At 38.1% G+C, this 72,089-nt stretch overlaps 2 protein-coding genes across 2 annotated transcripts; one reads left to right on the forward strand and one right to left on the reverse strand.

Annotated features, from left to right (window-relative positions):
* Nucleotides 1-3,971: 3,971 nt before the first annotated feature.
* On the forward strand, nucleotides 3,972-4,600 carry LOC131252725 (copper transporter 6-like). The gene has a single exon (XM_058253396.1). The coding sequence runs from the start codon at nucleotides 4,022-4,024 to the stop codon at nucleotides 4,493-4,495; it is 474 nt and encodes a 157-aa protein (XP_058109379.1). The 5' UTR covers nucleotides 3,972-4,021; the 3' UTR covers nucleotides 4,496-4,600.
* An 18,993-nt stretch (nucleotides 4,601-23,593) lies between these two features.
* LOC131252726 (peptidyl-prolyl cis-trans isomerase PASTICCINO1) lies at nucleotides 23,594-52,699 on the reverse strand. Its single transcript, XM_058253397.1, has 20 exons — nucleotides 52,432-52,699; nucleotides 50,990-51,074; nucleotides 48,593-48,662; nucleotides 42,975-43,072; nucleotides 41,146-41,268; nucleotides 40,509-40,541; nucleotides 40,340-40,398; nucleotides 38,433-38,517; nucleotides 38,095-38,253; nucleotides 36,080-36,137; nucleotides 32,527-32,675; nucleotides 30,902-30,999; nucleotides 30,738-30,807; nucleotides 30,109-30,168; nucleotides 29,614-29,670; nucleotides 29,026-29,094; nucleotides 28,177-28,254; nucleotides 24,689-24,790; nucleotides 24,528-24,599; nucleotides 23,594-24,012 (listed from the first exon to the last, which is right to left on the reverse strand). The coding sequence occupies exons 1-20, from the start codon at nucleotides 52,503-52,505 to the stop codon at nucleotides 23,755-23,757; spliced, it is 1,857 nt and encodes a 618-aa protein (XP_058109380.1). The 5' UTR covers nucleotides 52,506-52,699; the 3' UTR covers nucleotides 23,594-23,754.
* Between the last annotated feature and the right edge of the window lie 19,390 nt (nucleotides 52,700-72,089).

Raw genomic sequence — 72,089 nt, forward strand, 5'->3', positions numbered from 1 at the left:
TTTCCTAAATGTGTTATTTCTTTGTGCTCGTGCGGTCCACCTGGTCAACAGATGGGTTAGGAAAATTCACCTTAGGAAAAGGGACCATGCACGGTCAGGATGTGCCAACCAATTTTCTGAGGCTTGGGCTTGGCCCTTGGACCATAGTGCGGGGTAGGTGGACCTGTGGGCCCGGACCAAACCTGACTTTTGATATGGATGTTCCATTTTCCAACTGTATGCATAGAATTAAGGTTATAAGAGTTGTACACGAGTCGAACCGAAAACAGCTATGCTCGGCTTGGCCAGTAGCTAACCCTGGCTTGAACTTGGCTAGACTCGATCCTTGAGTCTGACTGGCCAGCTCAGCTCAGTTCGGTCAGCAGCTCAAGCCAATTCGAATTGAGTTTGAGCCTATGCGACATTTTCTCAAACGCATATGATGTATCTTCAATTTTTCGTAAAATGCAAAGCAGTAACAATAGTTTATAGGTATTTCATCAAATATGTGACCAGCAGCATCAAAATCAAAATATGAGAGTAGTTTTATAATGCAAAATAATAATAATAATAATAATAAATCATAATCATTCATTCATAGCTACCAGCCGATCCAGTGAAAAATGTATGCACCCGAAACAACATTTTGTTGAGTCATTTCGTCAAACATTCGGCGAGCAACGTCAATATCAAAATAACCAAGTCATTGAGCTGATTCGAGTTGAGGTTCGATCCGAGTCGAATCAAGCTTGGGCAAGCTCAAACTCGGCTCGAAATTTTTTGAGCTTCAAAAACCAACTCGACTCAGTTTGAATCCAAGTTTAATCCAAGGCGTGTTGAGCTTTTCCAACTCCAGTCGAGCGAGAGCTGACCAAGCTAACTCGACTCGGGTACAGCTCTAAATTAATCAAAGCATTGATTCTTACACCATTTGATCATGCTCTGTAATTAGTATTGAGGACGGACTCGAACGGGCCAACAAGCATCTGCACCGTGGCCACGTACGATCGAGCCGAATCTATAAGCCCAGCTGATGTGGCAAGATGGATTTTAAGCCCAGACAGACCCTAATCTTCAAAATCCCTCCACTAAAGCCCAGACAAAAGCCTGGGATCCGTCCTGTTTATGACTGTCATGAATTAATGGCTGTGAGAAGCCTGATTTCTGGGCCCAATAAATGGACGACCAGCTATAACAATAATAATAATAATAATAAAAGGAGCTCGTTTTGCCTATGGTCCAATGATCACAACCATCCGTGCTCGGGGGCTGTTTTAAATAGCATATGGTCCATTAATCACACTTAAAGGATGGTCCCAACTAATGGAATCAGTTCGGGTCCACGGATAGGGATCTGATTAGAACATCACGGTGCTCCGTACGGTATCTCAAACTTATATAACTATCCCACAGTGGTTTTTCACCACAAATGGGTACTAGAACCCATGACATCATGTTAAATTGGGATTGTAGAACTCGGACAATTTGGTACTTTGCATGGTGGGGTCCCACCAATCAAGGTAGATTTTTACTTATAATCCTTTCGGACTGGACCCCATATTTGGACGGTTCAGATTTGAGGTATATGCCACGTGTACGGTAGGGAGCCTCACCTGTATGGCTGTATTGCAGCTACAGCAGAGTCGAGTGCTCTTTTTCAGAAGGAACATGCTCGAGTCGATGATAGATTTGAAGGGGCGACTGGCCGTACATTTTCCAAGCTGGCACGTGTCTGACATCCGAGACATTCATCAAGTGGGCCTCTTCGTAAACATCCCCCTGCCAAGAAATCAGGCCAACCCACTTATCAAGTTGGCCACGTGTTTGAGAATAAAAAGATGGAAGAAACAACGGTGTATGTTAAACAAGGGTGTTTGATTGGTAGACCAGCCTTATTTTTTCTTTTTCTTTTTTGGTTTCAACAAGATCACGATGGTCCCTACCTAATGAACGGTCCGGATCTTGTGGAGGTCTGGACATGTGACGAAAATTGGCCAATGAGAAATAAATTCCTCAAAAAATGACTGAAATATCTCAAGCACTCTCTTGAGGTGGAATCTACGCGTGGAGGATATTTCCATCATTTTCTCAAACCTATTTTTGGGAAAGCGAATTGCGTCCTGCCCCCGCCTGAAGGATAATCCGTGCACGCAGGGCTATGTGGGGCTCACCGTGACTTATTGATTTCATCCACACCGTCCATCCACTTTATCAGATTACTTTATGCTATTATCCAAAAAAGGAGGCAGATCCAACGCTTAACTGAACCATACATTGGGGATTGAACACTCACCGTTAAAAACTTCTAGGGATCCATGTAAGTTTTGGATCAAGATGATATTTGTGATTTCCCTTCATACAGGACCTTATGAACAGGTTGGATGGAAAATAAACATCACGGTGAGCACTAGGAAGGTTTCAACGGTGTATTATTATCCCGGATGCTTCCAGTAGTGTGGTCCATTTGACCTTTGGATCAGCCTCATTTTTTGGTTCATAACTTAAAATAATCTGGAAAAATATATGGACCGTGTGGATAAAATCCATACATCAAGGTGGGTCCCAAAAAGCCCCTACCGTACGGATTATCTTCCAGGCTGGGCAGGACCCAATTAGCTTGCCATTAAATCTGCCAGTTGTACGTACGAGACATTAGCTAGCATGCATCCTGACAAATTATAATAGAATACGCCCGGACCTGATCCTTCAAGTATAGGGTAATATTTTAATGATCCATACGGTTCATAAGATGGGGCTCACCATGGATGGTTGAAAAAAATATACATTAAAGCTCATAGAGTGGATTATTTCAACCTTCTGATCATCTGACTCTCTCCCTTTTAATTTGGACGGTCTGTTTAATTTTTGAAGAAAAAATTTTAAAATATCTAAATGTTAGGGTGTTTTCTAACATCCTCCATCCACATTAGGGACACCAAATACGGTTTGGATCGTTGAAAAGAACCATGATGATACAATCGGTAAAGTCGCAATGTATACTATTCAACACGACGCGATGTACTTTAGAAAACGTCAGCAGTACAAAACTAAGCGTACTACACGTAACAAACAAACAACGCGGAAACTTCAACGTACGAACTCCAAAATCCACACTACCATCTGCGTATCTCGTTTCTTCTTAAATGGTGGTGTCTCATCAACCGTATACATGGCACATATGCACGAGAATCAGGACCGTCCGCAAGTTTGGATGGATCACGTTCTAGTCTTAAAATGTACAGACCATCCAAGCCATCCTACTGCTGGCCCATCAAATGGACAGTTAAAAGGATTATAATAGCAAGTGCTATAAATTCATTGGCTGATATCCTATAGTCAATATTGCCTGGTCTCGATTGCCACTTTGACCCAATCCAAAATGGGCCACTGGGTCTGGAGTTTCAGCATACGTACATCCCACATGTACGGTAGATTATTCATGCTCCAATGCTATTAGAACTCTTAGTTACGTTGGGACACTTAGGCAGCCCAGTACATTAATCCAGACCTTTAGTTATACCTAATGTACATTTCACGGGAAACCATGAAAATATCACACCAATCCGAGTAATATTAGCATCTGATCGATGGATTTTTTATACAGACGGTCAAGATAGTTTCCAAGAAAATAACTCCAATCATCAATTTTATCCATCTACTTGTTAGAAACCATCATGGATTGCTTATTATTTTAAAGAATCACCATCGTTAGGCAATCATAACCATCCCATGAAAAGGGACGGTTAGAAGAAATAAGGACAAATTAAGGATGGATTGGATATCTGATCAGTTATATTTTAACATGGTAATCTAAAAAATAGGTTTTGGAGTGAATAGACAGTTCAGATCAATCTATTTCACTGTCCAAACTAAAAAATACAACTAGGAGCACTATAAATTACGGTGCTCCGAGAGCACTGAAGCATTTCTCTATAATAAACGGTGGGAAACGAGTGTAGGAAACATACCCATCTGAGCTATCTCTATATATTTCATAACCCTGCTATCCTTCCACAACAGAATTCAGAAAGAAAAGAGAGAGATGGACCATGATCATGGAATGCATGGTGATGGTGGTATGATGGGTGGTGGAGGCATGCCATCCAAAGGGCCAGGCATGCACAGGCATCACATGATGATGCACATGACCTTCTTCTGGGGAAAGAATGCCGAAATTCTATTTTCGGGATGGCCCGGCACGAAACTGGGCATGTATATACTGGCGTTGATCGTCGTCTTCGTGTTTTCTGTCCTCGTTGAGTGGCTATCTCACTGCCGTCTGATCAAACCAGGTAGGGCCCACGTCGTGGCCGGAATCATGCAGACCGTCCTCCACGCGGCACGTGTGGGGCTCGCCTACCTCGTCATGCTCGCCGTCATGTCGTTCAACGGCGGTGTGCTCATTGCCGCCATCGCCGGTCACTCGTTGGGGTTTCTCCTCTTCGGGAGCCGGCTGTTTCACCGATCGACCGTCGCTGAAGCTCCACCGTCCGATCTTCCTCCCATGAAGTGTTGAATGGTTATGATGATCTTTTGCTGGGTATGATTATGATTGTAAAAGAGAGATTATCTATGAGAGATTTAAGGATTGGATTATACTGGTAATATTAGATATTAGAGAGATTCAATCGCATCATTCAATATCCAATTCTCCTGATTTTTCTTTTTCGAATTTCAAAAAATAAACATGGTTGTAGATTTTGGTGACATTTTGTCCATTGATATACATAATTGTAGCTCATCGGCTAGTTGTTAATGTACGGATGGGTTGACATGGATCTGGACCGTTCAATTAGCTGACAGCCTTCTTGATGAGCTATATGCCAAAATTTACAGCGACCCATCAATAATTTTGGACGGTCAAGAAAATTCAGAGCAATGGTCCGGAAAAGAAGTATTTAGATCTAATTGTTGGGGATGGAAAATTGTTTTTTTCTTTTCTACCTTTTTTAGTTAAACCATTGGGATTACCTATCATTTCAGTTGGATGGTCTGGATTGGTCAAAACATTTCCTAATCTAATGATATTGGTTTCATCTTATTTACTACACGGTAGAAAGAAGAATCGTGGGGTTCAGTACACGGACGCAGTGGACCCCATACATGTGGGACCATCTTTGTGTGATTCAAACCATAGATCTGATGGTCAAACCACAGATGGGTTTTTACCTCAAAGTCTTCCGGATTGTACTATTTTCCAGACCTTAGCTATCTTTTATCCTTCATGGTAGTTGATCGACAGCTTCAACCATGGAACAGTGTCCCTTCAAATCTGGTGGCTGCTCGGTATATTTTCAATCATGCGTGTGGTAATTGATACATTGGCTTCATCCGGCTCTAAATGTCAAAATAAGCAAACAAGTCCAATATAAAAATATATGACCAGATTAAGAGTAGATTTATTTGCTCACGCCTTTGTCCAAACAAATTAATTTTGACTCCAAGTGTTAAAATAAGCAAACATGTCTTATATGAATATATATATGACCAAATTATGAGTAGATTTGCTTGCTGAATCACTAATTAAAGAATTTAATAGTGATCAAGCGAAAATCAAAAAGTGGGATTTTTCTTTTGAAGATGAGTTATTTTCTACCTTTCACAAAAAAAAAAAAAAACTGCTTGAAATTGGATAAAACACAAATCCAAAATACAAGCATGGACTTACCATTACTTGATTACTGATGCTCTTATAACAAGCTACCATAAAGTAAATTGATAATAACTTTTTTATTTTATTTTTTTTGTAAAAATTATTAAGATATTTTGCTTTATTAAATTCCTCTATTATTTATAGATTTATATGGTAGCTTATTATTCCATATTCATCTTTTATTATTACAACAATTACATAAGTTCAAAAACCTTTTTAAATTCTTCTCTTCTCTAAATTATTCTTTTAATATGTTTTCCTTTACAACGTCTCTGCTTTTACACACTCATCAGTGGTTTACTTCACTTTTGTTGATAATCCCACAAAAGTACTCCAGATCTTCATACATTTTCTATCCAACGTCTAACGCCACGTGTCACCCTCCAACTGGTTTTCCCATGATAGCCAACAAAATCAACAGGATCACTGAACCATGGGCTTACATTCAATAAAGGAGGACCCTGTTATTTCCAGGAAGAATACAATTCTACGAAATATAAATGATGATGTGATGGCTCTCGTTTGTGTGGTCGTGGATGCACTGGGAAACTTCTCCGGCCTTTCTCCTGGACTGAGCTAGCTTGACTTGCGCTAACTGATGGTTGCGTGATACCAACATGCATCAGATCCAATCGGTCCTTCAGATCGGCTGTCACATTTTCACAATAACTCCTAAGATTCAGTCAAATCCAAGGCTTAGGTGAGCCAGACAATAAGAAATACCATAAAATCATGCCCAAAACCTCTGAAATCATGTGTTGTGGCCAACCTGAGTCTTAGAAAGTCCTGATTTACGGCAAATCCATTCATCCTTAGGTGAATCGTAATATGAGAGGATTAGATGGAAAATAAACACCAATACGACCTCCACATGCAATGTGGATGATTTTAATGGTGATGATTCCCATCTCAACTGTTTCCCACGATGTAGCCCACCTAAGTATTAAATCAGCCTGATTTTTTGGGTCCTATTCCAAACACAGGTTGCTCACCTGATGGACCGGGTGGATCTTATCCAAGTAGCGTTTTCGTTTTGGATTCCTAGCCATTGGAATTCTTCCAAGGGGGTGTGGAAATTCCAACGTTGGAAAGGACTTTGAGCTTTGCATCATTCAAAGATGATTTTTTCTATGGGACCGGTCCCCACGCGGTTTATCTGGACAAGTGGAACCCATGGTTCATTAATCTAGAATTGACCATGCCAAATATATCTCCTTTAGAAGATGATCCAACGGTCCAAATTTAATGGAAAATTGACAAGATTAGTACCCCTTATCTTTTAATCTTGGGGAACCAACAGACCAACGGTGGAGATAAGAGAAAAATGGGCCCCACTAATCGAGATTTAAAACTAAGGATATTGTAGATATTCGTCATTAGAATATCTCAACATTTGATGACTTGGCGTGAGAGGGACACATAACAAAACGTCCCTTCAATTTCAACCGTTAAAAGGACGTGACCGTCACGCGATCAATCATACGATATTCGACCGAGGATAGTCAGAGCATAGTCCTTTTTCCCAAGGAGCTAATGGTTAAGTGATCTAATATTCATGAGCGTTCTCTCAGGATAAGATCTTATTTGTGGACGCGGACTGCATCCTACCCCCGCGGGCTCACCGTTATGTAAGTGTTTCATCCAAGCCGTTCATCACTTTTCTCATATCATTTTAAGTTATTTTAATAAAATAGAATTAGGTACACTGCTCCAGTGGACCACACCAACGGAAGCTGCAGTGATAATGTCATCCACGGTTGAAATCTTTCTAAGGGCCACCGTGATTTTTTTTTACCATACAAACTATTAATAAGTTCATGTAGACGTGGATGAAGTGAAAAAACAAATATCAGCTTGTTCGAAAACTTCTCTAGCTCCTAAGAAGTTTTTAATGGTGAACGTTCAATCCCCACTTTGTGGTTCAATCAAGATATTTACCTACCTAATTTTTTATCTCGTACATTAAAATGATATTATAAAAACGATGAACAGCACGGATAAAACACTTACATCACGATGGACCCCATAGAGCCCTGCCTGTACGGATCAGGGGTAGGACGCAATCCGCGTCCCTTATTTGTTTACTTTTAAAAATTTATCTTTTTGGTTTCTTATTTTAAAAAGATACGCCTACTAATTTAGGCAAAAGAGAATGAAGGGTTTACCTACTATTATTATTATTATTATTATTATTATTAAATTATGCTGCAGCAGGTAAACGTTCTAGGCCTTCTGTCTTTACAGTCTCTCGTGTCACATTCAATATAGGCCTACACGACACTATGTATGGATGGTGGACGTTGAAGGACGGTTGACATCAAAGGTATCCAAACGTGATAAACAACCCCCATGTAAAAGGTGTGCCACACAAGATAGATGATCAGCATCAAAGGTGGGACCCATGTGGATCGATCGTCTACGTTAAAGGTAGACCGACATGATAAATGGTTGATATTGAAGGTATGCCCGTGGGATGAACAACCCATACTGAAGGTGGTACACATCAAAGGTGAGATCTATGTTACGACTGGTAGGTATTGAAGGTGGAGCCTGCATGATGAACTACTCGTAATAAAGGTGGGGCGCCATAAGATAGATGGTCCACATCAAGCCGACCTCATATGATAGACAGTTGACATCAAATATGAGAATTGTTGATGGAGTGTCTTTAATCTAGTGTATAGAAGTCATGTTATGGTTTGATTGGTGTCCTGTTCAGTCTAACTGAATTAGGGGTGGATTATGTGGATGCACGCGGTCCACTTTTGCACATTTTCCGTTTGACCAAATTTGTGTGAGTGGATTCGACTTGGTCTAACTGGATGTCCAATTGGTTTGACCGACGGAATGCGTAATCTTGTACGGTAGTGTATAAAAGGCCTTCTAATTGTGATTTAGGTTAGTAAACGTAGAGCTCGAGAGTCAAAAAAGATTTTTTAGAGAAAGTTAAGGTTTTTACTACAAGTTATGTAAGTGCTTATACTTAAGCATAATTAGGATTGTCAAATTTCATATTCTTGAAGGGAACACAAGCTCTCATGAAGATACTCTTTGACAACTCATGAAAAAATGTTATCAACTCGATCAAGCCTCTTAAGGAAGACTCATCATCTCAAGGTATAAAATGACGTGATTCAAAGATTGGAACAGTTCTTATGAGTCAACCATCAGGTGGTATAACCATAGATTGACCATAGGTTAGATTATTTTACATAGCATTATAATGAACATAATTTCAAATAAAATACGCTCGAGTTAGGCTAGCCCTACATCTGGTTTGGCTAGCCTAAATACCTTCGACTAACTCAACATAATTCGGGCAAGTTTACAAATTGATAAAGATTTTCCGCATCAAGTTCAGCCAGCCTAACCTCGGGTTCAGCCAGCCGAACATGACCATTCGCCTAGCTTGAATATGTTTGATCAAGTTTCCAGCGCATAAAGATTTTAGATCTCAGGGAGATTCAGCCAGCCGAATCTTGGCTTGGGCTAGACGAATTTTTGAAAGATCTTATCTCGGAAAATCTGAGTGTTGTTAGAACGAAATCGTTGGAATCCAGCTAACCAAACCGACACTCAGGCCAACCGAATTTTCAAATCCTTTGGCTATAAATAGAGGCCTTCTCTCATTCATTTCTACAACGAAAATATATGAGAAACCTCCTCAAAGAAAAAGAGAAAGCCAGTCCCTCCTTAAGCTATTTGTGTGGTAATTTTAATTTTCTATTAACTTATTTTATTCTCTTTCTCAAGTTAGATATAATTGTTTTTTAAGAGAGTTATCTAAACTCTACTTGAGATTAAGAGAATAGAATTTGCAGCAATTAAGGTTTTATTTATATATTGAAAACACATTAGATCCTTATATTCTTTTTCGGTTGAACTCATACACGACTTCATTAATACCCCAAGAAAGAAGATCACTGCAACATTAATTATGTTACAGTAACATCTTCTATTTGCCATTCGAGGTTATTCTTTTTTAGATTAACCTCCTAAAGTAAGATCCAAAGCTATTAAAATATCAAATTTCGATAGTCTGTCCATTACTAAGTCACCTCCCTTTGATAGCTCAAATTATGTATATTAGAAAGTCATAATGAGGATTTTTCTAAAATCAATTAATGAGAGTGTGTGGCAAGTCACTTTAACTAAATCGACCCCTCCAACAATGGAAGTATTGGCTGAGGATGGAACCATGTTCATGAAAAAAACCGCTTATATTTTTTAGACTACCGTTCAAAAAAGTGAAAGTAGCGTTAATGCAAAAGCCTTAAATGCGATCACTTGTGATCTATCGCCACATGAATTCAAAAGAATCATCTCTTGTAATACAGCAAAATAAGCATGGGATATTCTTAAAATGACATATGAAGGGACTAACATTGTTAAAAAGTCTAAAATTCAAATCCTCACAACTAAGTTTAAGGAAATTCGTATGAAAGAAAATGAGCTATTCATGGACTTTTATACGAAACTAAATGACATTGTTGATTTAATGTGGGGTCCTAAAGAAAAAGTCCTTGAAAGCAAGGTTTGCAATAAAATATTGCGATCACTTCCTAACAGGTTTAATTCCAAAGTCATTACTATACAGGAATTGAGAGATATTGATGTTATGAAAATTGAGGAATTAGTTGAATCTCTACAAACCTATGAGCTGAATTTTAAAGCTCATAAAAACAAGTCCATAACCCTTAAATCCTCAAAATCTAAATCAAAATATACAAATGTCAATTCTGATAATGAGGAAAATGAGGATAATATGAAAATGTTGGCTAAAAAGTTTTATAGAATTTTTAAAAATAAAAATAGAATATAGATTTTTAAAAACCGATTGACAAAAGAAAAGAAAATCCAAATTTTTGAAAATCAAAATCTAAAGACACCCAATGTTTCAATTGTTTTGAATATGGGCATCTAGCTTCAAAATGTCCTACGAATGATAAATCTAAAAGAAGAGACATGATCGTCACTTGGGATGAATTATCAAAATCTGAATCCAATTTAGAAACTGACGAATCAGATCAAGAAACTGAAAATGATCAAAAGGCATTCATGACCATAGCTAGAATCATTTCTTCAAATGAAGGTAAAACTTCTGACTAAACCCTTGAAAGTGATTGCGAAAATGAAGATGTTCTTCAAATTGCTTATGATGCCCTATACAAAGAAAGTTGTAAGATTACGCCTAAACTGAAAATTCAAAAAGAAAACTTTGCTAATCTAGAATTAGAACTTGAAAAAATTAATTTTGGAAAAATCTCATTTTTCTTAATGTTTTGAAAAAACCAAACTAGATTTAAGTTTTAAATTTTCTGAAATTTAAAATCTCAAAACTAAAAATGAGAATTTAAAAATAGAAGTCGCTTCTCTTAAGACTTCAAAAGAGACTTGGATATACACCCAAGGTGATTAGAGACTTGAAAATTTATTAATGGCATCTCGACGAAGTAGCGACAAATCTGGCTTGGGATATATCAAAAGTCGCACAGAAAAATCTAAAAATTTTGTTCCTATATTTGTAAAAGGTGAATCTTCAAAGTCGAAAGTAGAAACGGTAAAGGAAGTAAAGAAGAATAAAAATTCTTTTCAAAAAATTTTAATCCAACTATCATAAATATGAAAAAAGAAACAATAATCCTCCCCTAACAAATAAGATAGTTGACTTACGTAAGGAGTTCTTGAAATCCAACTCTATAAATAACAGAGTAAGGAAAAACAAGAAAAACTCTTACTCCCAAACATAGCGAATAGTAAGAGATCATCCTAAACCCAAAACTATATTGAAATGGGTTTCAGAAGATAAGTGTTTTATTATCCACACAACTTTGAAAGCAAGTAGTCATTCAAGATAGTACCTGAATAGTGGATGTTCTAAACATATGACAGGTGATAAGGCAATTCTATCAGACATCAATCAAATCAATGGTAACTCATTAATATTTGTAGATGATAGCAACTGCAAGATCATCGGAAGAGGTAATGTAAAACTTCCAAACCTACCATCTTTAAAGATGTCTTATATATTAAAGGTTTAAAACATAATTTGCTAAGCATATCTCAAATATGTGATAATAATCATAGTGTTAAATTTTCAGATCACGGATGTGAGATAATTAACAATCAAGGCCATATAATATTAAATGGTCGAAGAACCTCTAAAAATTGTTATATCATTGATGATTCTTGTTCTACAAAACACTCTTGTTACATGATCCAAACAGACGAAACTGAATTATGGCATCAACATCTTGGACATGTAAACTATAGATACCTATATAAATTAAGTAAGAGAGATTATCTTTAAGTTTACCCAAACTAAAAAAATTAGAAAAGAAAGTATGTAGTGTTTGTCAAATAGGCAAATAAATTAGGAGTAGTCACAAAAAGGTGAACTCCTTAGTCACTATAAGATCTCTTGAACTACTCCATACGGACTTAATTAGACCAACCCGAACGGAGAGTAGAGGTGGTAAGAAATACTTTCTAGTTGTACTTAATGACTACACTAGATATTCATGGGTAGCTTTCTAAAGAGAAAAGTCGGATGCTTTTGACGAAATCAAAAAGTTAAATGCATCCAAACTGAAAAAAGAACTGTCTGTAATTAGAATAAGAAGTGACCATGGCACTGAATTTAAAAATAGCAATTTTGAGAAGTTTTATAATGACCATGGAATATTACATGAATTATCTGCTCCTAAAACCCCTCAGCAAAATGGTATTACTGAGAGGAAAAACAGTGTTTTACAATAAATAGAGAGTGTTATGTTTAAAAGTAAAAAAAATAGCTAAAAATATATGGGCTGAAGCTGTTAATACAGCTTAGTATATTATTAATCGAGTTTATATAAGAGCAGGTAAAAATAAAACAGCTTATGAACTTTGGTTTAATAAAAAAAAAAAAAAACTTTCTGTGAAATATTTTCATACTTTCAGAAGCAAATGTTTCATTTTACGAGATCGGAAACATTTGAAAATTTTTAAAGCAAAAAATGATGAGGGTATATTTTTGGTGTATGCTCTAAATACTATAGCATATCGTGTCTTGAATAAAATGACCGAGGTGATACAAGAATCTATAAATGTTGTTATCGATGATCAAACTATCACACCCAATCATGATCAAGATGATGAAATTACTATTTTCAATCATCTGAACCATCATCAAAATCAGATTTAACTGAGAATAGATTAATCAAGGATTATTCGACAAATCAAATACTTCGTAACCCTCACACTGGTGCTCAAACTAGAAGATAATTAAAAAACATATGTAATCATGTGCGCTTCACTTCCCAGATAGAACCGACTAATGTAAATGAAGCCCTCGCTGATGAAAATTGGATTTTGACTATAAAAGATGAATTAAAGCAATTTGTTAGAAACAATGTTTGGTATCTAGTTCCTAAACCTTCTGACAAACATGTGATTAGAACTAAATGGATCTTCAAAAATAAATCTAATGAATTAGGTAACATTACAAAAAATAAAGCACGATTGGTTGTACAAAGGTATACTCAAATTAAAAGAATTGACTATGATGAGACCTTTGCTACAGTTGCTTGACTTAAATCCATCAGGTTATTTATTTTCATTGCATCTCATAAAAATTTTAAAATATACCAAATGGAGTCAAAAGTGTCTTCTTGAATAGTGACTTAAGTAAGGAAGTTTATGTAAAACAACCTAAAGGTTTTGAAGATCCTAAACTTCCTAACGATAAAAGGCTATGTATGGCTTAAAACAAGCTCCAAGAGCATGTTATGAAAATTTTCAAATATATCAAATGCATGTGCATTGTGACAACAAGAGCGCAATCAATTTGGCGAAGAACTCGGTGTATCACTCTCGTACTAAACACATTGATATTCGTCATCACTTTATCATATAGATGCTAGAGGAAGGCGATGTAACTCTTAGGGCCTGTTTGGGCAAACGGCTTTGGGTGTAATGAGGCGTATGAAATTACCGTGTCAGGTGCATTTATTAACGTCAGTGGATGGTTGGGTGGTTTGGGTGTAGACACCAATCCCATACCCAGCAAGTGGGCCATTTGGGTGTTGTGGTATTGCAACCATCCCACCAACAGTATCCGTTTGGGTAACCTTGGAATTGTTTCCACAAACCGTTAAGTACCACTGTTATGATGTTTGGGAGGGAAAACGGATTGGCTACTCCCCCTGGCACCAGTCATTGGCTCTGTGGGCTCCACTATGATGTATGTGTCATTTTAATGGTGGGTTTACTAGGCCCCACCACGTCTCTTTGTTATTCATTACAGTCTACCAAACTATTTGGTTAAGGACAGTCTATTTCAACACACACGACATAACAGGACATCAATCTAGACCATTCAAATGACTGGCCTAATAAGGAAATATCAAAAACAACGAAATAACAACTTTTATATCTATAATAGCCATGACATTTTTCACAGTTGGAATTCAATTATCAGTTCAACCATTACGACAGCTCGATCAAAATGCATATGCTCCAGCCATCAGTCGGCCACAACCTCAATGGTCTAGATAGCAGCATAACTCACCACATCATTGGTAAACTTTCAGCTTCATCTAACCCGTTAATAAATAAAGGAAAATTTGTACTGTAAATTGCCAATATCATAAGATAGCACCTCACTTCCTTACACCACCACATGTCAATACATATACATGGTTAACATGAAAAATATCAAAACAATCAATTTAAAACTTCCAGCCATTGTAAAAAATTACACTGTTGTCATCATCTAATTCAATAAATATAACTGACAACTCCCGTTAACTGAAGAAAAACCATTTTTAAGAGATATATAATATATTCCAATCAGATCAAGATTCGAGTCAAAAAGGTAAGATAATCAAACAAACCTGCGCACACAATGTACGGTTCACATTAAAATAGAAATGTGGAAGATGAGTGGTCTAAGATCCATGAAAATGGCGAACAAAAAAAAAAGTAAAGCGGGAAACAAAATAAAATAGAAACAAAAAAAATAGAACCAGTAACATGCAAAAGAAACCCGCTTCTCAGCACCAAAACAACAACAAATTCGCATGTTTAATATCAAAGTAGTAAGGTGGGGTAGTTTCTGTGGCAACTGGATTGTCTTCTAAACCATTCCATAGGCATGGATTCGGAATCTCGGCTAAACCCTTTGGTGAACCTGTAAAGAGTTTAATACGAAAAGAAAACTAATATGATTAGGTACTCAACCCAAACTCATGATGCCAATGTGTAGACTCTGTACCTGTCCGTAATGATAATGCAAGGAAGAGAACACCATACTCTCAGTCCAATGTACTGTCACATACTACTCACTGTTAAATTCACCTGTGTCAAAATTGATGTGGTCGTTACCCTCCATGCAAACAACTATCGCCTACACACAAAAACACCTTACGTATGAAATTATAAAGTAATCCAATCCGGGTTTCAAGTAGTCATACCTGGCCCTTGGGAAACTGTGTTCGAAAGGCTGGTCTTCATTTATTAAGAACTTCATACTAATAGAGATTAACAAAGATATGGATAAAAGAAAGGATGAATGCATGCAATTCTAACACCATTTACATTCAAATGTACATTAATGAGATTTGTAGTTAAGATGCAGTTATACATGTCATAAAAAGTGTTCGAGGATAAAATATCTTATGTGTACCAAAATTTGAAAAGCAAGTAGTGCAACACTTACTGAAACTACAGCTTAAATATTATATATAATATGAAGAATAAAACCAAGATGGCAACTACCAATGCAGCCACTGCTTTTCCGACTTTCAAGGTGGCATCATCTGTTTGTGTACTCTTGCACACCATGGATCTCGAAATTTCTCGGATAGAATTTCGAGCATCTGTAGGTGGGCCCCACACATAATTGTTGTAGAACAAGCACCTGTCATTTCTGGTTAATTTTATAAGAATGTATAAAACAGTGATGAAGGCTGAATAACAGTTTCTTCCAAGAAAAAAAAAGGAATAAAGTAGTTTGAAATGCCCTTTGCAGCCTATATATATAAACACATCCAACCTTGCAGATTAGAAGAAAATCTCTAATCTGAATTTTCTTGTGAGAGGAAGAAGAGAAAAAAGATGGAAGTTATAGCCGAGCCCGTTGTGAGTCCTATGGCATGGGAGACTAATAAACAGATGTGAAGACTGAGATTTCCGTAGGAAAAACCAATGGAAGCCAATTAAGAAAAAACAAAATCAGATAAATGTACCAGGATTGTTACTCTAATTGAAAGAGCTCAGCTAACCAGACACCAGTGAGCTTGTGGCAGTGGACTCATGGAGCACATGAGCTAACATGGGATCCAACCTACTCATCAGGTGGTGGTTCAATTTTTATGCCAGACCAACCATACAGCAGGCCCCACCTAACGAGTGGTTCTGGATCTTGGACAAGCATTCACAAAATTCTCAGTCAATAAACAAATTCATCTTTTAAGGAAAAAGGAAAGGAAATTAAAGCAGATCTAGTTAATGAATTAAATATTTTTCTGGACTTTCTTTAACTCTCCCTATATTTAAAAGATTTCTAAGCTCACGTAAGTTATTTCTCACTTATTAATTATTTCTTATCATGTAAGAATTCCAACACATGATACTGGAAAGACCCATGCATGTTATATTGTATTTACATGAATAAACAAGTGAACAGGTTAGGTAAGTTACGACTAACATATGTAACAAATCAAACCTACAAAGAATTCTGATTCTTCAAATTCACAGTCAAGAGGGTTTTTGTGTATATAACAACATCGGACATACTGGAAGACAATGTTTAGTGATAGCATAAAATAGGAAATGAAAAGAAAGTCAACAACTGGAGACCCAAATACAAGCCAAGACATTGCTAATCAGTCAAAAGATTAGATTATAGTGCTAATTTTGAGTGGGAATCTATACATACAATACATTATAACATAGATTAACAAAGAGCCGAGATAAATCCCACAGTATATCCATTCATTGTCTCTCCATACGGAACTCATGCATGACCTCGATTGTTTTTTAGAAAACATTTTATACAAAATGCACACACCACTCGATATCTCTCAGAAAGTAAATCTCAACCAAAAGATACAGGATTACAGAACATTGATTCACTACAATAGTGAAAAATGGGAGAGTTTCCCTCTACTTGCCTGTCCTTAATGAACTGAAACATACAGTAGTCCCTAAAACTGTACCTTTATGTAATTAAAATGCAAACTTCATCCAAATATTTCAGCAAGTGAAACCGAATGCGGAACATACATCATTCACCAGAAATTTGCCCCAAAGTGAAATTAATCATGTACGGCATGTCTTTTATGTAATTATGAAAAAGGATAATACCATCCATTTTATGAAAATAGAAGTTGTAATACCATCCATTTTATGAAAACCTCGGAAAATAGCTAAACATGATATAGAAAATATCAATACACCACCACACTTTCATCAATGAAGATGATTGATATGAGGTACCTGGATTGCGAAGTAGGAGAACACCACAGCGTAGAGATCCCGCCGGCCACAGCTCTGCATGCAAACCAAGAAAAGAAGTGATTAAGATCGTATGCACAAACCACTTTCGTGAGAGGGCCATATAGACGATTTTCATCCTCAATATCGGATCACCCACAACATACGCCTATTGGGGCCTAAGCATTTAAGTCCGGAATAGATGAGAGAAAACCCTCAGACAATTATCTCAGAGGCCCTGTTGGCCGGTGAGTATTTGGGGGAGATCAAGCTCTCGGATGCACTTTCTATTTAACCCTCCCTCTTACAAGAGAAGACGGAATCTAGGAAGAGATTTTAGGAAAACCTACCTCACAATGACTTCTCAGGCAGCGCGCCCCGGCAATGCCTCTCCACGCAGTAAGCTCTGTGACGAACATGCATCAACATATATAACAACGAGTTCGCGCCTAAAAACCCTTGGATTCATCTCTCCCACCATACCCTCTCTCCCGCCAGCGCGAGGCATTGAGAAATTCCATCCGTCGTCCGTATGAGGGACTGTGAAATCGCAGAGGGATGTGCTCGATGCGAGAGAGCCGACGTCGAATCCGAGGAGGGATTTCGCAATCCCTCCATATCTCCCACGTATACAACAAAGGACGGACGACTTCCTACAGACGACGCCGCCCAAACAGGAAGAGGGATATGGTAGGAGGGATTTGACAATCCTATCCCACCTAATCCCCTTTAATACGCCGAAAGCCGTTTGCCCAAATAGGCCCTCAAAAAGGTTCACACCAGCTAGAATCCGATGGACATGCTTACGGATGTTGTTCGTATAGAAAAGTTCAATTTTTGCTAGACTTCTCTAGACTTAGGAATAAAAAATGAAGGCAGAGTATGCACAAGAGACAATTATGGCGTTACTATGAAGATTATTAAAGATGGTGGTAGCAATTTGGAGCTGTGAAGCTAGAGGATTAAAGTCACGGTGGAGATTGTTAATCAAGTGCCTTTAATCTAGTGTAGAGAAGTCATGTCATGGTTCGACCGGTACAACCAAATTAGGGGTGGATTCTCTAGATGCACACTGTCCACTTTTGCACATTTTCGATTCGACCAAATGTATATGAGTCGGTTCAACTCGATCCGACCGAAGGTCCAATCGGTTCAAGCTGACAGAATGCATTAGTATGGGTTTTGTTTTCTAATCTTGTATGAGAGTATATAAAAGGCCTCCTAATTGCAATTAGGGTTAATATAATATAGAGCTCAAGAGCCAAAGAGAGTTTTGGGGGAATGCTAGGATTTTTACTATGAGTTATTCCATCACTTGTAACATTCTTCATATTATAGTAGATTGATCATCACTTTGTATCATGGTTTTTTTTCCACAAGAGTTTTCCATATAAAAATTTTGTGTGTTTTCTATGTTTATTTAGATTTTTCTTTCTCCATCGCTTGTTTAATTTTTATCTAAGATTACTTCCACGCCCAACAAATTGAATTAAAGCTTATTGTGACTCAATAGGGACCTCCTTATGGAAGGCCCACATCAAAGTGTGCCCCCACATGATGGACAATCCATGTTAAGTGGACCCCACCTGATGAACGGTTCACATTCAAGGTCTCACATAATGGACAGCTCATATAAAGGTGATGGATAGTCCATATCAAAAGTGCGCCCCCACGTGGACAATGAACATCAAAAGTGGGCCCTCCTTATGGATAGCCAACATCAAAGGTGAGCTCACGTGATGGATGATCCACGTCAAAGGTGGGTGAAAGGATGCTCGACATCAAAGGTGGGTCCACCGTGATGGACAACCCACATCGAAGGTGGGTCAGACCACTAATTGCCCATTCCTCTAAATTGGATGATTTTAGTCGTTCGATCAACAGCGGGAAAAATGGAGTCTATATTGATAATAATGGAACTGTCACAATTTTTTTAAATGATATAAGCTACCTTTAAAATGGCAAAAATATTTGAATATTTTACCAAATGTACTTATTTTGGTTCTCAAATGATTCTCTAACTTTTATTTAGGGTAGCTCCCATTAAATTAGATAAGAGTTGCCAAATGGACTGTTGGGCCACCATTATTCCTGTAAAAACCAACATGTCCTCTCAATTTCTAAAATGCAAATAGACAGTGAAAAGAGGCCTGCTACAGTGTTCCACATCAATCCAAACAAGGCCCAAGATTTCGCGTCCAGGATCCTCAAATGTGGATGTTTGAGACATCATACATCGAATCGACGGTCCAGATCATTGAACCACTGGCCCCACTAAACCAAACTGAAAACCCAAGTATAACCGTTGAACTTTCCAGTCTATAGTTCCTGCGTATACATGATGGGAGCAGTTTCTGTATACTCAAAAAGGATTGATGGATCTTAGCCACATCATAGGTGAGCCTTCAAAGTGACGGTACTGAATTATAACGGGCTAACGGAGAACATTCATTACAGAAGATCCTAGAAAGGTGATGGACAGAATTTTCTAATAGGCGCGATTTTTGAAACATAAGACATCCATGATAGATCCGACCAGATGGGTGGCCCGTTTGATACATCGCCCGGATGTACTGTCGTGAGATGCCTCTACCATATTCCTGTTCTTCCTGGCCATTCATATCATCTCTACCTTGGGAAGGCGATCTGGACCATTGGATGGAAGCACACCAAAGATTGTACAATACCCAATACCGGAGACATAGGCTGTCCTAATATCTAGCTGTCCAATCAAGAACCTGCAAAGTGGGCCATAAGACAGTTCTGCAGATATTTCATCACGAGGTGGGCCTACTACAATCCCCATGATGTCCATCCAGTTGAAAGGACCTGGGAATACCCCCATCTATATCGGAGCCGATTGCAGGGGGCAGTGGGCCCATCTTGATGTATGGGATTTTATCCAAGCCATCCATCCATTTTTCCATATCATTTTAGGGTATGGCCTCAAAAATAAGGCAGAACCAAGGCTCAAGTGGACCAAACCACAGGAAGTAGTGGTGATAATGACGCCCACCGTTGAAATCTCCCTAGGGCCCACCGTGATGTTTAACACAAATATCAGCTTATCAAAACTTATGCATCTTCCAAATTTTTAATGGTAACCGTTGAATCCCCAATGTGGTCCACTTGAGCTTTGGATCTGCCTCATTTTTTGGGCTAATATCTTAAAATGATCTGACAAAATGGATGGATGGTGTGGATAAAACCCACACATCACGGTGGGCCCCACAGAGCCACTGCCTAGACCGAGTCTGTCCTGGCAGGGCAGGACGCAATCCACGTCAATCTATATCCAATTCAACCACTTGAAAAGGAATCTGAATCTATCATGACAGCTGGACGAAGAACCTCTCTTAAAATGATCTGTCAAAATGGATGGACGGCTGGATAAAACCCATACATAATGGTGGCCCCCGCAAAGACACTGGACCGGGTCTGTCACGGCAGGGGTCCACAAAGGCCCTGGACCGGGTCTGTCCACGGCAGGGGTCCACAAAGACCCTGGACCGGGTCTGTCACGGGAGGGGTGGGTGGGACGCTATCCGCATCCATCTACATCCAATTCAATAACTTGGCAAAGAAAATTCAAAAGGCAATTGAATCTAGCATGACAATGGCACGAAGATCTACTCTTAAAATGATCTAGCAAAATGAATGGACGGCATGGATAAAACTCATACATCACGATGGGCCCACAGAGACTCTGCCTGGACTGAGTATGTCCTGACAGGAACAGGACACAATCCACGTCCATACATATCCAATTCAATAACTTGGCAAAGAACAAAAGGCATTTGAATGTAGCATGACAGCTGTGCGAAGATCCACTCTTAAAAGGATTGGGCAAAATGAATGGATGGCGTACATAAAACCCATACATTACGGTGGCCCCACAGAGCCCCTGCCTGGACCGCAGGGCAGGACGGCGATCTGCCTCCATCAAGTTCAAAAAAAATTTGAATCTAGCATGGCAGTTGCACGAGGAACCACTCTTAAAATGATCTGGCAAAATGGATGGATGGTGTAGATAAAACCCATACATCAAGATGGTCCCACAGAGTCTATCCTGGCAGGGTATCCAATTCAACAATTTGGCAACGAAAGTTCAAAAGGCATTGAATCTAGCATGACATCCGGTCGAAGATCCACTCTTAAAATGATATGACAAAATGGATGGATGGGGTAGATAAAACTCATACATCACGGTGGGCCCCACAGAGCCCCTGCTTGGACTGAGTCAGTCTTGGTATGGGCAGGACACAATTCGCCTCCATCTACATCCAATTCAACAACTTGGCAATGAAAGTTCAAAAGGCATTTAAATCTAGCATGACATCTGCTCGAAGATCCACTCTTAAAATGATCTAGCAAAATGGACGGACGGAGAAGATAAAACTCATACATCATGGTGGGCCCCACAGAGCCCCCTACCTGGACCGAATCTGTCCTAACAGGGGCAGGACGCAATCCACCTCCATCTATATCCAATTCAATAACCTACAACTAAAGTTCAAAAGGCATTTGAATCTAGCATGACATCTGCTCAAAGATCCACTCTTAAAATGATCTGACAAAATGATGAATGGGGTAGATAAAACTCATACATCACGGGGGATGCCACAGAGCCCCCTGCCTGGCCTGAGTCTATCCTGGCAGGGGCAGGACACAAGCCACCTCCATCTATATCCAATTCAACAACCTGGCAACTAAATTTCAAAAGGCATTTGAATCTACCATGACACTTGCCCGGAGATCCACTCTTAAAATGATATGGCAAGGTAGATGGACGGGGTAGATAAAACTCATACATCATGGTGAGCCCCACAGAGCCCCCTGCCTGGACTGAGTCTGTCCTAGCATCAGAGACCGAGTCTGTCTTGGCAGGGGCAGGATGTGATCTGCCTCCATCTATATCCAATTCAACAACTGCAACTAAAGTTCAGAAGGCATTTGAATCTAGCATGACATCTACTTGAAGATCCACTCTTAAAATGATATGGCAAAATGGATGGATGGGGTAGATAAAACTCATACATCGCGGTGGGCCCCAAAAGATCCCCCGCCTAGAGCGGGTCTCTCCTGGCAGGAGCAGGACGCAATCTACCTCCATCTATATCCAATTCAACAACCTGGCAATGAATGTTCAAAAGGCATTTGAATCTAGCATGACATCTGCTCGAAGATCCACTCTTAAAGTGATATGGCAAAATGGATGGATGGTATGGATAAAACCCATACATCACCGTGGTCCCATGAAGCCCCTGCTTGGACGAGTCTGTCCTGGCAGGGGCAGAATTCAATCCGCGTTCATCTATATCCAATTCAACAACCTGGCCATGAGAATTCAAAAGGCATTTGAACCTAGCATGACAGCTACAAGAAGATCAACTTGTACACCTTCGATATTTTCATGTGGGAAGTTCAAGTTGTAACATGATGGGCTACAGATGGTTATTATTATTACATTTACCCCAACTGCCCAATCCAACTCAGGTCCAGGCAAAGTGGGCCAGGGAGCATTTCAAAGCTACAATTACAATATCTCTGCCTCACAGAACAGAACATCTTTTTAATCCTAGAGCTGTGGGGCAGGACGCAATCCACCTCCATCTATATCCAATTCAAGAACCTGGCAACTAAAGTTCAAATGGCATTTGAATCTAGCATGACATCTACTCGAAGATCCAATTTAAAATGATCTGACAAAATGGATAAATGGGGTAGATAAAACTCAGACATCACAGTGGACGCCACAAACCCCCCTGCTTGGACCAATTCTATGCTGGCAGGGGTAGGAAGCAATCCACCTCCATCTATATCCAATTCAACAACCTGGCAACTAAAGTACAAAAGGCATTTGAATCTACCATGACACTTGCTCGGAGATCCACTCTTAAAATGATATGGCAAAATGGATGGATGGAGTATATAAAACTCATACTTCATGGTGAGCCCCACGGAGCCCCCTGCCTGGACTGAGTCTGTCCTCGCAGGGGCAGGATGCGATCTACCTCCATCTATATCCAATTCAACAACCGCAACTAAAGTTCAGAAGCCATTTGAATCTAGCATGACATCTGCTTCAAGATCCACTCTTAAAATGATATGGCAAAATGGATGGACAGGGTCGATAAAACTCATACATCATGGTGGGCCCCACAAAGCCACCTGCCTGGAGCGGGTCTCTCCTCGCAGGAGCAGGACGCAATCTGGCTCCATCTATATCCAATTCAACAACCTGGCAATGAATGTTCAAACGGCATTTGAATCTAGCATGACATCTGCTCAAAGATCCACTCTTAAAATGATATGGCCAAATGGATGGACGGCATGGATAAAACCCATACATCACCGTGGTCCCAAGAAGCCCCTGCTTGGACGAGTCAGGATGCAATCCGCGTTCATCTATATCCAATTCAACAACCTGGCAATGAGAATTCAAAAGCCATTTGAACCTAGCATGATCGCTACAAGAAGATCCAACTTGTACCCCTTCGATATTTTCATGTGGGAAGTTCAAGTAGTAACACAGGCTACAGATGATTATTATTACTACATTTACCCCAACTGCCCGATCCAACTCAGGTCCAGGCAAAGTGGGCCAGGGAGCATTTCAAAGCTACAATTACAATATCTCTACCTCACAGAATAGAACATCTTTCTAATCCTAGAGCTGTGAAAAACCTCCTACCTGTAGGCCACAACCGTGCAAAAAGACCCATGGGAGCAGCTTCACGAACTCTCTCCGGTTCATTCTCATTTTGGTCCACTTCCTCAGCTTCATGGTTTTCCGTTTCTGGGTTCGGTTCTACCATCGAGTCATGTCCAACATCCGCAATCTCTCCCGGTTTCTTGTCAAACAATCCTTTGAATTGTTTCTTAGCCTTTTTCTCAACTTCCTGTTTTACAAATATCAGTTGCAAAGGATCTACAGCCTAATAGAACTACAATTCTCATAATAATAATAATAATAATAATAACCATTGAATGGAACTAAAATTAGATACTATAGAGAGGTATTATACAATGCTCTTCATGAACTGCTAATGTTTTCACTCATTCTAGTGAGTCCCACTACGGATGAACAATACCAAGAAAATCACCGCCGTCAAACTATCCCAGTCATCCAATCAAATGGACCTTTTTACTGTTGCATATGGGCAGTTAGCAATATTTTATAGCTGTCCATTTATCAGATGGCTAGTAGTGTCATGTGGGGGAGTTTCGTCCTGTGGGAATCGCAAATCGACAATAAGGCTCCCAATATATCGTATGGGTCACAAAAAGGTGGGTCCCGACTTTAAAGAGTGCTTGCCTAAGTGAAAACCCCGACCGATCAGGGAAGCATTTGTGTATTTCCTCCCACACCATATGAAAAGGAAACAAAAATAAATACCTGGGCTCTTAAACCCACCTGTTCCTTTTGTCTTAGTTTCATAAGGGCGGCAGTAGCATCAGGTTCTGAGGATTTGTCGACTTCTATCATCTAACAGCATTTGGAAGCAACATGTCATTATTTCCTCAGGTACCTACAAGTATCAACCAGTAACTGCAAGATAAAGCCAGCAAATATACCATTTTAAAGTCGCTCCTTGCTTCATCGAAATCCCCAGCTGACATGTACGCAACCCCACGGCGATAGAGAGCTTTAACATGCGCAGGGCTCCCATCTAGCACCTGAATTGCTCCATTGGAAACATACAAATCAGATTAACCAACATAAATATATAAATACGTATGGATATACATGCATGCATGCACTTACATGATGTGTGTACACAAACATGGAGTGGATAAGGTGGGTCCAAGAGCAAAATGTTTTCATGGTTCCATGCCATTTCTGCCCAAATGGCATATGGATGAGATCAAACCCGCTGTGTGTGTGTGCGTGTGTGTGCGCGCGTGTGAGAGAGAGAGAGAGAGACCTAAGTCCTGATTCTCGATCATATTGCAAAACAAGGGCACTCATATGGATGCAAGCAGTACATGCCTAATTACTAGCATGCATACATGCCCCATACGCTGGCATGCAGAGACCACTGTGACAAATATCGCCGAGATTTTGAAAATCACATAATATTCTCTTGCCAAAATTTCATAAAATGAATTACCGCGAGATTTTCAACATCTCATAAGTTTTAAATTTTTCGAAACATTTTCGTGGTTTTGATATAATAAATATTTTTAATTTTAAACTAATTAATTTCTACCAATATTTTAAAATTTTCTAATTATTTATTAATTCAAAATAAATATTTTTAAATACTTCATTTCAGCGAGATTTCTCAATAATATCATGAGAAAAATGTAAAAATCTGAAAATCACCCAAGAAAAACCCATGCCAAGAAATTGCCGAGAACAAGATTTTGTCACTGTGGTGGAGACAACTACCTACATACAAGCATTTCGGAGACCAATAATGCTTCAATACGGCATGAGTATGGCATGCACTAGCCACTGAAGAATTCAACACATACGACATAGATGCATCAACCATTTTGAAGGATTTGTGCATCCAAGACGCATGTACAACATACACACATGCCAAAATCACATATGGACAGACACCTGTTGTTCTCCTTAGCTGACCAACAATCTCGTTTCGAGATGCCTACTGGTCAAGGTTGTAAAAGTCAGCCATGGAGTGCGATTTTCCTTGGGCCCACACTTTATGATTTGTTCAGTCTTTAGGTGAAAGCATCCAGTCATATTGTAGCTCACCTGGAACATGTACATGTTTGGGGATTCAACTAGATTTGTTCTCAAGAGAAACCAAAGTCATCTTGGTTACAAGAATGTTTAATTCCTTACTTGTCATCTAGCCATAACCATTGTGACCAATATCATTAAGATTTTTAAAATCCTGTGATATTCTCGCAAAATTCTGAGAAAATTATAAAGTGCTGAGATTTTGAAAATCTTGCGATATTAATATATTATCGTGATAAAAAACACAGGCTGAAGCAGAGGATCATGAAATGAAATGCAACAAGTGGCAAACCAAGCACTTGTGCGAAGGAAGAAGTGAATCAATTAGAATGGAGACATGGAGAGGCGAAAGGAAGAGAACAAGAAGCAAACGCCCAACTTATTACCTGCCTTTCCCAACACCCACTAGATTAACTCTCTAGGGACCCTATCCTAAGCTTTCCCTAAGTCAATAAAGACCATATAGAGGACCTCCTCTACCAATATTTCTCCACATCAATTGTCTACATTGGAAAATAGCTTCAATGGTAGACCTCCCTGGCATGAAACCAAAGTGATTTTCTGATGCATTCGTCTCATGCCTTGCCGTTTGCTCAATCACTCTTTCCCAAAGTCTCATTGCATGGCTCATAAGTCTAACACATGATAGTTAGTTCAACTCTGTCTCTTTTATTCTTATAATTAGGTACCATAGTACTTTTCCTCCATTCATCTGGCATTTTCTTCGATCGAACAATTTTGTTGAACAACTTTCTCAACCAAAATAACCTGGTATCTCTCATACACTTCCAAGGGCCTTTCCTATTTTCATCTTTCCCAAGGCTTCTTTCACTTCATAAGTATACATGAACTCGAACATCATTTGAGTTTATGGTTCCTTCTACCTCTATGGTCTCAAGAGTGATTGTCACTTAACAAGGTCTGAAAATAGCTTCACCACCTTCCACTAATCTCATTGTTCTTGACTAGTCCCCTCTGGTCATTGCCCTTAATGCTTTAATATGATCTAGGCCCCTTCCTTCCGCACTCTTATTTTTGCAAGTTTTGAAGACATCTTTTTCACATATTCTTGTCCACGATCTATTGTAAAGATCCATCACAAACCTAAAATTTAACTTCACTTACTGCTTTCCTAGCAATCTTTTTGGCATTTTTATATTGTTTAAGATTTTCAATATTTCTAGTCCTTGCCACGCTTTTGAGAATTTCCCAAGAAATTCCCTGGCAAAGAAAATGCCGAGAACAAGATTCTTTCCTCCCGACTATGGCCATAACATAACCAACTTATGTGTACAGAGACAATTGTTGCCCTCCACTGACCAAAAATTTAATTGGTTTTGACAAAAGAAAGGTGGGCAGCATCACTAGAACTTTATTGAGAAAAGTGGACCAAAAATCTCATTGTTGGAGATGCATACTGGTCAAGGTTTTAAACATCAATTTCGGTGTCTGATGGATCTGAGGCCCACACTGTTGTGCCTCATTTGGGTTTTGTCTGAATCGAAAAAGTGATATGGTAGCTCATCTAGAATATGTATATGTTTTGGGTATTCAACTAGGTTTGTTCGCAAAAGAAACCAAGCCAACTTGATCACAATGATATTTAATTCTTCAGCTAATTCTAGGCCGATCCTGCTCAGTCCAGCTATGAGCACATTTAACTATTTTAAGCATTTCAAAAGTTCTATATGATCTCATTCCCATCCATCAGTGCATTTCAATGTAGCTCTTGAATGGGGGAACCTGTCAGGTACTGTAGGTTCTGTGAAACCAAGGCTAATTAAATAACCAAATCTGACTACGCAAGCACTAGTGATGTTTAACGAAACTACACCCAAAACCCAAAAAGAACATTGCAATAGCCACAACGACTAGGACTTAACCAAATAACCCTTTGGTGAATCCCAACTGACCTTAGTTTTCATAAGAAACACTTCATTTAAATTTCATATGTTAAACAGTCAAAACCTTCCAAAGCATTCTGTGTGATTAAACTTCCCAAAAACTAATCTCTAAGATCTTCATTTGATTTCCAAATCTAAATCCAGAGCATAGCATAAAAAGAAAACATACTTCCAAAAGAAAAAGAAAAAAATAAAATAAAATAAATGGTGCCCTTTTGGTTGCGACAAATGAGTTCATCTCATTTTATTTAATCATAATTATGTATTAGAGATTTTTTTATTTTTTAACGGATTAAAAATATAACCAACAATTTATGCAAAATAATCTCTAATACCTAGTCGATATTAACAAATATGAGATGAACTCATTTCCAAGTGGCTACCAAACAGGCCTTTTGAGGTTTACAAACCCCCACAATTTTCCAGGTCAGGGGACTCGGGGAACAAACCTTGTTACATGCTTCAATGGATTTTCTACATTCACCCATTTTCTGGTAGCATGCTGCCACATTTAGATGTAGCGAGTTCTGCAAGAATCAATAGAAAAGAAATTGATACTAAGTAAGAAGTTGCTGGACAAATTAACAACCTACACACTCTTCTAGAGTAACATTTTTTTTTTATTCAATGCCATGAAGGAAAATCTCATTTTGTTCATAAGCTTGAAAGAGAACTGCAATATACGATCATGAATCATAACAGTGAGGAAACTTTTTTCTTTTTTCTTTTTCTTTTTCTTTTTCTTTTTTTTTTTTTTTTTTGGTGAAAGAATAGGAAACTTGAATAACATAAGCTTATTTGGAAAACCCCTTGGAATCCTCAAATCAGGGAAATGTAAAGGAAAAGTAAGTTATGTTATATTTCCAATGTTTGTTTAGAAGCACAAGTTTCCATGAAAATGCATCTCCTTTTCAATTCCAATTGTTTGTTTTGCCATTTTGAAATGGGTAAATCTACCTAAACCAAGGAAAAGTGCAATTTTGACAACCTTAAACATCAAACCAGAAGGTCAAAGCATTTTCCCACCAGCCGAGGAATTGATTTACTAGGCTTTGTTGGGAAAATGGTTTTAGTCACTTTCTTCAGAATATTTTGGAAAATGAAATTAACTTCATCCTCTCAACAGAGAAAACTGTCACATCAGGAATTCACTTTCTTTTCCATGGTTGACCACAGTTTTCTCTCTAAACAAACAGGTCCTAAAAAGTAAATGATATTTCACTCAATTACTCATACTAAATCAGGTTGCTTGAAGCACATGCAAATAAAGTTCTCTTGATTTGCAAAAACCCACTTACTCTTGAATTTAAAAAGATTTTCCCTTCCTCGTCATCTTGTGGATTAACATGATTATACTCTCGAAGAACCTGTTGGGAAAAACAATTTATGTCATTAAATAAACTAAAGGGGAGCAATATCATGCAAAGAATTGATTTCTCTGCAGTACTTTACAGGGGTCTCAGGATTAAAAGAAGTTCCTCCTCCATACATTCTGCAGGATGAATGATCAAACAAGGATACATGGTGTTCAATAGCAACAATTTGTTGAAGAAACAACATATATAGACGGCAGAATTCCACAGTTTTTTGAAATGGGATGACAAACAAGCACTTGGAGTTCTCAACAGATTAACTGTGGCTGTCAGACAAAACACTAGATGGTGAACTTCATAATTTCAAACGATTTCCAAAAGCAGCTCGTAAGTATCACTAGGTAGCTAAACTGGGTTCACAAGGCTTTGAAAAGATAGTGGGGAAACAGTTCCAACACTGTGGGACCACGATATGAGGTTAGGATCGATGCCTCTACTATTAAAAATAACCTAGATACCATATTTGCAGCATGCGTAACACGATAATTGCTATATCCATGAAAGAATGCATGCCTTCTCATACTTCGCCTTAGCAAGTTCAAATTTTCCTTCTTTAAATAGCCTGTTTCCCTGAAAATGAAGAACAGTGTACCAAATTAGAATTTCTTCAATCAGAAGCATAGCATTACAAACCCTGCACATGATTAGTAGAAATTTAAAATCTACACTCAAGGAGTTAATGATAAATAAGCCAAAAAGCAAAAGCAATTTCAGAATGTGCCTTGTTGACATACAACCAATGGAAAAAAATACAAATAAATAATTTATTTATTTTTAAAAAAGGAATATGATATGTGACCTTAAGAATGGATCCGTTATGCATGTAAAAAAGTTTTGTAAAAGACTAACTTCATTAGTACGAAACTGACCAAAGTTTCCAAGTCACATGCCAGAACTAATATGTCAACAAGACTTGCGCCAAAGAATAGAGAACATGAAAAATAACCTAATATTTGCAGACTAACCATAAAACAGTAGAAACCAAATTATACAAATTCAGTCTCATACCGTGTTCTTAATTTTGTCTGCTTCCTCCATTATACTTTTGAAGCTTAAACCAGTCCAGTCCTGTAAGGAATTCAAAACACACATAAGCAAAGTGAAATTTGCCACTTTAACAAGGCCAATTTATGTATTAGAAAAACACATCAAACTAAACAAGCACAAAAGCATTTTCTTGAACTGCATTCACTTGATTCGCATCTTGGCTGAACTGCTGACCCCTACATTCAAGTTTTAATTTGGACTTTTGGAGGTTAAGAACTGCATATTTGAACCAAAAAAATGTGGTCCATTGGTAAAGCATACAACAAAATCAAATAGTACATATCAATTGGGTAAAACTTTAGAAGGGTTCCAGAAGAAGACAGTTATATTAGGTCTTTGCTTAGCCATATGACAGTTGTCAACTCCATTGGGCTTTTAGTTAGATAGTGCCACATATGATGACTTCCCCGTTACAAGACAGTGCTGAAAAATGAAACAAACTACAGGGACATTACATAACTCATGAAGAAACAACATCTGATGGGAGTAAATTCCATACAGCAGAATCAACCGCATACATATGTTACTGTACTGCAATTTTCAAGCCTATTCGTATGCAAAAATCAATGATTGAGGCAGTAATCAATTACCTTGGGCATTTCAAAACCAAGCAATTCAATTTCCCACTGAACATGAGCACCCTCCGGAACATTCGCAGGCCTGATCACAAAAATAAGTTTGTATTAAATGAATTTAAGCATGAAGCCACAATCTAATCACATACCGGAAAGTTGATTCTATTTGGAGAAACCACCTTGCAAATTTGTCATATGCATAATCAGGAGGGCATGTGACGAGAGCTACCTCTCCAGGCAGCATAAGGCGAACACACATCTCAAGCCCCTCAGGCACCTATCATACAATGAAAGAAAAATGCATCTCAACAACTGTAACTTGATATACATACCGGTTATAAATAAGCAGCCATGAATAAAATCTGAAAATGGATGTTCTGCAAACAGATCTAACATTCGAAACCACAAAATAACGTAAGCAACCTCCAATCTCTATAACTGAAGGCCCAATAGACTCGCAATTCAATTTTCACAGAATCACAAATCAATCTCAACAGATCCACATAGCGTTGGATATTTTTTTAATCCTGAAAGATTTCTTGTAAAAATGAATCACCATTTTGAGCATTGTAATGACGCTTGCTTTTTTGCTAGATTTCCTCAACAAGCAAAAGTGACCGTGAAATTCCAATGAAGTCCTGAATACCCTCTGAGTTGAGGAAGCTATTGAGCTTCTCACCACATAGCTCGTAATATCCAATGAGACGGGAGACTGAACTCAAGAAATCAATAATGCCTTCATGAAGAGGCCAACCTGCTCATATTAAATTTAGTTTAACTGGCAGAAATAACTCTGGCTCCATAGAAATAACTGAATGGGTACTGTTGTCACCACACCTCTTCCAAGTTCCAACCAATCTTCCCCAATGAATGTCACTAGCAGTCGTGCATCAGCAGTCACCAAACCTAGCCACCCACACATGATAACATAGCAAACTTGCACAAGATTCACTCCAGTCATCAGGCAGGCTCCATCACTAAATGGCCTGGCCAAAATGCAATCATTCATTCATCAGGGGGGCCACACATTAGAAACAGAATGGACAGTTAAGACTGGATGGACATGCTCGGCATTCAACATACATGTGTGGCCCACCTGGTGAACACACTAGGCAGGGGCACATTAAGGGTGGTGAGCCTGTTGAACGGTGGGGATCTCTGACACACATCAACATCATTTGGGAACCTGGGAAGTCTCCATTTTGACAACTGTAAATGCAAGACTGCAAGTAGCATTCCACATCTTCCCCAGTCTCACAATGGGAACAAAGAAGGCAATAACCATCATGATCAATTTGCCAAAAACAAAAGTTACGTTTGACTCTATATGATTGGAGACCTCAACTGATGTCAGAAGATTTTTAAGTCGGGTAATCTTTCCCATCACAGACCACTTTATAAAAAAATAAAAAATTAAATTAAAAAAATAAATAAATAAATAAAATTTAAAATTTAAAAGCAAACTGAAGAGAGAAAAGATGAAGCATAAGTTATGCAAGGAGTAAAAGCTCTAGGTAGCTAGCGATTGCTGGGATAGGGTTGTGAAGGTGAAGAAAAGCACGTCCTATAGAAGTGCTTGGTAGATTTTTACTCATGGGTACATTTGTTCCATTTTGATTCTAGAAATTTGCACAGGAATTAGCAACAACATTAGAACACTAATATATGGATAAACAAAAAATCTTTCAATGTTATAAATATCAGGTGAACTAGCCTGCTGATATTGACTAAAATTGGACCATCAGGGATTCAGGATATTTCGAGAAAACAGCAGAATTGAAGAGGTAAAAGATGTGAAACTCACCAGTCCTTCTCCGGAACCAAACTCCAAAGGCTGACCATCATTATCAACTCTCGTATCATAGAACACCGTCCTTTCCTTGTTAAGAAGCATGCCCTTATAGTGCACACATAGTAGACTATCATGAAGAGGGCAATCCATAGGAAACTCACCTGACATTCACCAATATAATATCAGCATCAAACGATATATTCCTAAATGTTGAACCACTAATATACAAAGGATATATATCTCTTGGGAAATGCAGGCTACGCCATGTACCAATTGAAATTGATTAGATAGCAATTTTCAGCTGATTTATATTTGCCACAATCAAAGATCATCTGTTAGCTTAAGATAGCATAGATCTTCTTTGTTAATGTTGGATAGATCCAGAGACAAATGATAGTGCAACCGTCAGATAACAATTCCTGTAATAGTAATGCTTTACACAGATTAATGACCATCAACAAGGAACCCAACAACTAGCAATCATCGAGTTAAGCATCAGGCCACATTATCAAAGAGAAGTAGTTAGGATGGGCACCGATGCCAGATAGCAGACATAAGTAGTGATATAGGACTGGATGTCCATAGAAAAGCAGGCTTTCATTAAGTTTCCACTGATATTTTTGTGTTGTATCAACAATATGAAGCTTTGCTAACATAGAGCGGATTCAGTGGGATTGATGAACAGCTTCAAGGTGGAAAATGCAAGCTTCCAGGTTTCTCAGCTTCAGTTCGCCTACAATACACTCCTCTATGATGCCAAGGCCTCTCCAGTTGACAACCTGAGGAAGACTGTTCACTACTTTGAATTTTGTATCTAGTCTCAGGATCCACATTCACAAAAGTGACACAGTTGTTGTTAGATTGGAATCTACGGCAGTTAGCAGCTTCGCAGGGGTGTTTGGTTGCAGGTCTGGAAGCTTTCCTTCATCTTATTTGAGCCTCCTATTATGTATCAGTAAACCGGCCAAGCATCTGTGGGGTATGTGACTGAAAGGATCAAAAGGAAACTTTCATATTGGAAGCACATGTTTCAATCGCAATGAGGGAGAATTACCCTTATTAAGGTGGCAATGTCTGATATGCTTTTGCACTTTATGTCCTTATTCCACTATCCCTACCAGTACCCTCAGTAGACTGGAAAAGATTCGTAGAGACCTTTACAGACAGGGTCGGCCAATGGCCACAAGTTTCACCTTATGGAGTGAAGTGTGCAAACCAGTTAGTGAAGGCAGAGCTAGTAGTAAGAGTTGAAGAGCATGAACACTGCTCTTCTAGGGAAGTTTTGTGGAGATTTATGATGAAGGCGGAGCTAATACTAAGAGATGAAGAGCATGAATACTGCTCTTCCAGGGAAGTTCTGTGGAGATTTAGGGTGGAGGATAGCCTTCGGAATAGGATTATATTTTGCCAATTTGGGGTGGAAACAGGATGGTGGCTCAATAAGGCCTCTTCAAAGCTTCGGGTACTTGGAAGGCAATTTTCAAAATCATTGAGCTTTCAAGAAGGAAATTGTGTTTAGTGTGGAGAATAGTACGTGCATTCTGTTTTAGAAAGATGTTTGGTGTTCAAACAGGCCCTTTGTGAGATTGACCCTTGTTTGGCTTATGTAGCAGTCAACAGAAAGGTTATTAACACTTGATGCATTTCCATCTTGGGGACCAAGTGGTTTGGGGCCTCATTGAGAACTGAAGGAATTTATTTAGTCACATAAAGGTCCACCCATGATCATTGCCTTTGATTGGTTAGTGGGTAAGAACAGAGTGCTGATAGCTGACAACCTTCAGAAAAGACATTAACATCACAAATGTAAGCATATTGTGCCTTTGGGATGCTGTGTCAATGAGTCACTAAATTATGCATTGCATCTTCACCAGGGCAGCTGGGGGCATTTCCTCAACCTCTTCCAATGTAGTTGGGTAATTTGTCCCTTGATTGAGCTGTTCTTTTACGGTTGGCATGGGGAGAAGAGCATGGCAAAAGAGGAGAATCTTGTGGAGACTATAATGCAGGGGCATTTTCACATTGGGCTCAAGTGGGGTGGCCTGTGGGATGCGGGGGCACACTCGGGGTGGGCGGCCCGTGGAACCCATGTGATTTGGGGCATGTGTGAGGCGGGTAGCTTGTGTGAAGCGGAACCCATGAATTTGGGGCCCACGAGGAGGGTTCAGCCGAGGACTAACCCATGAATGTGGGGCTTGGGTTATGAGATAAAGGGACTAATTCGCCATGCTCTATCAGTTCGAGCTTTTAGAGCAAGTGGTTAATTGTCCTGCATTAGACTATCTTCTCGCCGGCCCATGGTCTATTTGGTCCAAATTGAGTAATGTATGCTTTTGCAATTGTCAATTTTGCCCATACGAGGTCTTCAATAAGGCCAAGTTGAATGTGGTTGCCCGGGCATTGATGCTCAAGCCTTTTGCATGCAATTTTTCATTCTTGTTTGCCTACTCTCTCGCAATTTTGCAGGGTGTAAATTCCCCATCAATGCCATCTTCTTTTTTAATAAAATTGAGCGAAACATGTGTAGCTTCGACACATGAAAATCATTAACTCTGCCAACAGGACCATGCCAACATAAAAGCAAGAAATTAAAGTCGATCGTACAATAATAATATGAATACATCAAGTAGTCCAAGAACTTACTGTAAAATATTAAAGAAATTTGTATACACTTTTTATACATTATAAATATTAAAGATAGGGGGCCCATTTCCACAGGCCCAAGGGCATCGTCTAAAAAGGGCCCTATCATTAAGGGTATAACATAATCCAGCAAATCAGCTAACACCATGGCTAGAGTCCAGTTCAATGCACCGATTATGTGCACCTTTTGAACTTCTGCAGTAGAGGTACAAAGTGTACATTCTTTCTTCTAGCAAACATGATATCTTTTTACCTATCAAGTGCTCTTGTCTTAATTTTCCATAGTTAATAGTAAATACGATGCTCAATTGAGATTTATCTGTAAAGGTTATACATAATGTATGAAGTGGACACAAGTATATTGACATCAGATGCAAGGTCGGAGTAGTTTCATGAGCAAGTACTCTGATTCTTAAAAGAAACAAAAAATTAATGATGACGGAGGATATAGCAAGTCTTCCTCCCCTGTTTCTGGTAATCATCATTCCCCTTCACTCCCTCTCCCCTCGATCAGGGGAAAAGAGTTGACTTGAAGGGGGAGTTATCCCTCAATGCAGAATCAACTATTCCTTGCAAATGAAGAAAATGAGTGGCATTCTTTTAGAAAGATCTATTTTACTTGATTGCGCTCAGGGTAGAGGTATCATGCTATGCCAATGCTAGTACGAGGTATCATCCATATTATCAATGCCAAATGAAGGTCATTTTAGAATTCAAACATATGTAGTAGAAAGATATAGAACAAATAGAATCCTATAGTTGCATAGCACTACGTCACTTTAAAATATTAAAGTAGATATAGAATGTTTAGGAGCATGCTAAAACCTTATAGTTACATACTACAGTCACAAAGTTCATGCAACGTTATCCATCTTATATTTATTTAAATTTTGAACCAACTAAAAACATAAGAAGAGATGACCTCTTCCATCAACAATGCGGCGTTTTATGAGACGCCCATCACCAAGCATATCCCGCACCTGTCAACATGTATCCTGAGAATTAGAAGAAAATACATCTCTACCAAGAGGAAAATATACAGTAACTATGCATATCTATCTATTTGATTGATTATGTGCACATTTATATCTATTTTCCCCGGAATCTGGTTTACAGTCTTGAGGTAATAAAGGTATTATTTTGAGAAAAAGGTAAGCATAGGGGGACACCAAGAAGAATTGTGCTGATATGGTAAGGAGGTGTCAGATGCAGTATATCGATGCAATCTATTTCTCCTAATTCTCAAGTGCACAGAAGCGGGCTAAAATATGAAAATAACAGGTGGGTTCACATCAAATTTGCAGAACCTTGGAAATTGTCCTTATCTTCTCAATGACTTAGTTGACAGGCCAAACATTTCATTTCATTGTGCATGGAGCAGTGAATGAGATTGCAGACAACTTCGCTACGGAGAGTGTCAGTTGATCTCTTCTCTGTATTGGGAACGTTTTCCCTCCTATTTCAGGTATTTCAATTTTCTTTATTTTGAAAACAAAAAAGGGAAATGGGTTTTCGGAAATTAAACCAACATTTATCCCTAAATGACATTTTATAACTCACTGGGATCATCTTTTTTTTTCTTTGTTCTTTTTCTTCTTCTCCTTTTTTTTCCGGGGGGGGGGGGGGACACAAAACTCAGCAGCCACAGACACAAAACTCAGCAGCCACGGCATATTTCAGGTCTTCCACAATCAATTCCATCTGTAATCACCCCTGGTTTTGCCAGCTTGTCCATCAGAGAGTTCCTTGGGATCTTCATAAACTGATCCATTACAACACTCATGTTGATCCATTAAAAATGCTCGAGGCTAATTGGCATTCAACTTGGAAGGCAGTTTTTTTTTTTTTTTTTTTTTTTTTGAAAGGTGGAAAAGGTGAAATTTTGTTCAATTTTTCTTGTGGAATATTTTCCCTGATCTTCGAATGGGTGGTCTCATAATGGGCTGGGATGAATATTCATAATCATTGCATCATGTGAAGAAGAGAAAGCAAGCACAGGTATTTTCTGGCTAGTGGTTACCAATGTTTTAAATATCGATATCAGCCGATATATGCCACGATATGTCTTGTATCCCACCTGTGCGATACGAAACGCACAAGTAGTGCCGATATATCCCACATGTTCGATCCGATGAGCATTTTCAATTTTCGATCCCTTTTTTGTTGAAATTATGTTAAATCGGTGTCAAATGGTAACAAATCCATTGGTTCTTCATGTTTTGCATGAAAAATCAAGCATGTAAGAGGGTCATTAGACTGACTTGTTAAGTCCTTGTCAATTTTCTGAAAATAAAATTTATTTTTAAATTAAAAAATGAAATTTCCCTTCATCCAGCTGTCAATTGAGACTAATTTCGAAGTATTAAGAAGTGTTTGATGAAATGATCATCACATATACTTATGCATTCAATTTGAATATAGTTGCATTAGTTCAGTCAATGTATAGCTTAGGACCCTATACAAAGGAAACCTATTATGTTGACTTCTTTTTTGAGATGTTATGATTTAAAGTGTGTATTAAGGTCATTTTTAACAATCCCTAAAATTTCATTGAAAAATTCAACCATTTTCCCAATGGTTTCCAATATTTTCCAAAAAGTGCAGTAAATTAGGGTCGATACAAACGATATATCTCTTGCGATAACCGATACGTATCTGCATCCCAAGGATGCGACACATAACGCAATACCGATATTTCGAACACTGGTGGTTACAAGACATGAAATTAAACTCCCTTCATGGGCACCATCCTGCAATGATGCTGACTCATTGACCTTTAATAGTCAAGTGTCATAAGTTGTAGGAATGTTCATACAGTATTCATCAGTGCAAATATTCTCATAGCTTGAAACCCAGTACCGACAATAGAACAATTCCAATCGCAAAGATGTACTTTAAGGAACTAAAGTTCTAATACACAATGAGGACAATGCATACCTGAATAAAGTGGACTAACTCCACTTCAAACTGAATCTCTTCAAAACCATCAACCACTGGCATGAAAGGGGACTGAGTTAAGTAAAGACTGCTAACGTATATTATTGCCTTCTCCCCTCGTGCCATTGTTCCTATTCCCATCTCAAGCCCTTTAGGTACCTAAACTAAAAATAAACAATAACAAACATCAAAATGGAAATAAAAGAAACCACACATATGGGTTACAAGTAGAACTTCATAAAGTTGCAATACACGAACATACAATCTAATCCGAATAATATTTCAATGCCTATGGCTTTCCAGGAACAAAGAAATTGGGATACTTCACTATTACCAACCTCAGCTTTCCCAAAGGTAAAGAAAAACGGTTCTCCTTCTGTGTGGGAAAGAATCACTTTTCCATCGCCTGTCTTTGCTGTAACCCTGAAAAGAACAATACATCTGTTAAAAGAACCATTTAAAAGTAAAGTTTCAGGACTGTAGATCATTCAAGATTTTCTTCTTCTTTTTTCCTTCTTCTTCTTCTTCTTTTTTTTTTTTTTTTTTTTGAGAATTAAATATGTTTTCTGAGAGGAAGAAAACAGAACATATCAAGGATGGAGTCGGAGAACATAATTGCTGCCGGATCCCTTTTTTTAAATGACATGATATACATAAAGTCTCCGAGGACACAAATACAAGTTATTCAAGATTAGGATCTACTAACTCATCAAAATAGATAATTTCACATGCATGTGTAATTGTAATAAACCAATTGGCCAAAGACGATAGAAATATGTAAGCGTCCCACAATGCTCCAGTTTTCACACTTGTAACTTCATTCCCTGCTGAGTCGTGCTGTACTTACACTCATAATGTCATCTCTTGCTAAGTCATGCCATTCTTTTCTTTTCCTGTTTGTTTATCAGTAACTGGTTATTTTCTTTTTAATCAGTAAAAAGAGAATTTATTAAGAAGGTGAAGCCAGAAAACGACAACATCCCTCAAAGGACCACCACCACTCCCAACATTAAGGGATGACTGCCCACTAAAATCTTCCCTCCTAAAACAAACCCCTTTAGGGAAAATACCGAAGAAACAACTCTAGACCTTACCTTCTCAATACGGAGATAACATTAGATGATCTATTTTGAAATGTTCAATTGCACCGCTGCTTCCAAATTACGGAACAGATCACTGCCAAGAAGGTTTGCCTCCAAAGAAACCATCTTATAAAGAGATGTTCCACAGCTTCCATATTTCTTAGACAGACACATGATGCACCCATTCATGATTATGTCTAATCAACTATCTATCATCAGGATCTTGGCGTGACAGCTGCCCAACCATACACTATTATCCTTGGGGGATGTGTGGAAGGACCAATTACAAGATGACAGCTTGTTCAATTCTCTCAAGTCTCACCCCTCATGTGCACATAACAAGATTTGACTGAAGAGCCACTTGATGGTTCCCACTTCCACACTCTGATATCCCTTCATCCCAGCAACCACCACGTTTTCCCACCTCCATAAGTGAAACAAAGTCATTCCTCATGTTTCTTCTAAAGATTGGCATCCATACCCACTGACACCCTTCCCAACAGACATGCTTATTAATTCTCACATATTTAGATAAAACCATGTAGAGAATCTAACTCCATGCTTAGTGGCCTTTCACAACACAGAATCTTCCCAGAATCTGATCCCTGGGCTATCTCCAACTTTTCTAATTTGATGTATCAAATGACTAAATTCTTGATGTTAAGGATCGCTTTGCACACCCCAAGCCACAATACCTCATGATCGCTCAACTGGACCATGATACCTTCTGGTTACTAATTTATTACTGAAACATGAATTCGTGATAACGGTTAACTATCATCATCATCATCTAATTCTTATCCCAATTAGTTGGGGTCAGCTACACGAATCCTGTTCCGCCATTGAAATGTCATATCGAAGGAAAATATATCAGTAATGGTGAAAATGTATCGTGTCGAAATGAACACGTGTAGAAGCTATAATTGTAAACCAAGATCAAGTCTGTGGAAGCATTGGGACCCACAGTACTTTGTCATTGTGAATGTTATCTTGGAAGTTTTTTTTTCTAAATAGTTAGAGAGGATCTAAACATGATTGGTTGGCTCTCATCAATGCCCATAAAAGTTATAGAATCCATACCTATTCTGAAGCATGATGCAACAAATTGCATTTTACAGAAGGAATTAAATGTAACAGCAGGTTGAGAAGAATAAGTACTTAACCATAGTTTTACTTCATACGGTTCCCTTGGTGATTCCCACCCTTGCCCTTCATTTATTATCTGTCCAAGAAAAAAGATAAATATGATAATGCTTGAAGTACATTTAGAAACAGAGCAGTTATTGTCGCTGCTCATGTAGCAACAGGAGTCATTTAACCATATTGCAGTACCTTCTTCAAAACTCCTAAATCTTCGCTGATGACCTGAAAGCCAGAGAAGCAAAGCCAGTTTATAATTACAAGAGGTTGAACACACCTGAATGACAAATTCTAATATGGGGAGAAAATATTTTTGTCATGGATGATATCATCAATGTAAGCCTGGCGGAACTCACAGATGAAACCAAGATCACCGTACGTCTATCATTATATGGGAACAGTTGTTAAGAACTTAAGAAGGTATGTGAGCCATAAACAACAAACTGATTCGTTATCAAGTAGCCGAGAAAAAACAAAATAATTCTAAAGATGAAGGAAAGGTGATGTTATGTTTGGTTGCACCAAATTTCATGAACTATGATGAAATTTTGAACCGAAATAGACTAACTAAGCATGAAATTTCATAACATTTGGCACAACCAAACGCACCCTATACTGAAAGATTGAAAAGCAAAACACAAAACACAGTGCAAAACCAATGAGCTTGATAGCTGGAGGCCTTCAATAATGTTGATAATTCATGGCCTTCAGCCATAAAAAGAGCCTTATGATTTACTTGACAGAAATTATTGAACCTGAATACATCTACAATATATTTATGCAATAGGAAAGATCAATGGCCACATGTCAGATATATAATATTCCTTGCCTTGACTTTAAAGAAATCTATCAGCTCAATCTCAAAATGAAGTTCATCACGTTCGGGGAAACCTTCCGGAACTGCAACTGGACAATCAACCTCACCGTAGTGTAGCTCAGGCTTCATCTTGAACTGAAACAAGGAAAGACAAACAAAACAACAAAAATATCAAATAGAGAAGCAGACAGTTTCCTTTTGTTAAAACTAATCACACTAGTAAAGACTTTTAAGGGGAAAAAAACACTAGTGAAGTCCCAAACCTTCCCAATAGCAATTCATGCTCAATTTTGCAACAGCTTCAACGCTCATAGCGGAGAATTAGTTAGCCATGAATCATGGGCCTCAGCGAAGATACTGATGCATAGGACCTCAAACATGTATGCCTCATGCTTTTATGATCTATATGGTTGATCTGATGGGCTCCACTGTGAACAGCAATGCCAAAATCTTCCAGAGTGGAAGATCCTAAACCTTTTATCTTAGTTTGACCTGCTCATCAGTTCTCATTAAATGTCGGCTGTTTGATGCAGGACCATCAGATCATCAAAAGGTTGGATAGTGAACCCAGTTGATGGCTGATTGAATATAATACCCATCAGTCCCCGTAGAAGATCAGAGCAAGCCAATGGTCCTGATTGAAGATCAGGCCAGTCTAAGGGTCAAGGTTGAAGATCTGGAACAAACCAGGGGTCCACATAAAGAGCTGGACCACACCAACAGTCCAGATGGAAGATTTGGACCAAATCAAGAGTCTGGTGGGACTGTGGGACCCACAAATCCAATTGGTAGCCAGATTTATGTACTGATTGGACTGTGGAATACACATGTCAGACCATGTACTTTTTTAAACATATCAGGTAAAAGAGGGGTTTTGTACAGCTGTACAGCCCCATATAGTTGTCAGTAGAAAATAGAAATTGAAAGGGATTTGGATTCCTTGACAGTTTCCTTAGCTTATTTCCAGCTGTTATTGTTAATATATTTTGATGTGTGTAAGCAGGTTGTCAAATGTTTGCCAAGCAATCATAAGAATTCCTGTTTGGATTTTCAAGAAAACAAGATGTGTAAATCCAACCCCAAATAGTTGGGGCAAGGCTGCGATGATGACAGTGATGATAAACACTAAGAATGAAAGTAAGCATATCTCCATTGGATCAAATAAATGGAATAGAACCATCTTGTTGATATGGATGAACATCGTTAAGCTATCAAGGATGGATTTTTGTAGATGCAACAGCAATCCAATAACTCAGGATTGATTTATGCCATGAGAAAAACAAGTTCTGCACAAGAAGATGCAGATAGATATCTTAGAAAAAGAATTCAAGAAAAATAAATATAGAATGCAGGAAAGTTCTCCAGAATGTAGAAGTACTCATATCAAAGAGCTCGTAGTTGTAGTAATGCTGTTAACTAGAATTGGTCAATGTCTTTTATATCATCATGGTAATGCCAGTATCATCAGCATGTCATCATCAACAACACCACCATCACCATCATCATCTCAGCTTCAACCAGCCATTCAAGGTCTGCTTCTAAAAGTTATACACACCGGCCACAGCTCACGTGGTAGACTGAGTGAAGATAACCTTGTTTCAACACTGAGTTCTTGATATCGACTCCCAAGTGGGGTGTGGCTAACAGTAGGGTGTGTGCTAACATGCTAACCAATTTTATTTTTTATTTTTTATTTTTTTTAAGGTCTGCTTCTAAAGGTTATATTGCAAAAAATTTACAATCAACTGCCTATCAGACGAGATAGTAATTCAATAACATCTGGTAAAACCACTCTTTACCAAAACGCAATTTATCAGCCTATGGAGTTTTGGAGGATATACCATTGCCACTTCACCCTTCAACATGGTAGGAATTCCTTCACACAGTCCCAATATCATCTTGCTTTTCCCCAGGACATATTTTATGGGATTACCTTTGCCTGGGACACAAAATAAATGTGCAAACAATCAAATTAGCTCCATCGCCAACTTAAATGAATTGAAGTTTTCCTTATAGATGGGTCTTACTGACTAAATCTTTATGATATATGGGTCTTAAATCATGAGTTTCTCTAACAGAGAGGCCGGAAAGGTGATCACAATTCCCTCCTTGTCAGAGCATCACTGACAAGACTTTCATATAATAAATCCAAGAAGGTGAGGTCCAGCCACTCATATGAGGCAATCCTCCAAATCATATTAGAAGATAGGAACACCAAGCACAGAACATAAGTAAAAAAATATATTCTACATCCAAGTAAAATTACAGTCAAAAAGATAATTTTTCATGTGCCTAGAGCAGATGGACTATAAGATACAGGACATTCATCAAAATAAAATAAAAGATACAGGACATTTGAAAAAAGAAGAAGAACAAGAAGAAGAAGAGGATGAAGAAGAAAATAGAGGAGCATGAGCTATTAAAACTTCGTCACTAAAATAATAACGAAAATGTAGGATGGAGAAACATATATCATTAGGTCTACAATTTCATTACACAATATGCAAATGTAGCTCGAAAATTCTTACAGAGAACAGACCAAAGACCATTTATTCTCAGTGGCCACTGAATATACTTTGCAAGAAGCTATAGAACCAATGGAGCACAACCACTCATAGAATCAACTGTTGGTAGTGAATTTGCAAACAGCACAAGAGGCTACCATGCCCAGCAACAGATTGATATACTTTGAGTCAATGCACACCTGTTGAATCAGATATGCTGGGTTCTGTTAATGAATTCTTTGATAGTGGGTGCCTGTCAACAGAAATGGGGTGTTCTTTTATCACTCTGATTCCAAAAAGTTAAGTGGCTGAGAGTCCGAAAGACTTTGGGCCCATTAGCTTGATCCGTTGTGTATACAAGATCATGTCTAAAATTCTCAGTCAAAGATTTAGGGTAGTTCTCCCTAAAGTTATCTCTGTACCAAAGCGCCTTCATTGTGGGTAGGCAAATCCTCGACACAGTGCATTGATAGTGCACGAATATCTGGACTCTTATCATTGGGGTGGTAAGGTAATCAATGTATCCTTTGTATATTAGATTTGGAGAAGACCTACGGCTTTGTAGACTGGTCCTCCCTTGACTATATGTTGGGTAGTATTGGTTGAGGGGCTAAATGGTGATTGTGGATCAAAGTACGTGTCTCTTCGGCCAGGTTTTCAGTTTTAGTCAACGGCTCCCCTTTTGGGTTCTTCCATGCTTCTAGGGGTCTTTGGCAAGGAGATCCTCTCCTCTCACCTTTTTTGTTTTTTGGTAGTTTCTGAAGCCCTCAATAGGATGTTGGGTAGGGGCCAATTAGTGGGTTTGTTCCGGGACTTTCAGATCATATGTGTTCATTACCGGGTCAATCACCTGCAATTTGCTGATGATACCCTTATTTTCTATGAGGCCGAAGATTCCATGGTAGATAATCTCTGAAAAATCATTAGGTGCATTGAGGCGCTTCTGGTTGGTAATTTGGCCAAAAGAAAACTTTTGGGAGGTCATCTATCCGAGGAAATAGCTCGTTTTGCTGGGATTTTTGGGTGTCAAGCTGGATCTTTTCCTTCCTCCTATTGGGCTTTGCCTCTATGTAGTAATGGCAAGCCTACTAAATATCTTTAGGAATCGGTGTTTGAGCGTATGGAAGGAAGCTTTCGCCGTGGAAGAGCAAGTTCCTTTACCTGGGGGGCAGAATCACCTTGGTCAAGGTGTCCCTTTTGAACCTTCCCCTCAACCTGTGCCCTCAGTCCTTCAGAGGATTGGTAAATTTCGTAAAGATTTTCCATAGAGGGGGGGTGTATTCGCAGTTTGGAAGAGGCGAATTTTGTGCTTCGGGGGAAATGGGTCTACAGGCTTTGCAGGGAGGAAGGTAGCTGGTGGAGATATGTCATGGTAGGAAAATATGGTCCCAACAACAAAGGATGGTGAATTAAGGAATCCTCCCTCTATCGAGCTTCCTCTATTTGGAAAGCTGTAGCTCAGATGGCCTGTCTTGTGTTTTCAGGTCTGGGCTTTGCAGTTGGGGATGGTTCGAGGATCAGGTTTTGGGAGGACACTTGACTTGGTGTGGTGATTCTCCACTCCAAGTCTGTTTTCCCGCTTTGGCTCACCTTTATCATGTTCCTAATATCTCAATGGCCAGTTGTTTTTTGGATGATGGTAATAGGGGTACCTGGATTCCTCCTTGTCATCATAATTTATCAAATTCTGAGTTTGATGATTTGGCGATGCTCCTTTCCCGGCTGCAGGGCCTTTCCCCATCATTGGGTATTGTTGATTCTTGGGTGGCTGATTGATAAGTCTGGGTTGTTGCTGGTGAAGTCCTCCTACAGCATGTTGAGCAGCTCGGGAATCCTGCTGCTAGTTTCCATACAGACCATGTTTGGTTGTATGGTGCTCCCTTGAAGGTGGCAGCTTTCACCAGACTCGCGGGTAGGAACCGCATCCTTATTGTCGACAATCTCCACAAGAGGGCCTTGGTTCTTCCGAATGTTTGCTTGCTTTGTCTTGGAGATGAGGAATTGGTGGACCATCTGTTTTATCCACTGCCCTTTCATCTCTAAAGTTTGGCATGAGGCCCTCTCCTGGTTCGATATATCCTAGGTGAGCCTTTTTCGGTCTTGGCACGCTGCTAGGATTGGGAGGAGAAATGTGTCTCGGTGGAACCTTGCTCTTCTAGCTGTTCTTATTGGGTGATTTAGGGAGAAAGAAGTAACCGCTGTTTTCACAACTTAAGTGGTTCGATCAGGGGGGTTGTTTATCGGGTCCATTTGTATATCAGGGATTGGGATCCCAAGGGGTTGCCTTTGCAATTTTCTTTTTCTCTTTCTCTTTTGTTTTTTTTCCTGCTGCTTCTGTTTTTCTTTGCTGCGTTTGTGGCTTTTAATAAATTGCATTATCTTTCAAAGAATAAAAATAAAAAATCTGTCAAAATATGAAACCCATGTATAGCGCCTACTCATGAACGTGTGCATGAACACAGAGATCAATATGATATATAAACACGGAGGAATGGAAGGAGAAAGACATCAATTGCTCTAGCACTATTTATGTAACTGATGTATCCAGGCAACACATCGAGCCAATCCATTTTAAAGGGGCCAAAGGGTGGACCACACATGTCATTAAATTGGAGGACCAGATTGACATCCGAATTATCTGAATGACCCATATTGCTAACCAGATGCGCTGTGGGGGCCACAGATCCAATTGCATGTTATTTCCCTCAACATATCCTATATTTACACCAACCTTTTTTTTAATGACGTCAGGGTGTCCCCGCCCCATTTTGAGGCAAGACTATTCCCTGCGGATGCACGCAATCACCCACAAACCATGTGCATCAAGTAATCCCGAGGAGGCAAATCAAACTCACGTCTGTGGGGAGAACACCCAGGATGCTGCCATTCACCCAAACCCCATGCAGGTTATATTTACAGCAACTATGGTCCATTCCCAGCAGCACATTTAAACCAAAAGTTACTTTGGAAGTATTCATGGCCAAATGTAGCGTGAATCCTCCATACAACCATATTAGTTACCCTTTGAAAGAAGATAGAATCAACCATAGTTGTTTGCCCTTTTTACATGCAGTAGAAGCTATTTGCAGAAAGGATCAGTAGCCAGTTGACATATTTAGGAAGTTTACAGCAACCATATGGCCATAAAGAACCATTTGGCTGTGTATATACTATACAGCCCATTATCGAGGTGGATATGCAATCTTTTGGCAATAGTTGTTCTCTACACTTATCTCTTCATTTTGAAGATTCTTTATACAAGTTTTTAGAGATTTCTGCTTGTAATAGAAACATAAAATCTGGAATATTCTAGAAGGCTGTAGACAGCCTAAAAAAGGACTTGCATCCCCAAACGCATGATAATGATGAATTCTTTACCTGAAATAAAGCTCTATTTTGTTGTCCGGTTCCTGTGATGGGAATTTCTGGGTAAGATGTCCTGCCTCTAATGGCATTAGTGTTTTAAATAGCTACGCTATGCAGCGTAGCATAGCCTTAACGCTATGTAGCTCATGAAAATAGCTTAAGTCACATTTAGCCTACGCTACATGATAATTTGCATACACTACATGCTACATGCCGCTCGCATGATGTTGTCAATGATTTGTTACCTTTTTCCATTTCCATAAATTTTAAAAAAAAAAAAAAAAAAGTTAACCATTTTAATGCTTTTAGTAAAATAATATAAATAACAATATTAAATCAATTTCATTGCTCTTTATTTACCTTTAATACTTAATCAATGCCCTTTCCTAATACTTTAGGTTGCACTTTGTTGCACCAAATATCATGAAATTTTGTTAAATTTCATTGTTAATCAGTCTAATTTCGTATAAAATATCATGACATTGGTGCAACCAAGCACCTTCATTAAAAATCTAGAAGTTGCATGTAGCTTACGCTACACACTATGTAGCTTATGCCTCACGCTTCAAAGGGGTGAACGCTATGCTACCCACCATTTGCTATTTAAAATACTGAATGGCATGCCTCACTAGATAACTCTTATGTGGTGAGACTGTATTTGAACTGTCAATCTTACTCTTTATGTTTCATTTGTGTGAACTGCTTCAAAGTTCATTGGGATTCTCCATGGCATGTGCAGTTACAGGTTTATGCTTATTTGGATCTTCCTACAGCAATAATCTATATATCCTAACGGGTGACAGGAGAGCATCAGGACCTTATAAAGTTGGAAGAAAATTATGCTACTTAATTACTATAGACTATCTTGCATGATGGTGAGTTGTGGAAAAGAGGGCCCTGTTTTTAAGGAGACGATGTTTTGCTCGAAAGAATTAAACTTAGTTCCATGGATAAGACCTGAGGTCAAGTTTTTTATTTTCCTTTCCTTCTTTTTTTTGACGCACCAGAAAATTTTCATTCAGATGATAGTGTTACAGTGGCAACACAGATCTGCATGTGAATAATGAAAAAACTAGCTAATTTTGTGGCACTTCTTAAGTACTAATGAATGAATGGCCGTGGGAGTTGTCCACCAAAAAAACAGAAATTCGAGGCCATTATCACTAAGGAAACAACTCAATTTCTTAAGTTCTCCACAGGCAGAATAAGTTGCAGAAAATGAGAGTTGGACTATACAGAATAGAAGTTTGGATCCAGTTTCTTTAAATTTCAAACATGAAAACTGAGAGATCCTAAGTGATGTATTTAAGGCTCAAGTGGCAATTTGACATGAAACTGAGTAATTCCATGATATAGGAACAGTAAAAAGAGAGATTTAAAAAAACAAAACACACAACCCCTGTCCCATTTTCTTACCCTTCAGGAGAAAATGAAAGCATACATCATTTTTGACCAACAAGACATAATAATCAAATCAGAATAGGATACATACTGAACAATGGACTATATAGAATAGGATACATACTGAACAATGGACTATATTCTGAACATAATCACAAGTACTTGAATGGATGGAATCAAGTACCTACCTCCATGTTCCGGTCTTGTAGATTCAACAATAACTCCATCCAGTGTTCGAGTTGTGCAATGAAATATAACCTGAAAACCATGACGCTTGATTCAAAGTGTTTACCTGGAATTCCCTTCATTTCATGCATCCCAGAGAACCAAGCAACAGAACAAAAACAGTATGTTCTAACATTATAGGACAACATTTCCATTCAAATCATTTCCAATCACTATAGTTCAAGTTGGAAATGAATGGAAATCAATCAAAATATGCTCTAGCAAACACCACAATCACAAATAAAGTAAATTTAACAATAGATGGAACTGTGTCCGAACTGTGAACTGTCTAAGTTAGAGGATAAAAATAATCACAAAGAAAAGATGGCCATCCACCATTTAAGCCCAATGGCCATCCAGATCCTTCATCCAGAGCTAAGAAGAAAATTAGAACAAAATAAGAAAAAAGAAAAAGAAATATACAACATTGCTCTCTCTTGATAAACACTACCAGATGTATAACATTGCTCTCTCTTGATAAACACTACCAGATGTAGCCTCCAGGACTGGCAGTTCCTAAAAGCATGTCCTGTTCAATGAATAGAGGGAAGTAGGACTTACGTACTCCATCTTAGAACCATATTAACCATGTTAAGTCAAAATGAGCCATTTCTATATGACAATCAACAGATAGCATCAGACCACTCTGCATATCAACCCGTGATTTATTTCCATCATCTCCTAAGCACCCTGAGCATGCTTGTTATGAATTTTTACATTGAATATGCTCTTGGGTTTTAAACATATCACATGTCCATAACCAGGCAAAATCAGCTTGGGATACTCCTGCTAATCGTGGAACCAGTTAATGGTTTACAACCCAAAGTAGCCTTATTTTTTCATGGCCATTGTCTCATTTTTGTCTTATCTCATTAATTGATCATCCAATGCCCATCAAGAAAATGTGTAGACACCAGTAATGTTCAGTCTAGGATATCCATGCCGTAGTAGCATAATCACTAATCAACAGAAGCATCTCATAATCGCTAATCAAAACGGTCAATGCCAATAAATGAGTAGATAAGCCTGCCAATCAGCTCTATTGTTGTCAGCTGCCATGTAACTTCAAATATTTGCTAGAGAAAAATTGCATAAACAAGCAGATGCAGCAGCTGCAAATCAAATGCAAACAACAGTCATCAAACTTCAAGAACCAACCACAAATGTCACAATGGCTGTTAATTCAGACGAAAAGTACATGTTGATAATGACTGAATTTTTATTATCCACTGCTAGTTATTGAGGAAATGAAGACTACATAATGAAAGCTACATCAGAACTTGAACATCTAGCATGGAGAAACAACCATACAACAAGGAAAGATGCAATTTCTTCATTTCATTCTTGGTCAAGCGCCTATAATGCAGAGTATAGAAGAAACTCGAAAATTCTGCTGTTGGTCACTCAGAAACTCAAAAAGATTCTGAGGAACTTTATGTGAGAAGGTAAGAGCGAAAAGAGGCAAACCCACTTAATTGATCCAAAAAAACAGAGAGGAAGGGGGGCCATTGTTTTGGGCTGAATTTAGCTTTGGGTTTTGGTTTTTCAGTTTGTTTTTTGCTGCTTTTTCTAGTCCGTTGGTGTCGCTGCTTCTTTTTTTTTTAACTCCAACACTTGTTGCTGCCCAAGTTAGGCTGAGGGGCAAGGGGGTGACAAGGGGCTGGGTGAATTTTGGTTCAGAGTTTGAAAAGGAATTAATATGGGCAATGACTTAAGAATATGGGAAAGAACTCAAAAAAAGAAGTAATAGCTGGAGGTCGATAAAGGCGGCAGTGTAGAATGTATGGCTACGAGGGCCATTGGCCTAAAGTTTCAAGTTTGTATGGGGTGGTTCCATTGACAATCCTAGTCCCTCAAGTTTAGAGGTGATGTAAGAGAAGATGAAGTTTGCATCATTTTAGCTTATCCAGGCCTTGTTCATGGCATTGCACATGTGATGGAAGCCTTCTCACTTAGAGAAGCTCTATGTGCATTTTGGAGCAAGTTTAATAGATCAATTATAGAGGAAGGCGACTCGTTCAATGTCATTAAGTGGGTGAAAGAAGCAGAGTTCAAACCATGGAAATTGAGATTAATTTTAACAAAAGTGGCAAATTAAGCAGGGTCTGAACCATGCCATTCAAGTTCTGTTTTGACAAAAAGAAATCTCTCACCGCTCGGCCAAACACATCATTTACTCATGCCAAGTAAGTCTAATTTCATTTTTTAAGAGTTGGCAAAGGAGGATGTCAGCCATTTGTCTCTTTCTGATAGTAATTCTATTGTTTAATCCTTCTTTGTTAATAAGATGATCAGTATCTTCTCAAAAAATAAAAATAAAAATACAAGAAACAATAAAAACAAAAAATTCAGAAACAGACCTGGTCACCATCTTTAGGTTTCTCAGTACCCCCTCCTGACCTAATGAGAGCTTTCATCAGACTTCCAGGAGTAATATTCTTTCGCCTAATCATAAAAAAGAATGCAATCATTTTACAATGTAAATCAATTAACAACAGAAATTAAAGTTCCAACATAGGTAAGTTATTGCTAGATGTTCTTTAGTAATGAAATTGATCTATCACAACTTGCGAGTAATATCTTAAAAAATCACCAAATATATATGCTCTATTTTTAACAGAAAGGAGCATCAAAGTAATTGAATATAGCACGTGCATCTCTAATTTTGGCTGTTTTTGGTTGGTTGCAGGTTTGCAGCTATTATGATATTTCATGATTAATCAATCTAGTTTGGTGCAAAATTTCATGATATTTCGTGATTTGGTGCAACCAAACACAACCATAATTACAAAACGTACACTCATACAAGTGCAGCATGGCCCAACTTAGAGCAGTGTAGCAAATATTTAGTGATTCCATGTTAACAGACATTGAACAATGGCTGGTTTCTTGGGGAATAAGGATCATGACACTGAACCATTATTGAAGGAGTAGGATTGTCCCACCAATGCAATTCTGTGGCTATGGCCCATGCATAGTGGGGCCTAAATTCGAGAGCGGCAATTGTATAGCTTTCAAAGATGGACAGTTAACAATAAAAATCAGCAACAGTCCACATTCAAAGGGTAAAAGATAGTCAATTGGGCAGTTAGGCTTGTCCTATCAACGCAATTTCCATGCTACAGCTCATCCAAAGTGGGGCCCACAATTCAGCAACTTCTATCATTAATCATAGAGTTTGCAAATGGTTGATTAACAATAAAAGTTGGTCGGCAACACTGCGAAAAAAGGGAAGAAGTTGATAAATTGGAGCATTTACGATCGTCCATCAACCCAATTGCTGGCCTAAAACCCACCCAGCAGCTGCCATCATTCACCACCCAAGCCTTTGCAAGTGGATGATTAAAAAGTAAAATACAGCAATGGTCCAAATTCAAAGGGGAAAAAAGCTCCATCAAATTGACAGTTAGGATCATCCCGTCAACAAGACCTCCATGCTACAATCCACCCAAAATGAATCCTACAATCCAAAAGCTTCTATCATCATTTGGTATATTCTTTAAATCATCTCATTTCCTCTACTCTTAAATCACTCCAATTCTTCTATAAAACAGTTCATCAAGATAAATCACAACCATCCAATTCTGACCTAAAATAGACTGCCGAGATCAAATCCTCTGGTCACAAATCCTATAACAAAACGCATCGATAATTCATCGTTTATACGCTGTATTTTTTTTATTTTTTTTTAAGACACTTGAATTTCTCAATCACTCTTTTATATTTCCACATAAACCGATTGATAGCAACAAAAAAAGAATCGAAAATCAAATATTAAAAATCGAACAGAGAAAAAAAAAACCTCTTTTCGTCTTCGCTGGAAGATTTCTTCTGCTTGGGGACGAATTCCTGTTCTGCATTCTCATCAGCTCCCATTTTTCTCTCAATCAGATGGAAATTTTCCAAGAATTCCTCTCAAAAAAGCTCTAATTCCGTAAAAATAATCCCAAAACCTTTCTTTTTTTCTCAAAGAGTTTTGTGTTAGGTTCGTCTACTTATTTTGACTCGCCCACAGAGTATCCGCCAACTTCTTTTTTACCTTTTTTTTTCTTTTTTTTTCTTTTTTTTTTTTTTTTTAGTGTTTGAGGGGAGATTTGACATTCCAGTACCTTTTTTCAAAACTAATGCACCTTCCCTTGACCGTGGCTGGTTCGGCAGCTTGGATGGGCCCCACCCTGATGTTTATTTGATATCCACCCCCAACCACCGGGTGCATCACCGTCCTATAGGACTTAAGGGACCAAAATTCAGCTCCATCTACACTTAAGTGGACCACATGATTGGAAACAGTATAAAAGAAAATTCTTCCCCTCCAAACTATTTTCCTTTTTATGGCCGGTCTAAATGACAGACATCATTTTTATTTTGGTGTGGCATTTAGAGAAGGTTTAGAAAATACTCACCCTCCAATCTATAAGTAGTATGTTTACTAAACATACTTATCTACTTAATAAGTAGAAACTAAGATAAGATACTTAAGACATGTAGCTTATTTTAAGTAACGGATTTCATATAATCACCATGGTAGGCTTTATAAAAATAAAGGTGGACAGCTCCCTCTTAACCCTTTCCGTTGGTGTCACCAACCTAAGTCCTTTTAGATGCCACCAAATAAGTTGCTTTTTAACTTAAGTAATTAAGTTAGTTTTTTTAATTAAGTTAATTTAGTAAGCATCAATGTAAAAGTAACTTACGTGCCCATATCTACTAATCTTAATTAGTAATATTTTTTAGTTTTTTAGCTTATGACTTTTGTACTTCTCTCACGGTACAAGTCAATGGAGGCTTTGTCCCACAGTTCATATCAAAGGAGGCCCCGCATGGTGGACTATCTACATTAAAGGCGGGCCCCACATGAAGAATAACTCCATATTAATGTGTGCCCACATATGGATGGTTTATATCAAAGGTCTGTCCATAATGATAAAAAGTACAAATCCAACGCACTTCAAAATGATGGACAACCCACGTTAAAGGTGGGGCCTACATGATGGACAATCTAAATTAAAGGTGGGCTCCATATGATGGGCATTGGACATTAAAGCTAGGCCCCACATGTAACAATCCTAATTTTTTGTGACTCACTTAAGATCCTGAAAAATAAATTAATAATTTAATTTATCCTTTATTAATAAAATATAGCACTTAGCCTAGTTAGTAGGAGCACTCTCAGTAAAGGGATAGGTCAATGGATTAATTCTGCAAAAAAAAAAAAAAAAAATCTGCAGAAAACCTTAAATTTAAAAGATCAACTCTAAAAGGGAGAGAAGCCATACGAACGAGAAGCATCTATCAGTAAGTTTCAATCAAATTCCTTGTTTTACTTTTAGAATTTTGTCTAACAGACTTGGATCCGAACAATGAATGAAACGAAACAATCTTACAATCATTATTCTGATGTATAAGGAAGTTTTGATGATAAAGATTAATTTTTTAATGAGTTTTTGCAACAAGGATAAGCAACTACAAGAAATGCAATTGCCTTAGCTTAAGAAAATCCAAATCTACGGATTTTAAGTCGAAATTGTATTAGAGCCTTAAATCTTAAGTTGATCTAACAATAGATTTACCACAATGATCTTCAAATTTTATGACTAACAATAGTTTTGTTGAAAATAATTTTAAATTATTAATTTTAGATTCCAAATATTTCGGATTTGTTGGTCCTTTAGTTTTTTCAAATTCGACTATGAGAAAAACCATTAGATGAATTGAACCCAACTCTATGATCAATGGGAATCATTAGAACTAAGGAAGAAGAAGAAGAACCCTAAAATTTTTGGAAAAATAAAAAAACAAAAATCAGATTGTGTAATAGCCTGGACCTATCCGACTTTGATTGATTTTTGTCCAGAGACCAAAAATTATAATTTGTGATCTATTTCAATTGATCAACATCGAGCTTCGATCAATCGAACACATTGACTGAAGTTGACTATTTTTGCAAATTGATCTAATCCAACCAAGTTCAATGGATCGACGAGCAGGGTTCAATCAATCGAGAATGGCAAAAGGTGTGCAAATACTTTATGAGCTAAATCAGAATATCATCGATCCATGGTCGATTAAGAGCTTTCGAGCTTGCTCGATTGATTGACAGTTCCTCGCTTTGGCCCGTAACTAAATATGATAAACACTAAAGCCATATGATTAACGGCGGGCATCTTGAGTTGATAAAAGGTGAGCCCTACATAATAATATAGTTTAATTGAATTGGTTTTATGTTGGATATATAGATAGAATTTTAGAGTGAAAACTCTCAAGCGTTCAACTATTTAACAGATTCAACCTTACCACAAAAAAGCGAGTGAATCCCAACGTGTCTCATACCTATACAGTTAAGATATGAGATATGTTTGTGATGATTGCCATTATTGTCATAATTAAATTCCTATTATATTATTGTAATAACATTTCAAGATGATTCTTCTGTATTAATCCATACTATATGATTGTAAATGTGAACTGAATACATGAACATGTAAACCATTGCGATCATTAAACAATTGTTTTCTCTTGAACCAAGGGATGTATATATCGATTGATCACGTCGATGCATAGATATTGAGCATGCATTACATGCATCCATAGTGACTGTATGCACATCTTGTGCCTAGGTTCCTGGGATATTTTCCTAAATGGTTACGCTTTGTAAATTCGTTACCAAATGCCCACGATAGTGGAAGCCTACTCACAGAGTAGATATATGATTACACATGCCTATTTAAGTGGATGTTTAACAGGTACGGATTTCTCATGCTTACCTAGTGTGGATGTTTGAATGGTACAATTTTCAGGTTGATGGATATCCAACTTAAGCAAGTGGACGATCATCCAACTTGACCCGTATCTCATCACATTTCTGCATTTATGCTCATACTAAATAAACATTATTTCAATTATGTTGTGTTATCTTATATTGTGTTACGTATGAACCATGCTGGTTCACTCACTAGCATTGCCAGTTAATATTGTGAATTAATAATTGAACAAAGGTGGACGATGCAAGACGATCTAATCAGGTGCTGGAAAATGAGGTCGGGTTGGTAGATGAAACTAAAAGCCAATGGTCGTATTTGGCAAAAGACAAGCTCGCTGCATTCGACAGTTGAATTGATTATGTGATTGATTCTAAGAGTTTTAGTTTCCATTCATTTTAATTACTATTGATTTAATTAAATTTGAAATATGTTTATAGACATAACCTTATTAAACGAAGATTGATTATTTTAGTTAAATAAAGTCTCAAATGGGTGAACAACCGACTTTAATAATTTATTTTATAAATGTGAATGTTAGGGTTGAATTGTTAATAAATGAAGTGGAAACAGTTGAATATATTAATGTTATTGTGGTGACGATCTAGAATACATGTAAATTATGCCTTTTAATAATTGTATAATGAGCGGATTCATGTATATTTAGTGTACGAGTCATGGACCATAACTCAGGTATGAGGGTGCACACTTTGTATCCGAAGTGTAGGGCATGACATCACATGATGGATGACCCATATTGAGGTGGCCCTACATGATGGACAGTTCATACCAAAGGTCGACCCTTAACGATGGAGGACCCACATCCATGGTGAGCCCTACATGATAGGCAACCCACACTGAAGGTGGGGCTCACATGATGGATAGTCCACGTCAAAGGTGGGCTCCGAATGATGGGGAAATTAATAATGGTGGCCCCACATGATGGATGGTCCGTGGGACCTACATGATAGACAAACCACATCAAAGGTCGGCCCTAATGATGAGTGGCCTATATCCAAGGCAAGCTATGCATGATGAACGACCCACATCAAATGCGGAGCGGATGATCTACATTAAAGGCAATCTCCACATGATGGGCAATGGTTATTAAATGTGAGCCCCAAACCACGGACAATAACATTGATGGTGGCCCTCACTTGATGGATGACCAACATCAAAGGTGGCCCTTCATAATGAATGGCGTACATTAAAGGTCAGGACAAATTAATTAATAGCCCACATTCAAGGTGGGCCTTGTATGATGGACGACCTACATCAAAGGAGGGGCTCATACAAAGAATGGTCTACATTAAAGGTTGGCCTCATGTGATGGATAGTAGATTTGAGGGGGAACAAATAAGCTTGAGAGATAATTGCTTATAATGTTGGAAATCATGTTTTTTTCTTTTTTTTTGATTGATAAGTTATGTTTGCTTATGATTGCTTATGGCGTAGGTAGCTTATCCAAAGTAACTTACGATCCAAACGCCCTCTCAATCACAAGTTAGCCTTGTTTTTTTTTGTTTTTTTCCTTTGTCCTGAGCCTAATATAAGATTACATATTTAATGGTCGAAATGAATCTCACACAAACATCATAATAGGCTTTGTATGCTTATGATTGCTTATGGCATAGGTAGCTTATCCAACGTAACTCACTATCCAAACATCCTCTGAATCACAAGTTAGCCTCTCTTTTTTCTTTTTCTTTTTCTTTTCCTTTATCCCAAGCCTAATATAAAATTACATATTTAATGGTCGAAATGAATCTCACACAAACATGAAAATAGGCCCATGAATAATTAATGGTAGGTGTCCATAAAATTCCTTTTTTCTTTAATATAGGAGGAAACTTCTATTTTTTAGCAAATAGGAGAGGGAACACCTTGAATTTTGACAAGGGCCACCATGATGTGTATGTAAAACCCGCCATGTTCATTAGATATGCAATCCCACATTAGATCCAAACCTAAAAAATTAAGCTAACTTATGATTTAAGTGGGTCATACCAAAGGAAATAATTAGGAGATACATCCACCCCCAATCTTTTACATGTCCCACTGTGATGATTATATGAAATCCACTCTAAATATTAGATACCGCACTAGAATTTAGAGAAGTGGTCCAATAATCAGACTTATACATAATTCATGTGGTCACACCAATGAAAATAGTTTATAGGGTGAATGACACTCTTTCCTTTTTTTCAATTGTGTGATCCATGTAAATTACAAATGGAATTTAACTTTAGGCCTAGGCATAATTGACGCAGGGTTGAATGTGATAGTGTTGATCACCATCTTCCTCAAGGATAACTACTCCGAATCCAAAGAGTTTCTCTGGATTCCTCACAGAGACTCCTCAAATCCAAAAGGAAAAAAGCAAGGAAAATATAAAATAAATTTTATAAAATTCGTAATTTGATTGATTATTGAAATAAACGAGTTCACAACCCTTTAAATAAGGATATTAAGCCATGGGAGAAGTTTCAGAATCAACTTACAACTAAAACTCTTAGAAATCATGACTTACTATAAATAATAAATTTACTAATTATTGACAGCCAGGATGTCTACTAGCATGCATGGTTTTCGGCTAAAAATAAGTTATATCCTATTTGGTTGAACCATGATGTTCTCCTAATTATTCTAAGCACTTTTCATGTTGGGCACAACTCCTAGAGCCCAATACATGAAGAGTTATACTTAAACTAAAACTTACTATAAACAGTAAAAATGAAAATAAAACGAGAATTCCACCATTGATCTAAAGTACCTCGTCATACCCCAAAATCACATATATGGTATATCCAAAAGCTCATTTCGGTTTACGAGATACGTTCGTTTTAAGTTCTAATGGTCCAGATCACTTCCGCTTCCAATTGGGCCTTTTCTGATCCCTCTTGGCCATGAAACTGTCCTCAACCTGCTCTACATCAATAACAAAGATAACTTAGCAGATGATGTGGATTTCATATGAACATCACGATGGGTCCCACCTAAGCTGAGGTACTCTAATAAACTGTTGAAAATCTTTTTAAAGTGTTTGAAATATAAATAGAGACTTTTATGGGAAGATGTCCAATTTAATGAAGAATTACTCCATGAATAAATATTGCAGGTAGTGTTTATTATTAAGAAGGGAAGTTACTAAAGTATCCTTATGAATTGTTTTTCAATAAAAAGTACCAAGTAAAAAAAAAAAGAAGAAAAAGTACTAAGTAAAAAAATAAAATCAGAGCCTTCATGTATGTGCATGACATTCAACTCTAAAACACATGCACTTATCCACGAGCTAACCAAAAATATTTTTGATCAAATCACCGAATGAGCTACACATGAATTTGGATATATATTTTCCAAGGTGTACATTATTTTTAATGGTGTGACTCACCTTATAATTAGGTTGCTCTTCTTCTTCTTCTTCTTTTTTTTTTTTGGAATATCACAATGGATTCATCTATTGAAAGGGTTCCTTGTCAAACAAATATCATGTGGGCCCCATAATTTCCAAAACATACTTTGAATATTGGAAAAGTACTTTCCAAGTGTTTGGATTTGTAGAAGCACTATTCGGTAAAATGATATTTTTTGAGGATTTTTGCCATAAAAATCCCATCTGAATTCATTGTGCAACTGTGCAAAGATTACTTTTTTGGTATTGTTTGCTTAATTAGATATCAACACTTAGATTTTGGGGGTTCATTTATTTTACCAATTTCTATCAACTCCACTTAGCTCATTTTTATAAACACAAAAATACTCCTAAGCAATAGTTGTGGATGATGATCTAAACCGTTCAAAAGTATATAAGTGGCAATCCCAATCATTTCGGGATGGTAGACAGATATTTAAACCATTCATTGTTTGGTGGTTAACGTTTTAGACCATTCAAAAGTACTTAGACAACTATATGGACCATTCCATGAAAGAAGACAGCGATCTAAACCGGTCAACAATAGGTGGACATGGATTAGACAATTTCAAGATGAAAGAAAGTGATTTAGACTAATCTTTTCATCAATATATGCAGAGAAATGACTACGTAAGGATATTTTTAAAAACAAGATAAAATCTATTATTTAGATTTAACAAAAATAAATAGCCCCTCCCAATGTGGGTGGTGACATCTACTAGCAATGTTTTTTAATGGTTCTACCTAATTAAGCTAAAAATGAGTGGCATTTCATGAAAAGTCCCTTTTCCTTGAGATGCATACATATGGTGCATATGTTTCTAAGTTTAAACTCATGACAATTATCCCATGTTTGTGCAGCCACCCATGATGTGTGTTTAGAGTCTAAATTGTCCATTGGCAGGAAGCGGAGATAATAATCTGTCGGGGCAGGGCTCTGTGGGGCCCACCATGATGTATGGGTTTTAGCAACACCATCTATCCATTTTTCTAGATCATTTTAGTCTATAAAACAATAAAAAAATAAAAAATTAGATGGAAGGCTCAAGTGGACCAGACAGGCGGAGTAAACTCCCACCATTAAAAACTTCATTATGATATTTGTGTTTTCCTTTCATCCAGGTCTATATAACCTCATGAAAATGTTGGATAGCAAATAAATATTATGGTGGCCCTTAAGAAGGTTTCAATGGTGGGTTTGATAATCACCACTGCTTCTTATGGTGTAGTCCACTTGAGCATTGGACCTACCTAATTTTCAGACTCATACCCTAAAATAATCTGAAAAAAGTAGATGGATGGCGTGGATAAAACTCATACATCACGGTGGCCCCACGGAGCCCCTGCCAGACCGGCAGGATGCAATCAGCTTCCCAATGGGTGACCATTATCCTTCTAAACTGATAAAAAAAAGTCTGAAATTAATTTTAGTGCTGTATCCATGTGCTGGAATGTCTGTTTGGTAAACTGTCCAGCAAACAAAATCTGTTTAGTAAAAATGTCTGAATGACAAATTCACCCAATGGGCCCACCATCTTTAAGGTGGGGCCCACCTGTGACACAGCTTAGAGATACCATGCACCTGACATGATGGCAGGAAAGGTAAGGCTCCATGTGAAGTTTGAATGCAGATTCACCTAATTGATGAATTAGTATAAAACAGTATCTAATTGCCTAATTAAATTAGGAAACTTTTAAATTTCCATCCCCACAGTTTGATGGTTATGAAACCCAATCAAGGAGATCTTGGGGCCATAATCCATCGACGGTGGCAAACAGATGAATGGTTTGGGTTGCTGAATCACAAGCTCCACTTGCACAGGCCCATTACAACTGAAAGGCCCAAGCCCAATTAAACCAAATGGGCCTGCTTATGATTAAACTTAATAGACCCAAGCGCAATTCTCCTGTTAGGAAAGAGATTATCGGTCTCGTTTGGCAGTCACTTAAAAATGATTTAATCTCATTAATATAAACTATGGGTTATTAAGATTAATTTAATTCTTACCAAATTCATAATATCTACTCTATGCTACGAGAGTTGGTCATATAGACATTTTTGTGCCTTTTTTGACAAAATGAAGAACTTTGAATATTTTAAGAACATAATAAATTTTTTCTTTTTTTAAGTAAAGTCGATATTCAATATGATTATATCAGCCAACATCAGCTGAAATAGCTGGTTATAAGGCGGTAAATGGCTGATACGGGCGTGTGGGTGAATGATATGATACCCAATTCACTGATTTTAAACTTATTAAGGGATTGGTGGGCCTCAAACGCAGGCCTAAATTCAGGAAAATCACTAATCAGGTTTGAAACTTTGGGCAATGGCCTAAACCGGCCTCATTTGTAGTTGAGCTTGGCCCAAAAGCCCAATAAGATAGATGGACAGTTTACCACTCTTGTATGATGGGAATATCGATGGCCTGAGACCATACTTAGGCTCCCTAATCTTGAACGCGTCGAATTAATTTGTAAGCCCAAGCCCATTCAATAAAACTTTCATGAGGCCCAAGACATAATACATAGTATGCACAAGTTCTACAGTTCAAGAAAGAAGAATGCTCAAGATTTCTCATGTAATAGATAGGCTGCAAATTGGGTTAGGGTCAACCCAAACATGAAGTACCCTACCCAAGCTGAGGTTGGGTTGTCAAGGTTCTTAGGTTGGATTTAGGTTAAACAACTTCGGGAGCGATTACAAGTCCTAAGAGAAATTAGAATGCGATTACAAGTCACTGAAATGATTATAATCTGATTATAGGTTTCAGTAACAAATATGGTCCAATTACAAGCCTCATGAGCAATTACAAGTCCCGGAAGTGATTAGAGTGCAATTATAGGTTGGGTTGGGTTAAGTCAGCTTGTAAACAATCACATGTATTTGGGTCGGGTTAGGTCAAGTAAAGAGAATTTTTGATCGGGCACCTTGGGTTGGAATTCAACTTGGGTAGTGTTGCGAGTTGGGTCCTCTTGGGGCTAGGTTGGGCTCATTTGTTACCAACATGATGTTGTAATAGAATTTTAACTAAATATAATTATTATATGTTCATCTTAAAATAACTTATGGAAATTTCAAATAGAAAACTGAATGGTATAAAAAATATAACAAAAAATGTTCAAAATAGAGAAAGAGTTGAAAGTAAAAAAGTAATTACTCAACACATCTTATCTTTTAAAAAAATTATTCAATTTATAACTCATAGTTAGGAGATTTATAGTACTCTTTACAAGCAAGAGCAAGACTAAAGAAATTGTTTTAGCCTACTTGAAAGGGTTTGAAGAGAGTCTTAGGATGTGTGTCCATATATAAAAGGATTAGATTCATTTTAATAAATGCAAGTATGAAAAGTAGCAGGTGAGAGAGAGGATGTAAAGTAGCAGATGAGAGAGAGGTAGAGATAAGTGATAAAAATATAGATGTAGATAGTGGAGATTGACAAAATATTAAGGCATATAATTATTTTACCCATAGTTTAAATTATTTTTATTAAAGAACCAAATGTAGGGCCTATTTGGGGTTACTTCCAGCAATTTATGTGGAATTGTTTATTAAGAATTACTTATGTGAAAAAGTATATATTTAATAAACATGTATAAGAAAAAAAAATGTCATGAAAGTTTCAATGGTGAGCGTTGAATCTCCACTCTTTCTTACATCGTGACCCACTTAGGTCTTGGATCTACCTCATTTTTGATATTGTGAAATGGATGGATGGAGTCGACATCACACTGTTATAAGAAAGTCACCTCTGGCTTTTCCAAAAATGTGATTTACCAAGCCCATGTGTGTGCGCAATACGACTCATGTACACGTGTGCCCTAGCTTGAGAGTTAGGTGGGCCACAATTTGTTAAAAAAATGTACGGCTTTAAGACACTTGGCTGAACTTTTCTCAATCATCCGCCTACTTTCAATATTAGGGCCCACCTTCTCAGGGGACCAAATCAATTTGAGGGAAAACATACCTAGACTAACTAGTGGATAGATTTGATCTCAAACCTACGTGCAATGATGGCACATGTTGACACATGTATGGAGGTGTATGACTCTACACCGTAAAATTAACAAACCTTCCAACAAGAGAGATATTTATTTTATGAATATTTTTCGCAAGTTTTGTAAAAGCAAACTCCACCATAGAAAATGGGAGATTAAGCACTATGAAAACAAGCACAAAAATAAAAAATAAAAATTATTTTTCTAAAATTGTTTATATAAGTGGCTTGCTAAACACACTTAAAGCCTAAAAAGGTGATTTTATTTATAATCGAAATCTTAAAAAATATGCTTTTTACCACAATCAAACATGCGCTAAGACAAAAGGAATCAAATGCCAATATAAATTATTATATTTATTATTTTTGCACGTAGATATCAACTATCTCTTAACAATCGATAAAAAAGAATATTTTTCTTCACACAAATGACAGTTTTGTAGTAACAAGTTAGCAAGATCCATTGGTTGGGGGAGGTCATGGGTTTAATTTTAGTTATATGTGGAAACCATAAGTCTATCTATTGGATAAAATAAAAATTCATTAAAAACTGATCAATGATTCCAATTTAATGGCAACTTTAGGTGGTTAACATGGTTAGATAAATGAGATCTCTAAGCTCAGTCATGACGGACCCGTATTTCTATTTCACACAGCTTATGTTGCACTTCTCATTACCACTGGATGCAGCTTCATGGTCTTGAAACAAGCTCTTAATCATTATCAATATGATCCAAAAATTTCGCTTTCAACAAGATGCTTTTTCTTGAAAAGAAATGTACCTAAAGTGGATTTTGCGTACCAAAAATTAAATACTTAGGCATTTATAGCCACTTCTTGGAGTATATTTCATACTTATAAGTGGGCAGTTAAATAAAAGTCCAATGCATAGTCAACATTTTAAAATCAAATTCAAAATGATATTGACTTGTTTGGTAGTACATCATATTCTCACTTAATTTCCTTGTATGGTGGGAAGTTTGCATACAATGACTCTTGAATCTTGATAAACACTTGTTACTTCTCAAGGGTACTCATTTGATTGGACGGTTGATTGTTGATATATATCATCCATCGTGTGGGTTCATATTTAATTGTCATAAGTTCTATAAAAACAATTGGATAAGTTGTTTCTATTTATTGGATTAATGTCTAAAAGAGTAAACATTCTAAACCATCCATTATGTGGGCCCACTATTATTTGTAACCATCCGATCAATGGTTAGTAAAATCCACAATCTAAAATATTATATTGAAAGGGTCCGAATCATTGATATAGATCATCCACCTTGTGCCCCACCCTATGAATGCACATGCTTCAAGTATCACTTTAAATGCTAAACACCTTACTAATGGTCAGGAACATGGATGGTTGAAAGAGATTGTAATTTATAGGCTAAATCATCGATTTGGAACAGTGAGCCCCACCGTCGGCTGCTCATGTAGGTGGCTTCCATTTAATGGATGGCTATGAAAATGGATGGTCCTAATTACTTGTATTAGAAAAGGTCCAACTTTCAATCAAGAGCACCCATCACGTGAGACCCACACAACGGATGGTCAAGATTGATGACCGATGTTGTTCAATTTTAGTAAGGACAAAAGACCTATAGGGTGGCAATGGGCCCAGTGGCCCGGACCTGTATGGCTAGGAATGGGCCCATAGACTTGACCCCAAGGCCGAATCAAGCTTGAAATCTGGTCAATGATGAATGGTCCAGTTCAATCATCAGGTGGGCCATCATTATACAGAAATAATGGACAGTTTAAAGCCATTTGTGAGTAGTTCCCATTCAAAGTAGATGTGAAGTTCAAATGCATTCGTTTAATGGAGAATACACGAGCGATCCAAGCCGTTTATATTAGGGCTGAAAGTCAGGCGGGTTGGGTTGGTGCTCAACCCTATCCCAACCCAAGGTGCCTATATCTCAACCTTAACCCAACCCAACCCAACTCAACCCAACCTTAGGTTGGGAATTCTCAACCCAAACCCAACCCAAGTGGGTTCAGTTGGATTGGTCGAGTTGGTAAGGTGGATACATGCTAGTATTTTTATTGTTACAGTAGTCTATTATTGGACAACTACTCCTTTAAAAGTCCTGCTACACTGCATGTAATTTATTTGGGAGAGAGAAATCTGGCATATTTTGTTATCTCGAGTCATCAGAAATGACATGGACTAATGAGACTTGACAGCATTGGAATTTTCCGTGCCTTCAACACATATAATCCACACTCAATTATAATTTATAAGTAACTTATATATCGATTGGGTTCAGGTTCGGGTTGGTTCACCCAAGACCTCAACCCGAGCCCGACCCAAGTTTTATCGGGTTGGTGTTTGTATAGCCCAAGCCCGAGACCAAACCCAATACATCTTACCCAAGCCCAATTCAATGTCGGGTCGGTCACGTTGAACCCGCAACTTTCAGCCCTAGTTTATATGTTGAGACCTGTCATGGACGGAGGAAACACCAAGGGAACTTAATTATCAGAGTTAACTATTTCAAACCTTTGATCATTTAAATCTTTATTTGTAAGGCCCGCCCTATAAGGGTTGAACTACAACTAGAGCCTTTTGAGTGTAATTAAGGACGACTTAGGGAACTCAGGTGGGACACACTGCAGGGAGCAATGTACAATCATGCCTAAAACCTATATATTTATATGGGTTGGCCCACCTGAGTTTTGGTATCCTTCGATCCTCAGGGACGCACCAGATTAAGGTGTTCAATGGCTTAAAAAACAACACAATAGACCCCACATTCCATCTTGAAGTTTCTAGTGTTAGCATCACCCCTCCGCAATGTCTGCGATAGATCCCTCTCGTTTGGCCCACTTGAATTTAGTATCTAGCACATGGCAAGGCACATATAATGGACGTGTTAGATGTCACTCACACATCAAGGTGGGCCCCACACAACTCCAACGCAATTGGTTCCCCTCTGCATGTAATACGCAAAGATGAGTTATTTGATAGCCGTGAATGCTGGTCGATGATATCTCTAAACCACCAGCTTTAATGTGGAATGTTTACTTTGACTTAATTTCTTATATGCTACATAAGCCATTCCTATCATCCATCACAATTCAAGAAGATGAAAGTTTTTCCCCTCGCCAGAAATGAGACAGTATAGCATGTTGAGCTAACTGGTTAGGTGGGCCAGTCTACTACTCATCATTGGCTCTGCCCGTCCCCAACACTGGGCCTAGATTTTAAGCCCTGGCCTGGCCCTTGGGTCAAGTTGAGGGGCTCAGGCCATGGCTGCTTGAATTTGGCATTCTTGGCAAGGTGGGTTGCTTTCTTTATGCCAAATTATCGGTTCAGTTACTTGAGATGAAGAAAATATCAGTGTTAAGGTCCTTTGTTATGCTATCCTCTAACGGCTCGAGCTTTTACAAAAAGTGGTTGCTGTTATTGATATCTTAAACTTGTAAACAATATGGTCTATCAATGCCATCGACAGACCACTCTATACTATTGAGCATATGTCGTTGCCATCGACGCAAATGTTCAACATCATCAGAAAAATCCAAAAATTCATGTTTTGTTATTAAAATGTTTTGGTGTTTTACTCGATGTCATCAATAGATCATCGATGCCATTGAAGTCTTGTTGAAGGTGTCATCGAGTGCCAACATAATTGCATTAGTGTGGAATTTGTTTCCAGTCTATATCTTGTATTTATGCTTTCATACTACATTACTCGTTGCTTTGTGCTGTGATTTTTTTCTACAATTATTTTTTCCCGTAAAATTCAGATTGTTTGTATTTGGACTTGGTTGTGCAAGTGGTAGCACTTTTCTTGATTCGTCTCATGTGCTTATGCGGTTTCCCAGCAATTTTTTGACATATTATCAAAGCAAAAGGTCACCTGTTCAAATCTTGGAAGTAGCAAATATGCCATTAGATTATATTCTCTCATGCCGGCGTGGAGTTCAGTCACTTGCGATCAATAAATATTAGCACAGATCATCAGAAATTCTGTTGATCTCCGTTGAAAATTCATGAGTTTGGAGCAATGACAATGGCCCTGGCTCTTGATGGCTGGCCCACCCATAATGGGAAATCCCATGTTCTTCTAAGAATTCGGTAATCCTGGCAATGTGGGTCACTCTCTTTATGCTTGATTATTGGTGTTTGGTAACTCAACATCGAAGAAAGAAAAGAAGTTAACAGATCCGATCATCAGCAATTCTGTTTGCATCCATGAAAAATGTGGGGAACATGTAAGTTCATGAGTTCAGTTCGATGGCGATAGACAATCCTCAATCACATGGGTGATACAAAGACGTTGATTCATTGATTGCATTTTGGGGGTGTTTCGATGATGTTTTTAGGAATCTCAGAGATGAATTTATCAAAATTCTCTCACATGCATTTAGGAGCATTTCAAGGTTTTGACGTATCAGTTCTAGCATCTATGGAAAACCATATTTGCCCTTTTTCCATTCCTAACAGTCGTTACGTAACTTAACCATCATTTGAAAACTCAAGGAACGAAATTTCCAAAGAAAATGATGAGTGGAACTGGCTCTAAGTAAGAATGGTTGCCTCAAACAGGAATCCATTTGCATGTGTTCGAGATCAGAGCCGCTTATTAGGTGATGCCCACAATGTAGATTCCATATTTCAAAAATCATGCCGAACCGAAAATCATATGGGCCACACATGTACAATGAAGTTGGACAGCTGGTTGATTGCTCCTAATTGTTCATTTGTTTTGAAAACATGTGGTCCAGCTTCGGGTCATTTCAGTCTGATTTTTGATGAGTGGAATCTACATCAAATGCTTCAGCTTTTGAGCGGTTCCGATCTAATAATAAACCTATACCTCTTTATCACATGCAAGACAAGCATTTAGCATTCCTTAATTCCAATCCCAACAGCCAAAGTCGAGTGGACCACAGAAACTCATGGGCCTATGGTGCACTTGGTGAACTTGGATGGCTGGATTTACATGGACCAGGGGTCATTTTATACACTTGGAGTATGGAAACTGCGTGTGACGCAACTATGCCGAACCCATGTGAAACAATGATGGTAGGCCATCTTAATTTTAGCTAATTCTGCGGTTGAGATCAAGTCAAGTCATATAGGTGGCCTAAAGGAGAAAGATGAAATCATCCAACATGGGACCGGAAACAGAACCAACATGTGGACTTTTGTGTAGCATAACCTGATTTTCTCTAAGCTGGACCGAACATTGCCATTTCATTACGATAAGGTGGTCTAGACAATGGCCCACCTGCGGGTGTCTACGCCACCTTCGACGGTGGGGAATGTCCTGAAGCTTGGGACCCATTTCTATTTACTTGTAGTTGTATCCAATGAGTAGAGAGTCTGGACACTACCCACCCACCAAAATTCAAGTGGAAGCCAATGACAGTATTAGACACACCTCTACCTTCTTTCTTTTCATTACAAATGTTTGGCTGTGGTTACTATAGTTTAGGGCCCGTTTGAATACCACCAAATAAGTTACTTTTTCTACTTCTAGTGGTAGATAAGTTACTTATTTCAGATAAGTAAATTTGTTTTATGATTAGTTATAAGTAACATTTTTACTTAAAATTACTAAATCATTGATTGTTTGTTTGTTTTTTTTGTTTTTTTTTTCTGTTTTACGACTTTTCAAATGTTGCTTAGGAGAAGCATTAGGTGGGATCAAAGGGAGGATATGTTGTTTACCAAACACACTCATCTACTTAACATATAAGTACAAACTATGATAAACTACTTGAGGTGTAAGTAGCTTATCTTACTATCCAAACTCCTCCTTAAAGACACTAAAGCGTGCCACTGGACAACTCGGATGAGTTTATGGTATGAGTTGAGTTTTTTCGATGCTAATATGTAATGAGGTTGAGTTTCAATTCATTTGGCATGGTAAAGTTCCTTTTGTGAAACTTGAAACTCAGTTGATATGTTTGAGATGCATGGTTTGTCTAAGCCATTGATGTGATGGCTCCTATCATTAATGGACCATTTTGAATCTTAGCAATCAAATTTTTGGTCTTTTATTCCATTAAGCACGGCTTGTTCCTCAAAATCAATGGCTTACATAGGTAAGCCTTAGGCTCCAAATCTATTAAGTTTCTTGGATAGAAGGTTAAAAATACCATATCGTGGTGAAGTTGCTCGTAAGACATATTATTATTTTCAATACAAACTATGAGCTGAAGGATATATATATATTCATCTCACTTTCTATTCAATGTGGGACTAAAAATGCTACTATAATATTATAAAATAAAAAACAAGATCACCATAGATAAATAAAGGCTTAATTTTTTCTTTATTATTAAATTCTTTTTTTGGAACTAGGTGAGATCTTGGATCCACCGAGGTGAGTGAGACCCATGATTGTGAGGCTCATGGTGATCAACGTGCCTTAAATCAACACCATCCAACCGTTTTGAAAGCTCATTTTAGGGCATGATTCAAAAATAAGGCAGATCCAAATCTAATGTGGGCCATTCCACTGTAAACAATTGTGATTGAATCCCCACCATTAAAAACTTCATGGGGATCACTGGAATGTTTACTTTCCATCCAACCTATTAATAAGGTCACAAAGAACATGATGAAGAGACCACACAAATATCAGCCTGATCCAAAACTTCTGCGGACAATGGGAAGTTTTTAATGTTCGATTACCACATTTTATTGTACTATGGTCCACCTGGTAGTTGGATATGCTTCATTTTTTGGATCATCCCCTGAAACGAACTTTCAATATGGATGGACTATGTGGATGCATGTAGTCAAATACATCACAATCACAGTGGGCCCCACTAGCAAGGCGTCTCACCTAATCCGATTCCCAAAAACTTAGCCTTATTTTTTTATATATATTTAAAAGGTAAAAATAATATATACTGATTATTGAATTGTACCAAGTTAAGTAGTATTTTATTGAATTTTTCTGACCTTTTTTTTTTGAGTTTTTAACCAATCTTTTAATTGTATCGGGTTTTTCTTATCTTGGTAAAACTTACTACAGCTGAGTTTTAAAACTACGGTGTTATAGTTCCTCTCAATCAACCACCTCAAACATGGCAAATGGTAATCCTCCAATCTTAATGATCTGATTTTCCCAATTGAATTTAGATGGCTGGCTATTTAGGCTTTAATGAACACAGTTGTTAATATGGACTCTGAACATTTTAAATTTTAACACCAATCAGCCCAATCCACGACTTCAATGATCTCAATTTCCATGTGTTGATGAGCACCCATCAATTTCATCCTGGTCGGATGCGACTTGTCCGAATCGACTCGGTTAGACTCGATCTGGTTATACACTGCAAGTCCCCCCAACTCACTATGGAAAACATTGTAAATCTTCAAGTAGGACATTTTAAGTTAGATTTTAGTTCACTAAGTCCTTTAGGGCCCGTTTGGCCGGTCGGATTGGAAGGGATTGGATGGTATTGGAAGGGATTGGAAGTCAAATCCTGGGATTGGCCTGGCGTGCCAAACACAGTCGGTGATCTGATCCCAATCCCATGGATCTTAAGACAATCCACTGACAACACCATCAGTACCTTTAAATCCCATCCAATCCACCCTAATCCTTTCAAATTTGACTGGGGACGTGTTTGGTTTGAGGGATTGGAAGGGGGGAGAAGGTTTAATACCGGGATTGGCCGGGCGCGCCAAACGGACTGGATGTAGCAATCCAGGGATATAGCAATCCCATGGATCTCCAGACAATCCACCGACAACACTATTATTACCTAGAAATCCATGCCATCCACCCTAATACCATTCAATCCCTCCTAATCCACCCGGCCAAACGGGCCCTTATCTTCTCCATACTTTAGGTGATCCAATTTCCACGTGACTGACACAATGTAGTATTGACTTGAATGCAATGTTCATTGAAATGAATGCACGCTCTGAGAGTCATGCGCCCATATGTGTGACTTCAATGCACATAGGGCTCATGAGAGTTGTGCATGCGTATTTCTCACCATTTAAGGATATATGGCAATAATCTAGCTGGCGGTAGGGGTGTACATCGGGCCGAACTGAGTCGAACTGGGCTCAACCCGGTCCAGCCCAGTCACCAGCCAAACCAGCTCGAACCTGGTCCGACCCGGTCACCAGGCCAACATGTCTAACCCGAACCCGGCTCGGTTAGCAATCAGGTGAGTTCGGGCAGAGTTCGGGCCAGTTTCGGACCCACGATTTGGATGGCCTTGATTTTTTTACTCTACTCCATGGGAAAAGCTTTGACAGGTAATTTGAACGGCCTTGATTTTTGGGAAGGGCTTTTGTCATAGATTTTTGGAACTTTGCTTCATCTACAAAGGGACCCACGATTTAGACGGCCTGGATTGCTATAAATAGTCAAGGTAACTAGGTAATATATATATATATATATATAGGCCGAGTCAGGTTTCGGGCCGAACTGGAACTTATTTGAATCCGGCCCAAACTCAGTTTCAAGCTGAAGAAAATGGCCTGTCTCAACCCAAACTCAGTTCCGAGTCAGGCCGAGTTGAGCGAGTTAATCGGGCTAGCCCGGTTCGTGAACAGCCCTAGCTGGCGGGGAGGAAAGTGATGGGGTTGATCATTATCTTCCTCACGAGATAACTACTCTGAATCCACAGAGCTCTCTCCACTCTTCATACAGCTTACTTCAATTAACAAAGGATAAAAGCAGTCATAATTCTTAATAAGTTTGAAATAATTTGATTGATAACAAAAAATGAAATTTTAACTCTTTAAATAAGGAAATCAAAACTAGGATGAAATTTTAGACATAGAATACAACTCAAACACCCTAAAAATGTGACCTACTATAAATAGACGACCTTTATTCCTACCATACTTAGTGGTTTTAAGCAAAAAATAGTAAGTGTCCAATTTGGCCTAACCACATTATTCTCCTAACTTTTCTAAGCCATTTTCATGTTGAGCTTGATTTCTACCATTCAAAGGATCAAAAGTTATACTCGAACTAAAACTTACTACTTATGGTAAAAATAAAAATAAATAGGACTTTTGACCTTGATAGAATCTTACAAATTCGACATGGGCAACTTGGCGTAGTTGGGTTGGTTGGATTAAGTAGGTCCTCCTTATCCAAAATCATATACAATATGTTGGAAAACTTGTCCCAATTTGCAAGATGCAACTGGTTTAAGGTTCTGACAGGCCGGATCATTTTTGCCTCCAATCAGGTAGTCCATCTTTGCCTTGAAAGTGTCTCTGTCTCGCTCTACATCACCAGCAGATATTGAAATTGAAATTTTTAGAATCCCATTTCAAAATATG

Source organism: Magnolia sinica, chromosome 8 (genome assembly GCF_029962835.1).
Source record: "Magnolia sinica isolate HGM2019 chromosome 8, MsV1, whole genome shotgun sequence".
In the NCBI taxonomy this organism is placed as follows: domain Eukaryota; kingdom Viridiplantae; phylum Streptophyta; class Magnoliopsida; order Magnoliales; family Magnoliaceae; genus Magnolia; species Magnolia sinica.

Bases quoted from the DNA above. Each gene is read 5' to 3' on its own strand.
- LOC131252725 (XM_058253396.1), top strand. From the start codon at position 4,022: ATGGACCATGATCATGGAATGCATGGTGATGGTGGTATGATGGGTGGT.
- LOC131252726 (XM_058253397.1), bottom strand. From the start codon at position 52,505: ATGGGAGCTGATGAGAATGCAGAACAGGAATTCGTCCCCAAGCAGAAG. The intron at 41,269-42,974 runs GTATATCCTCCA...TCCTTGTTTCAG, and splicing joins TGAAGGGTGAAGTGGCAATG to TTCAAGATGAAGCCTGAGCT. The intron at 28,255-29,025 runs GTAAGTGGGTTT...TGATTCTTGCAG, and splicing joins AAATCTTTTTAAATTCAAGA to AACTCGCTACATCTAAATGT.